Below are 72,089 nucleotides of genomic sequence, written 5' to 3'. Positions count from 1 at the left end.
TTTGTCGTGGGAAAAAAGATGATCCCTTCTTCCTTTGAAAGCCATTTCCATTCTTCAAAGTGGAAGAGAGAGGATGGGTTGCTTCAAAAGTTGGAGAGGAGGTGGACCATCATGGGCTGGACATCTATACTAACATGGAGGGAGAACATCATGTAGCCTTGAGATACTGGGTGTATAACTTCTCAGCTCAATCAACAACTCGGCATGGATCTGAATTTGAGTAGGTTAAATTAAAAGTAATATTATAACATTATTGTCTAATATTATTTGACCATTGTTAAAATGTTTTGCTCTTGATCAACAATATTTGTGCTTTCCTTGTTGATAATGAATGTGAACACTGACATTCAATTATTGTATTTTTCTTCCACAGAGAATGATATTGACGGGGAAACCTTGCTATTACTCACAGGGAAAATCTGATTCCAAATACAGCAATTGGAGATTTAAAAAAGAAAGGGGGATGGAGCTGAAGTCAAGACTTCATTAATTGGGTAAGTAAAATTTTCTGTATATGTCCAAGAAAATTGTCACCAGGCTCATTCAATTTAAATTCCCTAGTAATTATATTTCACACCATCTAAGCTGTATAGGTATAGCTTTGTGTGTGTGGAGACTGGTGGGGGGATATCTTTCCCCTGCCCGTACGTACACACACTGCACTGTTTTGTTATGTGTTTTCTCTCTTTTCCCCTTTTTGTGTCTTTGTTTGTTGTATTTTTGTTCCTTGTTTGTTATTAAAATACTTAGCACATATAATTATAGGAAGTCTACAATAACATTTCACAAATTACTACATGTATAACACATTTTCATTTTCCTGTCTAGAACCCCAGAACAACAGAAAGGATCGCAGACTTCAAAAAAAGAATGGCCAGTCATTTACAGGCTTCCCAAGTTCCCCACCACCCTCCACCAAAGACTTGACGAGAAAAGCGAGGTCTTCATCTCTTCAGCTTTTAGGAATAAATGGAGGTCCCAAATTGTCCAGGTGCTTTTTGATGACATATGTAGCTACACATGGTAAGTACTTTTCAATCCTAACCGTTGCAGTTGTTGCATTTGACTTTTGAATGAAATCAAATTCACCTAATGTTATAAAACTGAAATCCACACTTTGTGAGGCTTATTTTAGCCAAACAATTATAATTTGGATATACTGACTAGCTTTAATCTTTTATGCAGGTATCCCTCAAGCAAACACTACAATGGCTGCGTTTACATGGACAGTTTATTCCCCTTTTCATTCGGAATTAACGTTAAATCCTATTTAAAGTTATCATGTAAACATCTGAAAATACTTAATTCCGAATGAAAATGGCCATTCCGAAATAAAATCCATTCCGATGTAAGTGGCCGGTTTATTCCGTTTATCATTCCGAATTAAAGCTTTTTCTGTCCATGTAAACGCTTTTTCGGAATTAGTTCCCCCCGGTCTTTCTGCGCATGATCGCGCATAGGCTACAGTACACATAGATGATCGCGAACAGGGGCACATATTGTTCCATAGCATACGCCTTCAGTTGATCATGACAAATCCTCTCTTACCTTGACGATTAAAAAGCCTCCATAATTTAGTAAATAAAGCTGTAGCCAGCCAGCTAGTATTGATGCTATACAAAATGCTATCCACAAAATAGCTACATAGCTAACCAACTAAATACAATGGTATCCTGAGGTAACGTTAGATACAACGTTTGCTAGTCGAAATGACTGGACACACACAGGGACAAGTTAAACATCAATCAATTAATTTATTCCAACAGGTAGTTTGATCTGCATGTGAGCCGCGGTCTTTCTCTCCTCTCCTTTGGAAACTAATGATGATACGTAACGTTAGCTAGAAAAAGCACAGAACCGGCCGGCAAAAGTCAAGCTGCTAGCAACAGACACTATAATACTTCCGTCGGGGGATTTCAAAATAAAAGAGCGACGTCTAAAAGCACCGTAAATAGGTTTATTTTGTACATTATCTAACGTTAACACGAACCTAAACGAACTTTAGATTAGTTTAGGTTCGTGTAACGTTAGATATTGTAAAGAATAAACGTATTTACGGTGCTTTTAGACGTCGCTTTTATTTTGAAACCCCCCGCCCGGAAGTAAAAATGATGCTTATTTGTCTGCTTGTTATCAATGGGTTGCTACATACGGGGTACAATGTTACATAGGCTGTGCGTCGATGTTGCAGAAGCATAAAGGCCTGCAACACCTTTGCTTTGTCGATGTTGTGGTGCAGTTGCTTTGAAGTTGCTGTAGCATTTAGAGGCCTTTAACGTTAGCAGAATAGACACACCGAGAGTCTGGTTAATGTTGTTTGGTACGCTAGCACAGTAGCTGAGAATACCGGTCGCAGCTGTTTGTTTACTTCTGGTAAACGTAATGACGTTAACATCCTGTTTACGTTTACCCAATCAGAAGCCTTCCCAACCCCAAACCTTACGATGACTCGAAAACTCCCGATTAGACAGTGACTTTCATGTAAACACCTTGTCGGAATTAAGATTTGACATGTAAACTCGCATGATTTTTTTTTACATCCGAATGATTTGATTCCGAAGTTATAATTCGGAATTAAAAGTCACCATGTAACCGCAGCCAATGACACTTGTTCTGCACTAGTTGCAAAGTATCATTTCCTCCGAGATCGCACAGGGAAAGGCTACGTATGTTACTCATTATTTATACTTTCTTTATACCGTCATACCATTTTTGTATATGGATAAACATTATGTGTTTCTTATTACACAGGAATCATGGTATCAAATGCTAAAAAATAAATTTAAAAAGGAGAGAAGACCCCTGGTGTTCATCGCAGAAATCCAACAAAGAAAAGACAAAGCAAGCGTGAGCATGGCAAAGATTCCCACACCAACATCCACTGCCATCATGGTAATGTACTCCAAGTGGATAAAAAAAATTAATAAAATAAAATCCGACTACTACTAGCATCTTGTTGATATCTTTTGCCGTTGTAACGTTAGCAACCCACAACCGGACAATACTTTGTGCTTGCTTAACGTTGCCCCTGTTAATTTTGGCATAAAAGCGTAACACTACGTTGCATGTTTACAATGGTTGAAGGCTACTAGCTACTACTTTAGAGCATCTAATGTTACTACTACCACCACTGCAACTAGCCTAGCTAGTGTTACAGCTATTGTCATCATAGCCTACTAGCTAGTACTACTACTCACTTCCAACGTGTGTGTGTGTGAGAGAAATAGCTAGCTATGTATCTTGAGTTTTGGGAGATGGAGAGCCAGCCCGGATACAAAAAGATCCACTCCTTGTGTTTCAGATGATGTACATAACGTTAGTTCGGTGAGTTTGGAAGACTGCTCATCCAGTGACCAAACGGATGTGGAGAGACCTGGTTCATCCCTGGCTGGAGATTATGGAGATGTTGGTGATGCTGCGAGTGTTCCTGATGCTACCAACACTCTGCCTATAAGTATGTTTTAATCATTTTGAACAAATGGTGTGTGTGGAAAGAAAAAGGGAATTACTGTGCTGCTTACCTTGATCACAGCAGCTTGCTTAATTTAAAACCATAGGATTAGTATTTTTCTAACCTAGTTAAGTACTAACCTAGGATTAGATAGACTCTTATTATACACTGTAATATATAAGAATGTACTGCCAACTGAGTAAAAAAAAATGCTTTGTATAGGAAAGAAGACACCCAAAGCCAAATCTGGGTACCAGAAAACTCTGCAGACCTGGTCCGCAGAACAAAAATTGATGATGGAGGAAATGCAGGTCAGGGAGCACGAGTGGGCGGAGCAACAACAGGAACGCAGAGACCAGCGAGAAAGGCAACAACAACAACAGCGAGATGTACAGGAGGAGAACCTTATTACACAAATAATAGAGCAAAATACAAGGTCCACTGAAAGACTTGTAGGTATGATGTTCGAAGGCCTCAGGACTAGGGCTGGGCGATATGGCCTAAATATGATATCACGATATTTTCTGACCTTTCGGCGATACACGATACACATCACAATGTTTTTCCTTTTTTCCCCAAACAATTCATTATGAGGCTTACCAAGACAGTATTTGAGTTTGCAAGCGAACATTAAAGACAAAAGACTCATGCATTTAGCATTTTTATATTATATATTAGATTTAGATTATTGGATTCTTAGATTATATATTTAGCATGTTAGCCTTTCGTTTTTTTAGATTATATATTAGATTAGATTTAGATGATTAGATTACATATTGTAACTATTTATTTATTTACATGTATGTATACATTTATTATTTGAACGGCTTAAGGCTATATCTGTACTTGATGTTTGTTGGTTGTGTTGCATACTTGAAATAAACTTCAATCAAATCAAATCAAACCCCCCCTCTTAAAAACAAAAACCTGTGTTTAACCTAGCCATCTATAAAACATCATGCTAAAACTGTGAAACAAAAAAGAAAGAAATACATAGTAAACATGACTCAGTTATCCAATAGTGCTGCTGCTTTTTATTTTGTTAAAATCTTTTAGTTAATAAGACTAAAAGACTACAATATATATGACTACAAGGTCCAGAAGCCGACTTCATGACGGCTTCCTGTCCTCGCATTCCATTTCCGGTTTTCCGGTTAACGTTACAACAGATTGCTGCTAATTAAACACTTCATGGAAACGGAGTAACGTTAACGTTATGTCGAGTTCATACGTGTAGTGTAGTATGAACTCGACATAACGTTAACATTACTCCGTGTCCACTGTTGGTTGCAGCCACTGTTGCGTCGCAGATGGATGGTACACTCTGTTAGCTCCGTAGCTAATCTGCTCATAGACTAATTTACCGATAGCAGTACCGTTAACGTCGGAGCTTACTCCTGGGTTTCAGGGGGCATCCCTAGCACCGAGCCACCGCCTCTCTGTCTCTGGCTAGGTGTGTGCGCGCGCTTGTGTGCGTGTATGTGCGTGTAGATGACGTAATTTGGGCAAGTGTGTGTGTGACTGACTTTTTTTTTCTGCAAGAGGGAGAGGCGAGAGGGAGAGGAAAGCATTTAGCACTGCGCTTGTTAGTCTCATCTCAGCCGCGGCGGCCTCTAACGCGAGGGCAAAACATCACGATATCCACGATACATTTAAAAAGTGTATCGTTAATGAACTGTACCCGATATTTATATAATATCGTCATATCGCCCAGCCCTACTCAGGACACTCCTACCTCCCGCACAGCCAGTTCCACCTCCCCCCAGTACCATTATCCTCAGTACTATCCAGTCCCACACCAGCAACCCCAGCAACCCCACTCCCAACTCCAGCATTTCCCTGCACAGCATGCACAACGGGGCCCAGACCCAGCGAAAACCCAGACGCAGATGTGTACACACAACTAGACTAGATCCAGAGCCAATAAAATCACACACACAAGCACATGTAGAGAGAGGGAGAGGTTTAGAGGGGGCGGGTAGGATGGAGGCAGAGATCAAGGAGTATTAAACAAGGAGAGACAGGTGAGAGACGGGAGAGAGGCAGGTGAGAGACGGGTGAGAGGCAGGTGAGAGACAGGTGAGAGGCAGGTGAGAGGCAGGTGGGAGACAGGTGAGAGGCAGGTGAGAGACGGGTGAGAGACGGGTGAGAGGCAGGTGAGAGACGGGGGAGAGACAGGTGTTTAATACTCGTTGGCAGAGATAAGGAAATAGGTAGAGTGAGAGAGAGGTTGGAATACAGTATCGACTAGTAGATACACGCTTGTAGGCTGCTTTGCCACAATATTTTTTTTGAATAGGTTACTTTTTTTTTATATATATTTTATTTTACATTTTTCAGAACATTGTACAAACATGACAAACAAACACACTCAGACAGTGAAAGTAAAAAAAATGCATTAAAGAAAAAATAATAACAAATTTTTTACATTTGCTATTACAACACGGTTACCAGCCATACATGACTGAGAAATATTGTGTTTGGGGTCCCTCATAGGGGGACTGTGAGATCAGACGGGCGAATCAGCTGCCGCCTCTAGCCTCATCGAGATAGGCTAAGAACGGGTCCCAGATTTTTGAAAACCTTTTAAGTGAATCGGTTCTCAGGAACCTTAGTCTCTCCATCCGTATGACAAAGGTCATGTCCGCCATCCACAGTTGGAAAGAAGGTGCTGAGGAGGACTTCCACTCCATCAGTATTTGTTTTTTTTAGCAACCGTTGTCCCCAGTGTCAAAGATTGGTGCACAGCTGTAGGAAAGCTCAGAGAGGACTCAGAGCAGCCGAAGATGGCGAGCTCTGCCCCCGGCTGTAGTTATCTTGTAGGCCTTAGAGTACCAGTCAAATATTTTGGCCCAGAATCCTGTTAGTGAACAATATCAGATAGATCAATACCGAGTTCCTCCTGCCATTGTTCTTTAATCTTCTCAGTAGAGTTGAATAGGTTACTTAGTGTTTTATGTACGTATAGGCATCTAATCCTAATGCCTCCAGGATGTTGCAGGGCTCTTTTTTCTATATGTCTGCGGTGTTTTCAATGTTTATTAGCTGTAAAAGGAGAGCGTTGTAATGCTCGTCTCATGGATGAGTGTTTTGATTTGTTGTAAAAGTGTAAAAACTGTTGATTTTATGAAACGCCAATATTTTTTTATAAGAAATGTACAGTATGTATATAAATGTAATTTTGTTGTGCTATACTTGAAGGCAACTTTTTTTTATACAATCCTTGAATGTATCAATTTCAAATGTACTTGAAGTTCCAAGTTTACACTGACAAGACAATCGTTTACATAATGCGATTTGCTTCCGTTACTGTTAAGTTTAAATTTTTTTGTTTATGCATTACTCAGGACAAAATCAAATAAAGTTTGCACTATTTTGCACTGGCGCTGGTGCGTGTAATGATTATTCAGTAAAGCAACATGTTCCCTTCAAGTTTGATGTTTTATTACAACAAAATAGCAAAAAGAACTTCCACACAGGGAGGGAGGGGAAAACACTTAAAGAAACAATTGATTCAAAACAACAATCAACAAAACTCAACAACAGACAGGAAGTTGAAGGGGAAAGTTATTTGGTGAATACTACTGTGCAGTGATTCCCGCAAAAATTAAATATATATATACAACTATATACAAACTGGTGAATGAAATGATTATAATTTATGGGTGGCTCCTCCCAAAGTATAATTTATGGTTTTTAAAGTTTTTTTTACTCACTGAGCACTCATTGCCACCAATGCAAATGAGTGCTCACTGAGTAAAAAAAACACACAAATTAGTGGTTCAAATGGCAGAGACTCTATTTACATAAGATAAGATGCTCCTTTAATAATCCCCTTGGGGAAATTCAGGTGTCAAAGCAGCATGGGGGGCGGGGATACAGAGCTGCACAGTCCGATAATATACTATAAGATGCAATATAAAAAGTATAAAGTATTAACATGCAGTGGGAATCACTGCTGTGGGGAGAAAACTATATGTAGCTGATTCACTGTGGTTGTGTAGTTATTGGCTAGGAAAGACACTGCTACAACCAGGTCATCTTACGTCCAGTTTATTCTCCTCTGTGGTCAAACAAACGAAGAAAATTGATTCACATGGTGCGATAAAAACCACCTGCAGTTGGGGCGGCTACGTGGCGTAGTGGGCAAGGCGCTCACCACGAATGCGGAGACGCTGGGATCGCCTGTTCGATCCTAGCGCTCCACATTGCTTTCAGTTTAGCTGGTCGTTCATACTAATACACATTGGCCGTATTAGGGGGTGGGAAACTGATGGGTGGGGATCGGGCGTTGAGGACAGCGACTCCTACAGGTCGGTTGGTGCGCCTGCGCAGTATAATCAGGAAGTGTCGGGGGCAGCCTGAGCCTCCCACGCGTTACTCCGCGCCACTGAGAGATCGAGCTGCGCAGGTGAAAAGATGCGACTGCTGTTACCTCAAGTACCGGAGGGGACTTGTGCTATGTATGACTTAGTCCACATTGCAGCCGGCTTGTGGGAGGCAAGAAACAGCGTTCGTGACAGGGGAGGGTTGAATTGGATGATACAAAAATTGGGATGAAAGAAAATATAGAAAAATGGGAGAAAAAGTGGATAAAAAAATTAAAATAAAACACCTGCAGTTAAATGTGGCGAAGACCAACTGAATGGGTCAAAACACGCAGAGGCACTCTACAAGAAGGGCCAGAGCCGTATACATTTAAATCATCTTAGCTGTTTGACACAAGAAAATAATCAACAAAATATGTGAAAATTGCAGCACAAAAAAATAAACCAGTAACAGCTAATATTAACAGCAACAATGGCAATGCAGAGACTCTATTTACTTAAGATAAGATGCTCCTTTAATAATCCCCTTGGGAAAATTCAGGTGTCAAAGCAGCATGGGGGGGGGGGGGGGGGATACAGAGCTTCACAGTCGGATAATATACTATAAGATGCAATATAAAAAGTACAAAATACAAGATGGTAAGTAAGTATGCCTACAGCAGAATTACACAAGGGAATACAGTGTACTATATACCCATAATATGTGTATACCTGAGACTGACTATATACATAAATATGCCGTGTGCTGTGGGACATGTATCTGCTGTACACCTGTTATTCAAATAAAAAGTTGAAAAAAAAAAATACTCTTGGGCTGCAGTTTTGCGTGGCAGCCCTGAGCTAGTGGAAATGTCCTGTGCGAAGCGGGAAGTGTCTCGCTAGATGGATCGTCAGTGCCTGCCTTGCCCTGTTGTTATCTAAAAGGTTATTCCTCTGAGCTGGATGGGTAGGCTGAGGATATTCCAGATTGTCAATCTCGTCCAGCCAGTTGACATTGCCATGGTTGCTCTCTTGTTGACAGAAGTTGTGCAGGGCACAGCAGGCGGCGATCATCTTGGGGGCGAATGTGAAGTGAAACTCACTTCTCTTCTGTAGGACACGAAATCGTGACTTGAGAAGACCATAGGTCTGTTCAACCATAACGCGTACAGAGCTCAGGTACACGTTGAAGGACTCTTGTTCAGGAGTCAGGTTAGGGGATGTTTGGTAGCCTTTGATGAGCCAATCGAGGAGTGGGTAGGCAGGATCACCAACTATTTGGAGGCGGACATCTTCTCCCTCGATGTTCCGGACACCCTGACAAGGGGGAAATGTTTAATTAGCATTTTCAAAACTATTTCTGGTCTTACAGGTAATTACAGGTAATTTTGGAGAGAAAATGTGAATGAGGTAAGCCTGAATATGTGATATAAATGTAGGCTACTCTTTCCGGTGTCTGCATGCATGCCTACCTGTGGCAGCAGATGGGCTCTTCGAAAGAGTCCAGAGTTCTGGAAAACCATCGAATCATGGGCGCATCCAGGCATCTTGCAGCTGATGCTCCTGAACCTATACAGGACACAAATAATTTTGTTAAGACAAACCAATCACAGAGACATGCATAAAAAGCATGTAAGCCTTCATTTCGGTGACAAGACTGCTTGTGGTATAAACCTTTCAAATAGGCTTATAACAGCGTTTTTTTTTACTCTGCCGGGGATTGAACTCACTCCTGGGCCCTATTCCCCGTACCTGGTTCAACTAAGTCGATCAAGAGTCCCATTATCCAGATTCAGTTAACGAGATGATTGAAGCCAGGCTATTCATGTTCCTCGAAGGCCGATTGAGGGGAGTAATCCTAGGAGCCCTCATCCCAAAGGTATAGGTGCACTTCATTCTATGAGTCTCTTTCATGATTATTCATTTAGTTAACCATCGTCACATTTTGCAGTGTCTGGACCTGCTGCTGGAGTTGTTGGAGAGGAGACCACTGATGTAAGTTGATATTGCTGCATCATTGTGTAATGGTTCTATTTTAGCAATCAAAAAATCAATAATCAGAAGATCATTGAAAAATATCCCAAACCATTGCAATATCATCTACTGAATTATGTCGGTGTTTTTGGTAAATAATGTAATGTAAAAAGGGTATATAGCAATTATAAGCCTCTGCTTCAGCCTACACGTTGTCGGTCATTTTCTCTCTTTTATAAAAGGTTCTACTACTTTGCTTTGTAGAATACCGAAATAAAACCATCAATACATGTTCATTGTGTGTGAACCAAAGACAATTCTCCAAAGTTCCTAATAATTCCTAATTCACGAACAGACGGACAGTCCAGACGATGGCGAGGACACGTTAACTGCCTGTTCCGGCGATGTGGTAAAAACAAGTTGTGGAAACTAATACCCCTATCCAACTCACCCGCTGTGAGTGGTATTTGGACTAAATCAATGCATTCCTTTAGCCAGGTACTGAACCACGGCCGGAGCCTGCAGGCCCCTCTCACTCAGCTGGGGATGGGGAGGTGAGTTATCATTTAATACCCTCACATTGTGAGGGGAGGTCTGAGTTCAGTTGCCATCTGACCACCACACATTAATTTCCCTTTCTTTTAATTTAGAATGTCCAGTCACTGTATACAAGGAAGTTGAGGCTGGAGATCCTGTATTTGGAGTCTGGCCTTGAGCTCCGCAGGCTCAAGATCCGCAGACTCCGGCAGCTGCATGTAAGTTGTGAAGCTTTGCCTAAAGTATTTGTGAGCTTTGGCATGAAATGCAACTTAACTGAAATTCTTTTTTGTGTGCACTTTCATTTACAGGCGGACAGTCAAAATCAATAAAGGCTTTATTGTACAACATGGATCTCTTCTTCTTCTTGTACATGTTCCTCTATGAATGGGTATAACTTGAAAGCAAAGAGGGTGGCAAAGCCTATAACCATATAAATTAAACATGCAAACATAAAAAGAGGAATACGTAAAATGAGTCCAACATTAACCTAAATTAACTCAACACCTAACCAAAATGATGGTGGGCAATTCTGTTCCTTGCAGCCTGTCCGGTCTGCTCGTCCAAGTGGACTGGCTGTAGGTCATCCTCAGGATGGTCCAGGATGACTGGGACCCTCTCCTTCCTCAGTGTTGCCACATTGTGGAGCACTGCACAGGCCACTGTCTGGTGCCACCCGCAGCCCGCGCAGACACGTGAATCTGGCCTTCAGTTGGCCGAAGGTCATTTCTATCCGGGCTCTCGTCCGAGCATGAGCCCCGTTGAAACGGGCTTCAGGCCCTGGTGCTGGCTCTGGATAGGGGGTCATGAAGTAGGGCTTGCATGCATAACCCCTGTCTCCAATTAGGAGTCCATCGTAATGACCTATAGTATATAATATACAATGTTAGATCACCTCTACATGAAATAAGCATTTTCTAGATGACATGATATTTGCTATACCTTGCTCGAAGCTGTTGCACAGTGCAGACTCTCTGAATACTCTGGAGTCGTGGACGGACCCCGGCCACTTGGCCTCAACATTGGTGATGAGGCAGGTGGAGTCACAGATCATCTAAGATGAATTGCGGTCAAGTCATGGTTATTGTACAGTACATGGGTAGCCATACAGCAGGCAATTGCAAGGTCCATGATGACCCCTATGTTAAAACAAATATGATTGTTTTTATAGCAATGTAATTTGAGGGGAATTGTCATAAGTTGGCCTACCTGCACATTAATGCTGTGAAAGCCTTTTCGATTCACAAAATCACCCTCGTTTGGGCCAGAGGGTGCTTTGAGTTTGATGTGCGTGCAGTCCACTGCGCCAATGACATTTGGAAACTCTGCATAATAATAATGAGCTCCGTAAGGAATAGTGATATATAAATGCACTTTAATTAAATGGTGGAATATTGAATAACTCAATTACCCGCAATTCCATAGAAGCCCTCTTTGATTACATTCACTTGGACACGGCCAGGGAATGTAATGTAGTCATCCATGAACGTCTTCAAGGCCAAATATACTTTGCGAACAGCACGGCATGCAGCGGCTTTGCTGATGTTCTCCGCATCGCCTACGGTGTACAGAAAGGTACCACTGGCAAAGAAACGCAAGGCAATGCAGAGGGTCTGGGTGACACTCAACGCTCTGCTGCGGCGTGTTTGATTAACAAGGTGTGGCCCGAGAAGGTCTTGGAGGAAAATGATTCCTTGTCTGCTAAATCTATAGCGCTCGTACAGGAACTCATTAGTATGAGCTAACGGATCTTGGCGATCCCTAAGCACTCTCTCTCTATGAAATGCTAATCGGACTATGATTGCTTCTTCGTCAATCGGATCTCTGAGGAAGGGACATGCCATTATTTGCGAGGGTGTGGCCACAATCCACGCATAACGTTTCAATTTATGCTTGAATGAAACAAAATCCAGGCGCTCCTCTCCTTCCTCGCTCCTCATCCACAGCGGAGGATATGAAAGGAATCAGAGCCAAACGAGCGATAGGTTTCAATCATTAAGGATATCCCGCGGGATTCACATTTGCAATGCTGCGCGTTGTTAAAATAACCACATAATGTGTACATCGCACCTAGCGAGCGCCACGGTATATATAACGTGCATTATTTAGGACAAAGTGAATTTAGTATCAGCATTTTGGGTATATTTTACATTTCAAAAGCCCCCTCTGGAAGAATGGAGCACAAAAACGTAATTCAGAATGGTATAATGCAGATCCTAGACTGTGAGAATCATTTCAGGAAGCGAGCTGTCATTTCTTTGCGGGGGCGTGGCCATGGTTCATCCGGCTAACTGAAGTTAACCCTGCTCCCGACCAGGCTCAAACTTTTTGATCTGTTGTCATGGTGATTTAGACAATCGAGCTTCGGGGAATGGGAAGGTCCGGCTTAAGTCAGGCTTGACCGAAAATTATCCGGCTAACTCAGGCCCCGTCCACACGAACGCTGGTTTTAATGTAACCGTGATTGTATGTGCGCAGTTGCACTGTTCGGCCACACACAACCGGGGATTTGCTACACTGCAACCGCGGTCTTTTGAAACCGGTGGCCAGGGTGAAGTAGTGCGGTTTTGCAGTTGCGTGTGGGCATAGCAACCGAGGTTATTCCCAGTGTTTACAGCAGAGCTGTCGCAATTATTTCCCATGTTCACGGCAGACCGCGGGGTAGAGAGATTATAGCAGAGCCAACTACACCAGTGTTTACAGCAGTCCCAAGTAGCGTTATATGAAAATGATTGTAACAAACTTTTGTTCGAAACGTATCGTCTGTGTTGAAGAGTGTTGTGATCGACTGATGTCTTGTCGCATTCCTGACCTGACGCTGAGAGTAAACATGTAGCTGCAGCTAAACTAAACTCATGTGTTGTCAAGTTATTGTTATAAGGAACCCAGTCCAGACTGCATCCCCTTAACAATTGTTTGTATTGAGCCGTATTGTATTGTACCCATTCTGCAATGTGTTAAATAACGTTTACATCCATTTCATATCGGTAACGTTACCATTACGTTAGCATTTAAGCTATATACTATACATGGATATAGCCATTCACATTAGCATGTAGCTAACAACACCGGCGGTCTTTTGTGAGACTAAACTATCCGCTCTTGGTGGTAAATTGTGTTGCTGATGGTTTTGTTTCATCAACAAAATGAGAGGCAGAACACAGTGAATGTATCCGTTTGTTTATTGCAGTTTCTTTCTTTGCTGAAAATAATATGTTCCGTTGGCAAAATGATCCAGCTGTGCTTCTAAACAGGAAGTTTACTTCTTCTTCTTCAGTAAATTAATGGCAGATCGCGACCCAACAGGAAGTTTAGTGAGCGTACAGCCTTTTCTGATTGGTTGAAATGGCCTTCATGTCTGAACAACATCGCCGCCTACTGTTTTGGCATTGTACTAAATGTATCGGTTACTGTGTTCCCAGCTCTGCCGTGAGTACGCAGTTATACACGGTTGTTCGCCTGTGTTCACCGTGTGGACGGAGTTTTATTTTTTCAAACTTCGGTCATATTAAATCCAAACCCTCGTGTGGACAGGGCCTCAGTTATCCAGGTACGGGGAACGGGGCCCTGGACTAAGGACAGACACTCTAACTAGGGCTGGGCGATATGACGATATTATATAAATATCGGGTACAGTTCATAAACTATACACTTTTTAAACGTATCGTGGAGATGACGTACTTTGGCGCAGCGCTCTACTCTCTCGTCTCTCCCTCTCAAAGAAAAAAAATACACACACTCGCCCCAACCTACGTCATGTACACGCCCAAAAAGTAAATATATATATATATATATGATGATGATGCACACACACATTTACAGTGTTTTGTTTACCAGTAGGATGTTATAACATTGCTGATAATACAAATCATAAGTCTAAGCTATCAAGTCTCCTGTGATTTTATATTACTATATATTAAAAGTATAGGCGGACCATTCCTTGGTTACAAGATTATTATTTTCTCACAGTAGTGTGTGTGTATTTTTGGCTAAAGTGGATAGAAAACAGTACTGTGCAAAAGTCTTAGGCACCCAAGAGTATTTATATAAATTGTCTTAGATGTTAATAAACATTTTTCTGTATTAGTGTCAGTAGACTACTCTTTTAGATTTTTAGAAATGTTTAATTAAATTAAATTATTTTTGAAAGCATCTTCATGGTTTAATGCAGACATTAAGCCAGTAGGCCCATAGGGGCATCTACTATTTGTGTAGCGTGAGGCAGCTCGATGTACAAGTACACCCCTTGGACATGACGCCAGTATGTTGCAAGGACTTCCCCCCCCAAACCAACCATTGCTGAGTGTCAACCAGGGAGGCTATGGGTACCACTTTTAAAATGTCTTCGGAGTGACTCTGCCGGGGATTTAACTCACAGCCTCCTGGACTAAGGGCAGACACTCTAACCACTAGGCTACTGAGCCGGACTCAAGCCTACGGTTCAGCATACTGTTTTGAAAACGAACATTCCATGTACACAGTAAATTTCGCAGAGTAAATTTTACTCAAACTGGGTCCATTTGAGCCCAAGTGAGTAACATTTTATTCTAGACAACATGCGTCAGCCCAAGATACTTTTCACAAACGTTTTGGGGGGTTTATGTGATTGATTGATATTAACAGATTGCAGAATGGGTACAGTACAGTACAGCTCAATACATACAATTGTTAAGGGGATGCAGATCAGAGAAATATCAGGGTCCCCCACTCAATTCATCATGTATGACATACACGACATACAGATACAGTACTGCTACATCTATACATGTATGACATACCAGATTTGCAAATACAGTACTGTTTGTGATACAAAAAGAGTCCAGAAAAGAGAGTATATACATTTGACGTAGAAACTGTACATTGGAGGAGGTTGGGTAGGTGGGGGTTAATTTCGCTGAGTGTAGGCACTTCACGTGCATTGCAAGTCAATTTTGTTTTTAATGTGAACCCATGAATACTTACAAAGTGTAGAATAGAGCAACGGACCGCTCCAGAGCAACGGACTGCTCCGTGTAGAATAGAGCAACAGACCGCTCCAGAGCAACGGACTGCTCCGTGTTTAGGATAGAGCGACGGTACAGCTCCAGGGCGACGTAGACAGCCCTGTGTGGTATAGAGCGACGGGACAGCTCCAGGGCGACGTAGACAGCCCCGTGTGTAGTATAGAGCGACGGGACAGCTCCAGGGCGACGGAAACAGCCCTGTGTGGTATAGAGCAACGTACAGCTCCAGGGCGACGGAAACAGCCCCGTGTAGGGTAGAGCAACGGACAGCTCTGTTGTATGTTAGATAATAGTACGAGTACGTGTATGTGAGTTAGGGGCAGGGAACCAACCTGCTCTGTTGTATGTTAGAGCGATGCTCTGTTGGATGTTATTATCATAATAATAATATCGATATACGGGTTAATTAAATAGTTTAATTATTGAATGGGTTAAATAAGAATTGCACAGAGAGATGAGATGCGGTTAATTAAATAAGGTTAATTATGAAATAAGAGGGAGTTTGATCTCTAGTGGGGCCTTCTCACACCTAATAAATAGGCAGAGTCTTGAAGACACGTCACCAGAAGAACTGGCGCGCGCTGGGGGTCAAACTGGGATGAAGATGAAAGCGCGGAGTGGGTATCGTTTAGCTGCTGGTGTCATGCCGGAAGACAACAAACAGGGAACAGCCCTGTAGGATAGATATGGGTGTTGAGAAGGTGGGGGACTAATAGAGAACAATTAGCGCCATGGGCTGTAGGACACTCACACCGTCCAGTCTGAAAGGGCGTGGCCATGGCAGGGGCTTGCAGAGGAAAAATATATAGAGAACTGGAGATAACTCCATGGAACGAGCTGCAGGCCCAAAGTTGTTTCTGCTTTCAGAGTCTGGAGAGGGCCGACGGCGGTGGAGATGAGCCTCAACCAAGATGACCGACGGGGCGGAGACGACCGACGGGGCGAAGACGGCCAACGGGGCGGAGACGGCCGACGGGGCGGAGTCCAGCGGTCGCAGGCGGTGTTGCCTAGGGGAGAACGAGGCGGACATCGGAGGGGGCTTTCCTGCGGAGACGCTGTTTAGAGAGCGTTTTGAAACAACAGAGCACGGGCGGTGAATCATGGACAAAAACAGGGACTTCCTTTCAGAGTCAATCAGGAGATCGAGAGACGAGACAACAGCGAGAAGTCCTGTGTTCATCGATTAGGGATCGATTAGGAGTATGAGATATAAATGGAGGATTCATATATAAGATATATGTATAGAAGGATATATATATATAGAAGGTAGATAAGAGGGAAAACAGTAAAACAACAGGATATAATTATTGGGAGCAGACAGGGGGGCCCTAATTGTTATGAGTCGTTGGATGTTGTTGGTTTTGATGGTCTGTTTCGGTTCCCTTTGTGCACGAAGGGGGGCGCAAATGGACATCAGCCAGCAAGATCACTGGGTTGACCGCGGGCTGTCTTCATTTCTTGTGCACAAGAGATGAGGTTGGGTTGCTTCAACCACAGTCTATTTTTGGGATAATTAATAAAAAAACCAAATGTGTCGGTGTACAGAAAGGTACCACTGGCAAAGAAACGCAAGGCAATGCAGAGGGTCTGGGTGACACTCAACGCTCTGCTGCGGCGTGTTTGATTAACAAGGTGTGGCCCGAGAAGGTCTTGGAGGAAAATGATTCCTTGTCTGCTAAATCTATAGCGCTCGTACAGGAACTCATTAGTATGAGCTAACGGATCTTGGCGATCCCTAAGCACTCTCTCTCTATGAAATGCTAATCGGACTATGATTGCTTCTTCGTCAATCGGATCTCTGAGGAAGGGACATGCCATTATTTGCGAGGGTGTGGCCACAATCCACGCATAACGTTTCAATTTATGCTTGAATGAAACAAAATCCAGGCGCTCCTCTCCTTCCTCGCTCCTCATCCACAGCGGAGGATATGAAAGGAATCAGAGCCAAACGAGCGATAGGTTTCAATCATTAAGGATATCCCGCGGGATTCACATTTGCAATGCTGCGCGTTGTTAAAATAACCACATAATGTGTACATCGCACCTAGCGAGCGCCACGGTATATATAACGTGCATTATTTAGGACAAAGTGAATTTAGTATCAGCATTTTGGGTCTGAAAACGTACGGAAAGCCTCTCATATCCGTACTCTCTGTCTCTGACATGCTGCACGGTTAAGTTTCATCAAGCCAACAGTGTCACTCACCTACAAGGAAACAACTCCTCAAAATCTTATTCACATAATATGCTTACTTCATATATCCATTCTATTTACATATATACTTACCACTTGTATCTATTGCTATGTTCACCCATCACGCGAGTAGTCTAACGCCTGTCCCGTCTCCCTGTGAGTGGCTGCCCCGGAGTGATGACCGGAGTGCTGGACGTCCGTGATGACACCCACCCAGGATGCGACCCTCTCTGCGTGCCCCCCAGTCTCCCTATCTCCGGCTGTCTCGTAGTGAGGACCGGAGTGTTCGACGTCCCGTGATACGCGGGAGGGGGAGGCGTGAATATTAAAGGCAACGAACTTGTGTTCAGCTTTTCTCTGATTGGCCGCGACCCCCCGCCCCCACGCGGCAGGCAAGCGGCAGCCGTCCCACGTCCCAAATGAAATCCAAGGAGCAAGCGGCAGCAGTGGAGGACGCAGGCTGCTGACTGATTATGAAATGCGCGGAGCATAATGTTGAGGCAGATTCACGCGTCACTGTACATCACTTCTGAAGTATAAACAAACTAGGTTATTATGTTTCGCGTTTTTAACGCTGACTGATTATGAAATGCGCGGAGCATAATGTATGTTTCGCGTTTTTAACAACCAACTACCAGATTCACTTGTCACTGTACATCACTTCTGAAGTATAAACAAACTAGCTGACTGAACTAGAAAGCGTAACGTTATTATGTTTCGCGTTTTTAACAACCAACTACCAGATTCACTCGTCACTGTACATCACTTCTGAAGTATAAACAAACTATACTGCTGTGACGATTTTGAATATCTTAACATGTATTTACACCCATACAATTTTTTAGATGAATGATTGTGGATATAATATAGAAAACACATCATTATGATATTGTCAGATGGCGTTGTCAGATGTGTAGAATTCACCTACTTACAATTATGTACCTTACTGTACCTCTGCTTGCGCCTACAGCACAGCAGGTAATGGCGTTAATCAATGAAACATGTAACCTACACCTACTGTACCTTACTGTATCTCTGCTTGCGCCTACAGCACAGCAGGTAATGGCGTTAATCAATGAAACATGCGAATTGCTCTGTGCTGGCACAAGCTTGCACGTTGGCGGCAGGGTCCATCGCGAAATAGTTAGTTAGTTAGGCAGTTAGTTATGGCGTTAAGTGATGCGGCGATAGCGATATGGCATTAACCAACAACAACGGGCATTAACCAACAACGCAAACACAACGAGGCATTAACCAACGAGCACCTCTCGAGCACCTCTCAAAGCACCTGGGGGAGCCCCATGCGCATGTGCGGCCGCGGTCACTCTCTGCCGCGTCTCTCTCTGTTACTGACAACACACAGCGCGGATAAGGGCTGTGTGGCCAATCAGAGAAACGCTGAACGAAAAGCTGAACACAAGTTGGTTGCCTTTAATATTCAAGCGACCGGGAGGATGCGACCCTCTCTGCGTCGCCCCCTGTCTCCCTGTCTTCGGCTGTCTCGGAGTGATGACCAGAATGTAGAACGTCCCGGGAGGACGCGCCCCTGTGCCTCAACTAGATCCGCTATGAGTTCTATCTTTAATCTCATAAAATCTTCAGTTGCTATCACTATCAGCTCTATATTTAATTTTTCAAAATGTTCAGTTGCTATCGCATGCACTCATCTGTGTTTCACTACACACATGGGTGCATGCTTACCAACTGTTCACCTGTTTTTTGCAACATGCGACACTACTATCACCGACATCTAAGGGAGATCCCCCCTTGAACGGCCCTTCTAAGGTTTCTCTCCTCCACACTGCCTGTGGTGCATTTTTTCCTATTGTTAGGTTTTAGTGAGTTTTTCCTTACCGCCGCGTGGGGTACGTCTGGGAGTGTTGCGCTTATTTATGTTGCATTTATTATAATTTTTGGATCTTATGGTAATTTTCTTGACTTATTGTGTTGTTTCTTCTTGACTTGTTTAACACTTTGAGAGCCAGCCGTGTTTTCCTTTTTACCCCCTTGAATGCCCAAACCCACTCCAATGTTAACTTAATATCGCCTAATCTATGTTTTAAATTATGGCTATGTGTCTAATCTGCCCGTCGCTTATCAAAGACTCATCTTCCAGTCAACATTGTCAAGGCAGATTGTATTTTTATCGCTTCATTTCCGTTTGATAGCATTTTGAAAATCACTCGTTTTCGCGGAAAAAACAACCCATTCTATGATAATCATCTTTTACTGGAATATTCCAGAACGTTGTCATTTGTCGGCCTATTTATGAATCGTTTTCAAATAAACGCTAGATGATCGATAGTATACAGTATGTATGTGCACGCACGCTCGTGCCGCGCGCTGATAATCGCTGCTTTTTTCCTGATGGCTTTTACAGTCAAAACAGCTATATCACATATAGGGGAAACGCTTATATATCCGTGAAAACGAGTCTGATTATCCTAAGACTGATAACATAGATTCCTTACCTGAGGTCAGATGGTATCCAAATGGTTTATTCCAATTTACGATCGCCATTCGAAAAAATTGCTCATTTGATTGATCCATCGTGTATACAGTAAAACACATATTCGCCGCGGCACCAAGGCTCCAGAATGAACTCTGGTAGACCCCGGTTACATCAGTGAGAAGTAAAATGTGGAGTCAGAAATCCTTTCTCCCATTCACTTTAATTGAGTCCAATCCAAAAGGGTGATTTACCATCTGGGAGACGATAGGGGGCGCTTTTTTCACATCTGAGCGCCGGCAGGTGCCTGGATCTCCAACGGTAGGCTCGCGTGATGCAATATGATTTCAGATCGCAAAAAAAAAAATCTTGTGATGGGCATTCAACGGTCGGGGGGTAAACCTAAGAAAAGCCGTGAGTGGCATTCAAAGTGTTAAAGAAGACGTGTCTCTGTTAAGCACTGAGTTGCATTCTGTGTATGAAAGGTGCTATATAAATGAAGATTATTATTTTGTGTTCCTTATCGTTGTACATTTCTGTTAACCCTTTGTATATTTGTTCCCTGTTCACCCAGCCTATGGTGATTACTTTTCTACGTATTAACCTTTTGTTTTCGCACACAGGGAGAATTGAGTACAGGAAGATACCCTGGGTCTACATTTTTGCATCATGTAGGTGACTTGTGTTAAAGACACCAGCTTTAGAGTGAGCACCACCACCTGTACTTTTGGGTGTTCAGCGCCTGTAAAGGGGAGGGTGGGTTTTCATTTCCTTTTGTATTTTATTTGGTGCCACTAGGAAGTCCTCCTTGCTCTCTGTGTTGCTGAGTTTTTTTTGTGTTTGTAAAATAAATACTATTATTTTTGCAAATTGTTTCCATGGTTTTGTGTCACTGCACCCTCACCTACCCTGTCTGTGGCCTTGTGTTGCGTCCCCTTACTGGGGTACGTAACACAAAGCAATTGTGGAGATGAGGTTTTACGCAAAACCAAACCTGACGACATGAGATAGTCGACGTTCTGGACCTCCAACCGTTAACGTCGCTTCTTGCTATCGATCGTGTGTTGAAAGCGTTCTGGCGAGTGAAACTATCACACTTTTGAAAATGAGAATAACGCAGTGGTGCTGAGATGAACATGGATTTGCTGGTCGACTCAGTGGAATGACAATGACGCGTGTGTGTGTTGTGTATACATGCATGCCTGCCTGCGTTCGTGTGTGTTTTGTGTGTATGTGCGTGCATGTCTGCCTGCGTGTGTGTGGGAGTGCATGAGCTGTGATAAGTTAAAGGGGGCATCGGTACCATCGCAATTCTCACTGTTGACAATTGCAGGCGTCTCTCAGGGCGCTTTCACATATAGTTTTGGTGGACTCTGTGCGGTTCGGGGGGTGAAGTTGCAACAGTGTTGCATTCTTCATTGGTTCGTCTGCATTCACATTGAAATTTGTCAAGCGCACCAAACTTTCTGAACAATGTCACGCGGTCGAAAAGGGCGCTCGTCTATTGGAAACAATAGAGAGTGGAAATGTCTGTGTGTGACTGTGACTGCGAGCCCTAACGTGTGTGCGCTCGCGGATTTGACCGAATGTCCCACGTCCCGCATATTGAGAGGATGTCCCTCTTTTCGGTTAGGTAGTAATTTAGCGCTCTGCTCGTGAGAGGTGACTCACTTCCTATATTTGGTCCGCGTTTGGTCCGATGAAGCGAACCGAGACCTATGTTTTCAGGCGGACCAGAGTTTGCGTGTTTGGTCCGCACCAGAGTTCGACTGAGCATTCACACCACCCCAAGGGGAAAAGCGGACTATCCGAGAAAACAAACTCTGGTCCGATAGTCCGGACCGAACAGTTCTGGTGTGAAAGCACCCTCGGAGAAAGAAAAGAGAAGAAGAGGGTTTTCATTTTCTAATAGTTAAATGTGGAATAATCACGTATAAATAGTCAAATAATCTCGTCACCAAATTGACACGTATATCTGACTATATTCAATATCCAAATTGTCAAGGTTATCATAATATCCAATAATGTAAGGTAGAACACATCTTTCAACGGTTTATTCAAAAGTAAGTCAAGCAATAAGTTAGACAATTACATTGCAATAATTCTGCAAGGAGGAACAGGAAGAACCAAGCTTATTTTATGTCGTCACTGAGCCAATGAACATGCTCATTAAAAATATACGCAGAAACAAGACTGACACAAGACCAAATAAAGAACAGGTATTGGTCAACTACTTAGGATTGGATTACAATTGAGCTCAACATTTTTAGAACACAGACTCTCGTCTCCTAACAGTATTTAAACAGCACACATAGTATTTGCCAGCTCTAATACAGTACATAACAGTCACTGTTTTAAGTAATTTCACAATAGATACAATTATAGACGTATGGATAGATATAGATATACAGTATATATAAAGCAAAAAACCTGCCAGATTCTGACATAAATCACTGGCATTCCGCCCTCAGAGCGTTGTTTACGGACGTCGTCGTCTCCCGCACGGTGTCCCTCTGACAGGCAGCCGGCTCGTCGGCTACATGGCTGGCACAAATCAAGAGGCATAATTAAAAGTTAATAGGGGGAAGGGCGGCTAGGTGGTGTAGTGGGCAAGGCACTCGCCACCAGTGTGGAGACGCTAGGATTCGCGTGTTCGAATCCAGCTCTCCACATTGTTTTCAGTTTAGCTGGTCGTCCGCAGTAATACACATTGGCTGTATTACGGGGAGGGAAAACTGAAGGGTGGGGATCGAACGTTGTGAACAAGCGACTCCTACAAGTCGGTTGGTGCGCCTGCGCAGTAGAATCAGGAAGTGTCGGGGGCAGCGTGAGCCTCCCACGCGTTACTCCTCGACACTGAGAGATCGAGCTGCGCAGGTGAAAAGATGCGACTGCTGTTACCTCAAGTACCGGAGGGGACTTGTGCTATGTATGACTTAGTCCACATTGCAGCCGGCTTGTGGGAGGCAAGAAACAGCGTTCGTGACAGGGGAGGGTTGAATTGGATGATACGAAATTGGGATGGGAGAAAAATAGAAAAATGGGAGAAAAAGTGGATCAAAAAAAATATTAATAGGGGGGGGGGGTATTGAGAGGCGATGACACACAGGGAGAGACTATGCCTATACAAGGTGAAATTGGTTGCGCCAGGTCAGGCCTGGCAGACTGCGCTCTGTGAAATGAGGACACTAGGGGTGTAAAGGTACGCGAATACGTATTGTACCGCCTCAATGTGGTCCTCTGCAGTACGCGCTGTGCACCGAACGATTGCAACGGTACAGAACCTTTTTTTGCGGAACTTAAATCCCCCCGGCCCTAATATAACGTGCACAACTAACCGGATGTTGTTTGTTCATCCCACGCAGCGCGCAGCCACACTGAACGAGAGCTGTAATTCAGCATAGCATATTAGCCTTAGTATGGCAAGTCAATACTAACTGACAAGCCAGAGCTATGTCATTGTTCAACTTTATTGCAAACTTTATCACGCATTTGAAACGGCATCACCCGAATGTGAATATCACTGGTACAAGGAAGAAACAGACCCTAGTGCACTGCAAACCCAGCTCCCCGTGGCATTCAAGCAGCATCTCGCTATTAATTCAGACCGGGCCAAAGCAATAACAAACGCCATAGGTGTTTTTATAGCAGCAGATCTGCGACCATACTCCGTTGTCGAGAACACTGGGTTTAAGCACATGTTAAAAGTAATAGAGCCCCGCTACCTAGTTCTCTCTTGTACGTATTTCAGCCAGCAAGTCATACCAGCTCTGTATAAACAAGCCCCTTTCGTGACTGTGATGCAAGCCCTGCCCCTGTATTCAAGCAGGGCTTGCATCACAGTCATACAGGCTCTGTATAAACAAGCACACGCTAGTTGTCCACGACTGCTATATAATAATCTTCAGATTTACTTTAAGTGTTATTAGTAGGTTACAGCAGTAAGCATTAGTTTGCTCAGTAAATTATGGCCAATTCGTTTTATATTGTTTAATACAGTTAAATAAATAGATAAATGAAAAGCAATACCGAAAATAATACCGAACCGTGACTTCAAAACCGAGGTACGTACCGAACCGTGGATTTTGTGTACCGTTACACCCCTAGAGGACACTGATGAATGTGAGAGAGAACTAAATGAAAGTTAAATGAAGTCCCCCCCCCCTCTCTTTATGCATATTGTTACTAAGTTGAAGCATGTTTTCCTAGCTGCGGTGAGGGCTGGATACAGTGGGGTATAGATACAGTGCCTTTAAAAGGAACATCAGCTAGGCTAGCTGGTCTGTATCCGCTTCCATTAATTTGTGCTAAGCTAGGCTAGCTTGTATCTTCTTAACCTCTTAACTGCACGGCACTTTGCGCACGTCTGCCGGCTCCGGCATTTTTCGCAGATCAACCAATACATTGTTGGAAAGTTGAATTTGCCGCCTTTCGATCGTCACCTCACTCAACCTATAGCGTGCTTCTGGTCTCGAGTTACAAGAGGAAATATCTGCTGAGCGTCATTTGACAAGCCGTTCTGACGAGTGACCACGTCCGGTTGTGAGCGGTCCTGAACTGACCAGTCACTGCTGATGGCAAAAATTATTGACCAACGTTGTAGCCAAGGAGCGTCTGCTCCGAAAGCGATCTCAGACAGGGGCTCAGAGTGGGGGAAGATGACACAAGAAGATGAAGAAGTCCTTTGTTTTGACTCGAGAGGCAAAATGAATGGAAGTGGATGGCCATGTTGGATAATCACACAGAATATTTACCGGTACACACATTACAAAAACCTTTGTGAAACACTCATATGAACTTTGGACCTGTACTACATAAGACTTCAGGCTATGGAACCGTTATGTTGTCCAGCTCCTACCTCAGCTGGAACTTAAAAACAGGCATCTGGCAACCACTAAACAGAAATGTGAGTACACAAGACGAAGAACTACACTCCCATAATTCAATGTGATCAATGTCACTAGACCAATGCACACGTGGAACAAAGGCCCAGTTTCTAGTCTGTTGTTCCTTTGTTATTCCAATGACTGGACCCAGGAGGCCTAGAGTGACACACACTTTCAAGAAACGAGCCTTTTTCAAAATGGTATAAAACGGAAATGAACCGATTAAAAAACAATCCGTTTCAACAATGTTGACTGCAAACAAGTCATTGATAAGCGACGGCCATATTATACACATAGCCATAATTTAAGATATAGTTTATGCGTTCGCAAATATGAGAGCTCTATCATTGAAGTGGGTGGTGGCACGCAATGGGGTTCCGTGTGTTAAGCACCTCCGGGAGCTGCTGCATTTTGTGCTGGTGTTCCAGTCTTTTAATTTTATTTTCTAGACCAACTCTGTATGTATCGTTTATTTTCTTTTTAGCAGATGCGAAAGCTATTATGCGACCCCTCAAATAAGCTTTGGCACACTCCCACAGAGGAACATCATGGACAGGGCCATATCGCCCAGCCCTACAGCCAGGCCATGGTATGGAGAGGAGGATCAATACATAAGACTCAAAGTGTGCCAGCAACACTCCGAAATCCACTACCAAATGAGAAGGACGACGAAGCTAAAGAAGCTCAAGGTGTCTTATAGCCGGTATCAGGACATCGAAATGATGTACCTAACGTTTATCTTCAAACGTAGATTTCACAGAACGATACCCCTAACAAGCTCGGCATGCAGGACGAGGACCTCATCCTAGTGCTTTATTTCAATCCCCGAAACTTCAACCCCCCCACTTGAGTGCTTGACGCGCCTCTTTAAGTTCCTTAGGCCTGGCGCCTTGTTTTTTTGTGTGTGTTTGTGTGCACAACAGTGGCTGTGTTGATGATTATGTCATGAAAATATCTCCATGTCGTTATTTTACATATATTTTCAATATGTCAAAAGATTATCATTTGAATCTCTCTCAATTTTATTTTTATACATATTAGCTTTGAAGAGGACCCTAGTGGCAATTTTCCTGCCATTGACTCCCATGTTAAACGCTGTTCCTTGAATCTGTAATTATACATCTAATTATTCATTTCAAATATATATAAAACAGATTTTTTGAAGGACAGAGACTTTGTTGAAAGCAATCACCTGCTTTTGTACAAAATATGGCGCAATTTCTCTATGTTCCCCCTTACAACAGGGATGTCAGTGTCAGTATGTAGGCGGAGCGCTCAGATTGGTACAGCCTTGATTTACAGATATCTCTGCGGGGGAGGGTCGCGGCGCGTCTCACCTGTGTGTGTGTGTGTGTGTGTGTGAGATGAAAGAGCAGCATGGGGACAGGGCCACTTTCAAACACGTTCCGCCGAAGTGGGCCAAAACAATATTGGGGGGGGGGTTTGTTTACACAGGTGCGACTGATGAAAGCAATTGTTTGGGGGATGCATGGGTTGTTTACCACAGGTGCGACTGATGACGGTAAGTGCCACATAATCACATAAAAGGTCTACTCTGTTATAATTATGTGTTCACTACTGAATTTATCCAAGACAAGACACATATAGATTACTTCACTCATTTAGCATAGCATTTAGCGTATATTCATTCATATTCACACATCCATAATTCATTCACACATAATCATTCATTCACACACATACTGTCATGGTTTTTGCCTTATTTCACCTTTCTGTGAGGGACAGCTGTCTATTTTAGCTTTATTTCACCTCTCTGTGAGGGATAGCTGTCAATCCCTGTTCCCTGTGGTTAATTGCCTCATGGGTCGGCAGGTGTGTGGGCTTGATTGCACCTGATGCAGTGCAGCTGTGCCTATGGCCATGTGGAGTCTATTTAAGTTTGGAGATTGCAGTGTCAACTGCTTTTTCATTTTCCTTGTGCTGGCTATACTTTTGGTCAGGCTTCTTATATGTAAGTGTAGTGCTGCCCTATTCAGCATTTAGCCTTCTTTTGTAGCTATACTCGTTTTCGTCTACTGGCTTAGTTTACACTTTATTTTATAGAGTTTTCTTTTGTTCTTTTGGAAATGCCCTTGGTGGAGGTTTATTGTTTTATGTTTGCAATTGATTGATTGAATTTATTTGACAATCAAAATTACATACAATACCGGTACACACATGTACAGCCATCACATATCTAAAATCGTAGAGGATTAAAACACAATAAAACCTTACGGTTTATTTCCATTGTGGTCCTCACAATGGACAAGATGACTAGTATCCACCATGCACAAATAAGACATATAAATACAATACAAAATAAATGCAATAACACAAACAAACACAGTCTACAGCACACCCCCATATATCATCATCCTACGCGACTATGCCATTTCTTCATCTCTTTTTAAAAAATTCCTTCTGAGACAATAATTTTTATGGACACTGGCAGTTTGTTCCACTCATATGTAGCAGGGTGGATTATCCCTGCTTCGTGGGAACGGGTGTGCACAGTCACTGGGTAGCGAGACACAGTAGATCTCTGTCTAACTGCACCTCCGTCTTTGGGTCTGGAGCATCAACTGGAGGCTGGCAGTGGGAGTGGATGGGGCCCGGGATTTACCAACCTGGTCTGGTACTCTGGTCTTCCTCTCCCTTCCAGGGCGGTCAGCAGTACTCCTCAACACGCTCTCACTTCCCCCAATTACTCCTTTAACCCTCCCACACCTAGTGACTGAATTGTAAATAAATAACTTGGTTCCCCCCGCAAGCAGTACCCTCCCTCAGTGACACTAGAAACCTTACAGTAAGAAAGGGAAGGTTGAATAGGAAGGGGTTAATTGCAGTAACGTTACCCACACCAAAATGGTTAATACTGGGCACAGGAAGGGACACGCACACAGAACCCCATTCAATGTTTTATGTTAATTGGTATGGTTCAGTTACAAAGATTTAATAGGGATAGTCAACTAGAATGAAGTCCTACTATTACTCAGGTTGTAACTCAACACCTTATAGCCACCTATATTATACACCCACCTCTGGGTTAGTACCAGGGATAATATACTTCAAATGTGTTTGACTCATCACCCACGTCTGGGTCGGGGAGAAGGATGGAGAGAATGGTGGGGCTTCATCCTCACTGTCCTCCCCATTGTCAATGATGGACCTCTCTGTCGCAATCTCCTCCCGGAGATTGTTGTGTTCTTCAGTTGTTATGATTCCATCACTAGCTGCATCGCTATCAGTGTTGCCAGCTGAGAGTTGGGTAGTTTTGATATCCTCTCCACCAGCCAGTGGGCGCGACCTCGGCAGATAGGAGTTGTTTGTCTGTTGTTTGGGAAACTTGTGTTCCAAACTTGTGCGGAGGCACACCAAGTAGAACAGTTTTGCACCTTGCTTGTTCAGGTGGATTCCATCTGGGCCCCGTTCCCCGTACCTGGCTAACTGAGTTAGCCGGATAATTTCCAGCATAGCCTGACTTAAGCCGGACCTTTCTGTTCCCCGACGCTCGATTGTCCAAATCACCATGACAACAGATCAAAAAGTTTGAGCCTGGTCGAGAGCAGGGTTTAGTTCAGTTAGCTGGATGAACCATGGCCACGCCCCCGCAAAGAAATGCCAGCTCGCTTCCTGAAATGATTCTCACAGTCTAGATCTGCATTATACCATTCTGAATTACATTTTTGTGCTTCATTCTTCCAGAGGGGGCTTTTGAAATGTAAAATAGACCCAAAATGCTGATACTAAATTCACTTTGTCCTAAATAATGCACGTTATATATACCGTGGCGCTCGCTAGGTGCGATGTACACATTATGTGGTTATTTTAACAACGCAACAAAGCATTGCAAATGTGAATCCCGCGGGGATATTCTTAATGATTGAATCGCTCGTTTGGCTCCGATTCCTTTCATATTCTCCGCTGTGGATGTTCAACGGAGCGCCTGGATTTTGTTTCATTCAAGCATAAATTGAAACGTTATGCGTGGATTGTGGCCACACCTTCGCAAATAATGGCATGTCCCTTCCTCAGAGATCCGATTGACGAAGAAGCAATCATAGTCCGATTAGCATTTCATAGAGAGAGAGTACTTAGGGATCGCCAAGATCCGTTAGCTCATACTAATGAGTTCCTGTACGAGCGCTATAGATTTAGCAGACAAGGAATCATTTACCTCCAAGACCTTCTCGGGCCATACCTTGTTAATCAAACACGCCGCAGCAGAGCGTTGAGTGTCACCCAGACCCTCTGCATTGCCTTGCGTTTCTTTGCCAGTGGTACCTTCCTGTACACCGTAGGCGATGCGGAGAACATCAGCAAAGCCGCTGCATGCCGTGCTGTTCGCAAAGTATATTTGGCCTTGAAGACGTTCATGGATGACTACATTACATTCCCTGGCCGTGTCCAAGTGAATGTAATCAAAGAGGGCTTCTATGGAATTGCGGGTAATTGAGTTATTCAATATTCCACCATTTAATTAAAGTGCATTTATATATCACTATTCCTTATGGAGCTCATTATTATTATGCAGAGTTTCCAAATGTCATTGGCGCAGTGGACTGCACGCACATCAAACTCAAAGCACCCTCTGGCCCAAACAAGGGTGATTTTGTGAATCGAAAAGGCTTTCACAGCATTAATGTGCAGGTAGGCCTACTTATGACAATTCCCCTCAAATTACATTGCTATAAAAACAATCATATTTGTTTTAACATAGGGGTCATCATGGACCTTGCAATTGCCTGCTGTATGGTACTGTACAATACCCATGACTTGACCGCAATTCATCTTAGATGATCTGTGACTCCACCTGCCTCATCACCAATGTTGAGGCCAAGTGGCCGGGCTTCGTCCACGACTCCAGAGTATTCAGAGAGTCTGCACTGTGCAACAGCTTCGAGCAAGGTATAGCAAATATCATGTAATTTAGAAAATGCTTATTTCATGTAGAGGTGATCTAACATTGTATATTATATACTATAGGTCATTACGATGGACTCCTAATTGGAGACAGGGGTTATGCATGCAAGCCCTACTTCATGACCCCCTATCCAGAGCCAGCACCAGGGCCTGAAGCCCGTTTCAACGTGGCTCATGCTCGGACGAGAGCCCGGATAGAAATGACCTTCGGCCAAACTGAAGGCCAGATTCACGTGTCTGCGCGGGCTGCGGGTGGCACCAGACAGGGCATGTGACACCACTGTGGCCTGTGCAGTGCTCCACAATGTGGCAACACTGAGGAAGGAGAGGGTCCCAGTCATCCTGGACCATCCTGAGGATGACCTACAGCCAGTCCACTTGGACGAGCAGACCGGACAGGCTGCAAGGAACAGAATTGCCCACCATCATTTTGGTTAGGTGTTGAGTTAATTTAGGTTAATGTTGGACTCATTTTACGTTTTCCTCTTTTTATGTTTGCATGTTTAATTTATATGGTTATAGGCTTTGCCACCCTCTTTGCTTTCAAGTTATACCCATTCATAGAGGAACATGTACAAGAAGAAGAAGAGATCCATGTTGTACAATAAAGCCTTTATTGATTTTGACTATTGCTGTCCGGCTGTAAATGAAAGTGTACACAAAAAATAATTTCAGTTAAGTTGCATTTCATGCCAAAGCTCACAAATACTTTAGGCAAAGCTTCACAACTTACATCCACCTGCCGATCGAGCAATACCATTTGCTTGTGGAGTTTGCGGATCTTGAGCCTGCGTAGCTCAAGGCCAGACTCCAAATAGAGGATCTCCAGCCTCAATTTCCTTTTATACAGTGACTGGACACTCTAAATTAAAAGAAAAGGAAATTAATGTGTGGTGGTCAGATGGCAACTAAACTCAGACCTCCCCTCACAATGTGAGGGTATTAAATGATAACTCACCTCCCCATCCCCAGCTGAGTGAGAGGGGCCAGGCTCCGGCCGTGGTTCAGTACCTGCCTAAAGGAATGCATTGATTTAGTCCAAATACCACTCACAGCGAGTGAGTTGGATAGGGGTATTAGTTTCCACAACTTGTTTTTACCACATCGCCGGAACAGGCAGTCAACGTGTCCTCGTCATCGTCTGCACTGTCCGTCTGTTAGTGAATTAGGAATTATTAGGAACTTTGGAGAATTGTCTTTGGTTTTTTAAAGGACACACACAAAACATGTATTGATGGTTTTATTTCGGTATTTTACAAAGCAAAGTAGTAGAACCTTTTATAAAAGAAAGAAAATGACCGACAACGTGTAGGCTGAAGCAGAGGCTTATAATTGCTATATACCCTTTTTACATTACATTATTTACCAAAAACACAGACATAATTCAGTAGATAATATTGCAATGGTTTGGGATATTTTTCAATGATCTTCTGATTATTGATTTTTTGATTGCTAAAATAGAACCATTACACAATGATGCAGCAATATCAACTTACATCAGTGGTCTCCTCTCCAACCGGGACTCCAGCAGGTCCAGACACTGCAAAATGTGACGATGGTTAACTAAATGAATAATCATGAAAGAAACTCATAGAATGAAGTGCACCTATACCTTTGGGATGAGGGCTCCTAGGATTACTCCCAACCTCTCCGGAGGAGCTGCCCCCAGCTATGCCCTCCATAATGGGTCTTCCCCTGTTGTGCTGGAGGGCCAGCTCCTCGGCAGGAGTAAAGTCTGGAGTCTTCGGTCCCCCCCCCCCGTCTTGGCCATGTCAGCCCTCTTTTTGTTTGCTGAAATATGAAGGATCATACGACATTGACAAGCTGTTCAATACAATACCATGGCACAAATTGTATTAATTCACTCACTCACCATTCTGAATGATGTTCTTGTGCTTAGTTTTCTTTTGGACTCTGGGTTGTTTCTATACATGGGGGTTGAAAGCACTCATAATTATATGACAGTGTTGGTAGTACACCATAGCATATCATTATTGTAGGAAATGATTAAGGTGGACTCATGAATAATGTAAGAATAGAGAGGATCACACGCAATTTCATTTCACTGCTTCAATGTATTGAATGTCTGACCTAATACATATCCTCATATACGTATCTATTAATCTTAATCCATATCAATTATATGAATACGCTTTGGGCTTTTGTATCTACTTATTCTGAAAGTTGTGATAATGAATAATATACATTTGCCCAACACTTACGCATTTAACTTATCGGCAATGTGTTGCCACGCACTCTGCCTTGCCCTCGCAGCGGTGGCAGTGTTGGACTTCAACATTATGATGTGTTTGTAGTCCTCGAATGTTCGCATTAGCATTTCCTGCTCCGCAGGGTTGAAGAAATTTGCTCGTACTTTTGCCATTTTCGCTCTGACATCTGCATTTCTGCAATCGACCTCTGATGCCTTTTAAGGTGACGCGGCCGCGCGCAATTATCCAGAGTAGTCAAGTCTGGTTTGAGTTAACGAGAGTGAATCGGCCTTCGAGGAACATGAATAGCCTGGCTTCAATCATCTCATTAACTGAATCTGGATAATGGGACTCTTGATCGACTTAGTTGAACCAGGTACGGGGAATAGGGCCCTGCAAAAAGGTGTCTGTGATCCCAGAAAAACTTGAAATTGTCAATAAAATCCATAGATTCATTGATACATGTGGTTGAAAGCCATTTGCTCAGTGCAGAAAGTCTGCTGAAACGCTCATCTCCACCTCTCATAGGTGGCATTGGACCACTGATGCACACATCAATGTTCAGGGAGCTGAGTGTGCTAAATAAAGCAGTGAAATGCTGTTTTAGGATTTCTGACTTTTTATCTTCTGTGTCACATGTACCGATGTGCAAGATCAGGGTTTTCACTGTTGGGTGTGCAGCGACAAGATCCAGAATTCTGTAATTCATATCAGAGACTGTGTCTTTGGGAAAACATAGTACTTTTGCCTTCCTCTTTCCTATGCATTTTACATCATTTACAGCTGCGTCACCCACAATCAGAAACTCAGGCAATTGAGGTACAGTCATCTGCCTTTCTGAGATGGTTCTTACCATTCTGGGTGAGTTGTTGGAGAGACTTCTGGGGTCTTCTAGATTAAATAGTCATTTTTTTTTTATCAAATTTTTTATTATTATTCACATGAAACAAGACAACACATTAACCACAAACACAGTACATAGAACTTCACAAGAAAATAACAAAAACAATAATAATAATACAGACTAACAATTATACAGACAAGAGAAAAGAAAACAGAGTTCAACCTTCTAAATTTAATTCCAAGGGGTACTATCTAATAAATGGTCTTTCCCAGTGTTCAGCCCCGATTCCCGGCCGTGTGACCCTATATTAATAAAACGTACATCTCCAATCCACCACAAGGACAATTTTTTGAGAACACGACCCGAAAACAGAGCAATGAACCTTCATGAAAAAACAAAAACCTGTAGAGGTGTTCCATAGACTCACAGAGACCGTGTAAAAGTGGCCAAACAGTGAAGAAATAGTTAAATAGCTGCCCCCCCATAATATCCCCAGCTAAACTCAAGATGACAAGACAAAAGACAAGACAGACAAAACATTTCCTCCTCCCCCTCCCAAGAGACCGCCGGACTCACCCGAACGCGTGTAGCTGTTCCGCAACAGTAAGTTACTTCCGGGGTAGGCCTGATTGGCCCCGAAAGCACGTGACACGCGCGCGGCCACGCCCCCCCGCGGCAACCTCAGGACGCGCAACTCTGTTCAACGCCGCACCTTTCACATCCCTTTCACATCGCAGTCATCATAATAACATAATAATAATCGCGCCGCAGTCGGCAGTTGAAGTAAAGTAAGTGCTGTATTTTGAAGTAAAGTAAGTGCTGTATTTTATTTCACATCAAGCAAGATTCACGGCGCCTTTCACATTGTAATATCATAATAATAATCGCGCCGCAGTCGGCTCACTTTTCCCATGTGCAGGCAGTCATCCACGCTGCAGCCATCTAATATTAATCACTTTTCAACGTTGAAGTAATGCTTAAGTTATAACTTGAGTCAAGAAAGCGCGAGCTTCACTCACTTTTCCCATGTGCAGGCAGTCATCCACGCTGCAGCCATCTAATATTAATCACTTTTCAACGTTGAAGTAATGCTTAAGTTATAACTTGAGTCAAGAAAGCGCAAGCTTCACTCACTTTTCCCATGTGCAGGCAGTCATCCACGCTGCAGCCATCTAATATTAATCACTTTTCAACGTTGAAGTAATGCTTAAGTTATAACTTGAGTCAAGAAAGCGCGAGCTTCACTCACTTTTCACGCGTGCAGGCAGTCATCCACGCTGCAGCCGCCTAATATTAATCACTTTTCAACGTTGAAGTAATGCTTAAGTTATAACTTGAGACGCTGCAGCCATCTATATTGAAGTAAGTGCTGTATTTTATTTCACATCAAGCAAGATTCACTTTGTCACAAGTGCTTAAGTTATCACATCAAGCAAGATTCACTTTGTCACAAGTGCTTAAGTTATCACATCAAGCAAGATTCACTTTGTCACAAGTGCTTAAGTTATCACATCAAGCAAGATTCACTTTGTCACAAGTGCTTAAGTTATCACATCAAGCAAGATTCACTTTGTCACAAGTGCTTAAGTTATCACATCAAGCAAGATTCACTTTGTCACAAGTGCTTAAGTTATCACATCAAGCAAGATTCACTTTGTCACAAGTGCTTAAGTTATCACATCAAGCAAGATTCACTTTGTCACAAGTGCTTAAGTGCGCCTATCAGCTAGCTGACTGATGTAAATCTCATTACGCCCTCATGGTACGCGCGCATCAGGCAAGGCCCTTAAAACAAGATTACAAACATCACAAAACGCACTGGTCAGACTACTACTTGACTGTAAAGGAATGTGAATCTCTACCCACATTCAGCACCGCTCTTAAAGAGCACAGGCGGGAGGCTGCAATTCCCCCACCACCTCCATATATCCATATATACATATATTCCAATATACATGTATATATTCCACGCACGCCGTATGTATATTTCTCTCCCACCCACCCCCTCCTAATGTATATACTCTGTCAGGATCTAGGGGTAACAGTACTGTATATTTGAATACCGTTTATGTCACACACGTATCAGTACTAAATACGCATACGCCCCTATGCTGCAAATGTCGCATATGTTGTGTATGTCATAAATGTCTATATGAATTGAAAATGGGGGACCCTGATGTAAACAAGACAAACGCCTTAGGCAGGTCTGCATCCCCTTAACAATTGTGTGTATTGTGCCGTACTGTATTGTGCCCCATTCTGCAATCTGTTAAATAAAGTTTTCATTCATTCATTCATTCATTCATTCATTCATTCCCTCGTTGCAAGGAAGGACGCACATGCGATGGCGGATCACGTGGATCACTGCTATGCCAGGTACTTCATTTGGTGACTAGATTTCAGAAGGCTAATTGTAACCATATGTATATTTCTCTCCCACCCGCCCCCGCCCCCATCATGCGTATATATAATATACTTTGTCAGGATCTATGGGTAACTACTGTATATTTGCATATCGTATATGTCACAAATGTAACAGTACTAAATACGCGTATGTCATGTATGTCCCCATGCCATCAGCGTCATAAATGTCACTATGAATTGAAAATGGGGGACCCTGATGTAAACAAGACAAAAGTCTTTCTCTGGTCTGCATCCCCTTAACAATTGTGTGTATTACGCCGTACTGTATTGTACCCATTCTGCAGATATTTGTGACAAATAAAATGTACTATTATTTGTCCGGTAAAAATATACTTGGCCGGTGGATTTTTTTCATCTACCAGTGGGTGAAAAAGTAAAATGTTTGCGTTCATTTGGACTTTAGACGCCGTGGTGGGGTTTGTGACCACCCAGCGAGAGCACAAGAGACGAATATAGAGGACTACCCACAGTTAAAGGTAATCGCTGTCGTGGATTATGATTATGATCATTCCTAGTCGCAAATTACCAGTAGGCTAATTGCATCTCTCCTGTACGCAGGGTTGGCTGCCTGACAAGTTTCCACTTCATGTGTGCAAGTATGAAGGCGAGGTACGCCCATTAGGAGACCACACTGGTTTCGTCTCTACAGTACGCGCGGATGTCCACACTGTGGAACAGGCCAAGGAGTGGGCGGCATTGGTGAACGCGTCATCTGGGGTGACATGGCGAGTGGAGGCTACCCGACCATTGCCGGAGGGCAGGGTCCTATTCCACGTAAGAATTGCGTTGTCAAAACGTCTTACTGTCATTTGTTACTACCATTTCTGTCTTTCACCCATACTGCTAGGCCATACACGCAGGCCATACTGCTAACCCATACTGCATTCAATCAAAATGTTGCAGAAACGTTACCGGTGCCAGCATAAGACGCGGCACGTGACATTTAAAAACACCGGCTGCCAAGCTACCATGGAAGTTAAAATGAAAAATAGAAGAAGCCTGTGAGTTTGAACTATACAATACTTATAATTCAATTATTTTTATGGACATAACAGTTGGGGCCTAGTTTTAAATTGTTAAGTTGATTTTGTTTCACAGGAGCAAAGACCCACATATCGCTCATTTCCCATTGGAAGTTCGCATTGTGAATAGGCACAATCACAATCTCCATGTCGCAGATGCCATGCGCTATAGAGATGTTGGACAAAAGGCCATAGACGTGTTGACCGGGTTATTAGAGTTAGGCCACACGCCTCCTTCTGCTTTGTTTGTGCTAAAGCAGAATCTGGCAATTGAACACGGAGACGACTACGTCTATGCTGCAGCCAACAGAGAGATCTGCCCAGACCTGGCCTATGTGCAAAGGTAGACGTTCAGTTATACAGTACTGCCAAAATATTCATAACCGCGTAGATGTTCATTTAATTGGAATTGTATGCAGTTACTAAATTAGTGTTCTTTGCCAGATTGTCCGGAGCGTTGACCAAGGACAAATATGGCACCCAGCGTGGTGCAAGTATGTTGGAAGCCCTCGGGAATCAGGTGGACGCGTACAACGCCGCGTGCCAGGACAGCTGTGCTGTAATGGGAACCTCTTCTCGCGGGGGCCCATTAGTCGCAGTGGCCTCTCCCCTCATGAAGCGAGTGCACCACCAGGTATTTTGGCTATTTGTATCTGTATACTGTGATTTTGTCATGGTGTTCCATTCAGTGGTGCTGAGGTGGCAACTAACTAAATCGCCTACCAGTTCGCCTACAGAGCCAACAGGTCCACGGAGGACGCCATCGCCACGACTCTCCACTCTACCGCGTCCCATCTGGAGAGAGCGGGGGGGGCTACGCACGGCTGCTCTTGCCCCCCCACGCACACACAACATTAACAATTATCTTTTACACCCCCCTGTTTATATTAATGTTATTTATGCCCCACCCCTGTTTTTATATTTAATACTGTGTTTAGGACTGTTTTTATTTTTTTACTAGCACCTAGGGCACCTAGGGTTGCATTTAAAATTTCGTTCTAACAACTGTAACAATGACAATAAAGATCTATTCTATTCTATTCTATTCTATTCTGCTCTATTCTATTCTAAACAACACACTAACTAACACTAACTATGCCTGCCTCTGTGTCCGTCTGTCTGTCCGTCTGTCCATCTGTGTTTGTCGGTCTGTCAGCTGAAGCACAGTGGCGAACTCTGCTTCATAGATTCCTCCGGCAACATGGACAGGGAGAACATCAGAGTTTTTTTGTTGCTGACCCACAGCCCTGCCGGAGCTCTACCATTGGGGATCCTTTTCTGCCAGTCTGAGGATGAGGAGACTATTTTTGAAGGGCTACAGCTGCTGAAGAATTTGATTGGAGAGAGGGCCTTTGCTGGCAGGGGAGAAGCTGGGCCACAGATCTTCATGACGGACGACTGCGCGGCAGAGAGGGGAGCTTTAGGGAGGGCATTCCCACAAGCCACTTGCCTCCTGTGCATTTTCCATGTGCTACAAGCAGTATGGCGATGGCTGTGGAGCAAGGCGAGTCTGGTGGAGTGCAGAGACAGGCCAACTCTGTTCACTCTGGTTAAAGGGATGCTCTACTCAAAGGAGACAGCAGAGGTGGACAGGCTGTACTCTGCAGCGAGAGAGCACCCTGTTGCTGTCAGGTTAGTGCTTAGACATTCCCACAATCACATCCCACAATCACACAGCAGTCTTGCAAATTCGGTGCAAGAAAGTCAGGAGGCTTGCATTTGCATACTTCATGTGTCTACCTCTTCATGAGCCTGCTGTCATTACATCGATGTATGTGCATTTTCTGTGTTTGTTTCCTTATTTGATCAATTGCAGGTATGAAAAGTACCTGCAGTACATTGAGCGCCTGTACAGTCGCAGGGAGTGTTGGGCACTAAGCTACAGGGGCAGCCACGGTCTCCTCACCCGGGGAAATAACACCAATAATTACGCTGAAGCAGCGATGCGCGTCCTCAAAGACGGGATCCTCCAGAGGACAAAAACCTTCAATCCAGGCCAACTGTTTGACATCCTGACCAAACAGCTGGAGGTCTACTATGAGGCCCGCATTGTGGATGTTGCCCTCGGACGCTGGCGGACATATCAGAGGAGGAGATTCCTTCCGCAGGTTACCAACATCACTGAATCTCAGATCCAGCAGGTACTATATCAAATGCATACTTTTAGAGATGACTACAGTAACCAGTGCAGATTTAGCGTGCAGATTTAGCCATTGTGTAATGTCCCTTGTATGACGCATGATTTGTATAGCTTGAGGGCAACAGGTACGAGGTGAAGGGCTCGGTGACGGGGGCGTACATCGTGGACGCGGAGATGGAGCTGTGCTCATGCCCGGCAGGACAAACTGGGGCCCCCTGTAAACATCTGGCAGCAGTGGCCAAGTTTTACCCTGTGGATATGTCCAACACTTTTCTCCCGACAACTCCGGAGATGAGGGGAGTACTGCTCAAATTAACATCAGCAGGAGGTAAAGCTAATACCTTTCTTTTCACAATAAACTAGGGATGCTCGATATTGGCTTTTTTACCGATATACCGATATTGTCAAACTCTTAATTTCCGATACCGATATCAACCGATACCGATATATGCAGGGTCCCCCCCCCCCCCCAAAAATGGAATAATTTCAGGTAATTAACATTACATATCTCTTGTTGTGGAATTAATGCATACTTTTGACAATAAATAAAATCAGAAATTGTTCTTACGCGCTTGCCTGGGTAAATAAAGGTTATAGAAATGTAAAAAAAACGATACCGATATTTTCCGATATCACATTTTAATGCCGATATCGGCCGATAATATCGGTAGGCCGATAATATCGCACATCCCTACAATAAACCATAATAGACCTTTCCTACACTGAACGCAATGCCGCTTATTCTTATATTCTGTATACTATAGCAACCGTCCCCTTGGGCTTCCTTCAACCCCTGAGACTTGCTCAGCCCCTGAGACTTGCTCAGCCCCTGAGACTTGCTCAGCCAGCATGCCAGTCATTCCAGGGTAAGTAATACCACCCTTGCAGCATGCATGCACGCATGCACGCACGCACACGCACGCACACACACGCACGCACACACACACACACACACACACACACACCATAAGATGTGACATACTGTAGTTGTTGATATGCGCGTGTCTTTGTGTCAACAGACGCCACCCCTGGGCCAAGCGGTACGGCGACAGATCAAACAGACGCCACCCCTGGGCCAAGCGGTACGGCGACAGATCAAACAGACGCCACCCCTGGGCCAAGCGGTACGGCGACAGATCAAACAGACGCCACCCCTGGGCCAAGCGGTACGGCGACAGATCAAACAGACGCCACCCCTGGGCCAAGCGGTACGGCGACAGATGAGCTGCAAGAAACCGGTCAGTTATGAACGCGTCTGTTTGTGTCACTTTCTCTCACACACGCCTACACACACACACACACACACACACACACACACACACACACACACACACACACACACCATAAGATGTGAGATACTGTAGTTGTTGATATGCGCGTGTATTCCCTACTCCAGCCACAAGTGTTAAATAGGATATAATAATATGAAGGATGTACATCTTGAAGTTGTTCAAACCCTGTGACATTCAAAATAAACCTATTCCCTTCTTATTGTCACACATTCAGATGATGACGACTGTGATTTCGAGGAGTCGTTGTCAGATATGCGGCGACGCAGTCAGGACCCCCTCTTCACTGCTGACTGCAAGGCCTGGTCAAAACAGTATCAGCTGCTGAAGAGGAACCCTTCCGCAATGTCGTCAGCCTTACGCACATTCGGCAAGTCCGGGAGCCTGTCAACGAGGGCTTTCACATTACGCCGGGCTGCGCGGCGGCAAGGCCCGATCATTGGCTGTCAGCCAACTGCAGTGGCGCGCAGGAAGTTGCCAGCTGGCTCAAGGAGACGCGTTCAAGCTGGGCGACCTGCAAAGCAACACAGCCTGAGCGCGTCGGTGGCTTTGAACACTAGTGGGGCAAAAAAACATTGAAGCTAATAGTGTAACGGTCAAAGTTTTTTTTTTTTTATCTTACCCCGAGAGTCCACATTACAGTTCTACGTTTGTTTTGATGTGAAAATTGTTGTGAAGGATCAGATTAAACCGAATATATATATATTTATTTATGGATATATATTTAATAGTATTTGTATATCGTTTGATATCCCTTGTATATTCATTGTACATATACACTGAATATCCCTTTATTCTACTACAGCCCATAATAGTTCATTCTCTTATTGGACAAAAGGACCAGGCGCCAGGGACAAGCCCCTGGCGTTCAAGTTCAAAGGTACCGACGAGACATGCCTTTACTAGCCTCAGCTCCGCGCAGGAATACGGCTACCGAAAGCAGAGCGGCACTACTTGTCCACTGTGCATATAAATATGGCGCAAGAAATGTAGAATTCCTCTTAGTCCTTTACCCTTCTACCCAACTAAGTAACAAGACGTGAAGCCTCACCCCACGATACCGCGTGCGGTGTAGTACGGCCTGTTTGGCCTTAGAATAGCAGTGAGACCTCGTGCGAATTAATAGCTGAATTGCCAGAGTTTGGCACCGTATTTCTATTAAGTAATAATAGTCTATTATGTATGGTGCATCGTTCGGTTAGAGTTCTAAAGTGAGCAGCACCCCCATCGTTTCCTCGCGTTATCTAGAGTCTTAACCAGGCTGGGCAGACCACGCGTGGTGCTTTCATCCGAGGAGTTCTGGGCGAGGACGAGTGGACCTGCACATTGGATTACCTACCCCGACGACTGCTGAGCCCTATACGGCATGGAATATCTATTTGCTTTGGTGCTTTGATTTGTGGAGCGGATAATCGCCAACACCGGTGAGTGTTGGATTTACCCCGAGAGGAGCCAAGGTGAGACGGCGCTCAGACCAGACTGAGGTCGCCTCGCTTCTTCTTCGTTGTGGACCGACAGCGACAGCTACAGCTATCGTCTACAAGAGAGCCCAAGTGTATTCATCTGTGGATCAAGGTTCCACGGGCACTGTTTTCTGTACCTGAATTCTCCCTGGAAATCGTTGACCAGACGGGATACAGCCGACGGCTCTCCTACCCCCCCTACTGGCTTACGACCGGCGGGACCCCTTCAGTATATTATCCAGCTATAATCATTAAGTGACCATCGCTATAATCCCCTAAGAGCCAGGTTGTATACTTGCTTCCTGTGTAACCAGAGATTGGACATTCAGTGTTGATTTGCATACGAGTACTCATTTGCCTTACAAGAGCATTCAATTCAAATCATAAATGTAATAAGTAATTATTATATGTACCTTTTGCTATATATTAAATATTTGACTATTACCTTTGTGTGGACCTGATTTCATATGTGGGAAAGTGTTCATCATACTTAGATATCGTGTACTGTATGGCCAGTAATTAAAGTACATAAAGCGGTAGTGGTTTAATGATACCATACTTATCAATACAGTCAGGGAATTGTACCCCTCAGTTACAAAAATGATGCTGCACTTAGCACTGACTGCACTTAGCACTGTCTGAGAAAGTCCACATTACAGTTCTACATTTGTTTTGATGTGAAAATGATGCTGCACTTAGCACTGACTGCACTTAGCACTGTCTGAGAAAGTACACATTACAGTTCTACTTTATAAAATGCTAATTGTAAATATGTTTGTCAATGTTAATAATATGAGAAAGTACATAATAGTTCTACTTTGACGTTTTAATGTTGGACCAAAGCAGCGCATGTAATTAGAATACAGGCAAATAAAAGTAATTTAGTTTAAAGTACAATCTTGGCTGTCTTTTTCTCTCAGCGCTTCAATGCGTAGATCTTGCCTTCAACAATGTATGCCTTTCAAATGTTAAATGATAAATGATTGCATGACTGCCGACTGCGGCGCGATTATTATGACTGATGACTGTGATCGCGACGCTGTACATATGTCTCTATGATAAATGATTGCATGACTGTCGACTGCGGCGCGATTATTATGACTGATGACTGCGATCGCAACGCTGTACATATGTCTCTATACTATTTTATTTCATACAACAATGTATGCCTTTCAAATGTTATTATGACTGATGACTGATGATCGCAACGCTGTATTGATTGATTGATTGACAACTTTATTAACAGATTGCAGAATGGGTACAATACAGTACAGCTCAATACACACAATTGTTAAGGGGATGCAGACCAGAGAAAGACTTTCGTCTTGTTTACATCAGGGTCCCCCATTTTCAATTCATCAGGACATATATGACATACATGACATACAGATAGTCAGTACTGCTACATCTATACATTTATGTACATATGTCTCTATACTATTTTATTTCATACAACAATGTATGCCTTTCAAATGTTATTATTGATTGATTGATTGAAAAGTTTATTAACAGATTGCAGAATGGGTACAGTACAGTACGGCTCAATACATACAATTGTTAAGGGGATGCAGACCAGAGAAAGACTTTCGTCTTGTTTACATCAGGGTCCCCCATTTTCAATTCATCATAACATATATGATATACACGACATACAGATACAGTACTGCTACATCTATACATTTATGACGTACCAGATTTGCAAATACTGTTTGTGATACAAAAAGAGTCCAGAAAAGAGTATATACATTTGACGTAGAAACTGTACATTGGAGGAGGTTGGGTAATTGGGTGGGGTGGGGACTGTACATTGGAGGTGGTTAGGGTGGGTGGGGGACACTGTACAACTGTACAAGCAAAACTACATTGGAATATTGACAACCATACTTGGTAATTTACTGTACATTGGAGGGGGTTGGGTTAGGACATTTACAGGGGCCAGTTTCGAATTGCAGTCTCCCGTAGGTGCTCTTTGAGAGCGACAACACACATAAGGTTTTTGATTCATTGATTGATTGAAAACTTTATTAACAGATTGCAGAATGGGTACAATACAGTACAGCTCAATACACACAATTGTTAAGGGGATGCAGACCAGAGAAAGACTTTTGTCTTGTTTACATCAGGGTCCCCCATTCATTATGACTGATTGAATTGATTGATTGAAAAGTTTATTAACAGATTGCAGAATGGGTACAGTACAGTACAGCTCAATACATACAATTGTTAAGGGGATGCAGACCAGAGAAAGACTTTCGTCTTGTTTACATCAGGGTCCCCCATTTTCAATTCATCATAACATATATGACATACATGACATACAGATAGACAGTACTGCTACATCTATACATTTATGACATATCAGATTTGCAAATACAGTACTGTTAATGTACTGATGTACTGACAGTACTGATGATCGCGACGCTGTACATATGTCTCTATACTATTTTATTTCATACAACAATGTATGCCTTTCAAATGTTATTATGACTGATGACTGCGATCGCGACGCTGTACATATGTCTCTATACTATTTTATTTCATACAACAATGTATGCCTTTCAAATGTTATTATGACTGATGATCGCGACGCTGTACAATATGTCTCTATACTATTTTATTTCATACAACAATGTATGCCTTTCAAATGTTATTATGACTGATGACTGCGATCGCGACGCTGTACATATGTCTCTATACTATTTTATTTCATACAACAATGTATGCCTTTCAAATGTTATTATGACTGATGATCGCGACGCTGTACATATGTCTCTATACTATTTTATTTCATACAACAATGTATGCCTTTCAAATGTTATTATGACTGATGATCGCGACGCTGTACATATGTCTCTATACTATTTTATTTCATACAACAATGTATGCCTTTCAAATGTTATTATGACTGATGATCGCGACGCTGTACATATGTCTCTATACTATTTTATTTCATACAACAATGTATGCCTTTCAAATGTTATTATGACTGATGATCGCGACGCTGTACATATGTCTCTATACTATTTTATTTCATACAACAATGTATGCCTTTCAAATGTTATTATGACTGATGACTGCGATCGCGACGCTGTACATATGTCTATATACTATTTTATTTCATACGCGAACGCCTGCCTCTTCCTCCTCTGCGGCGGGCGGCGTTGAAGGCGGAAAGCAGCAGCCTCGTTGCGCGTCCTGAGGCGGCCGCGGGGGCGTGGCCGCGCCTGTCACGTGCTTTCGGGGCCAATCAGGCCTACCCCGGAAGTAACTTACTGTTGCGGAACAGCTACACGCCACCCGAACACGCACCCCAACCCCGCTCAGCCGCACACTGCGGTCTTTACCTTCTCAGCTGCTGCGAACCATAGGTCAATTACAGCCTGCCCCACCCCAATCACCCGGGCTGTGGATATCTCAAGATAAATCACATCCAATAGAGTTAGGGACCAGTTAATCATTGTAAGCTTCTCAGGCTCCTTCCATCTCATTGCTATTAGCTTCTTCGCTGCTGTGACGCCCGCTAGGACAACCCTTTTCAGTTGTACGGACGCGGGTAGTGTCGTTATATCGTTCAGGAGTAGCGTAACAGCTGTGAATGGGATAGTTAGGCCACACAGATCTGAAAGTTTGTCCGTTATTGACCTCCAGAAGCGGGCCACTGGTGGGCAATCCCAATACATATGCATATAAGTGCCAGTGGCCTTTTGAGAGCACAAAGTGCACCGAGAGTCGGTTATCAGTCCCATAGCATATAGCTTCCTAGGTGTAAGATAGGTCCTATGAATATAATTAAAATTAATTTGCTGGTGATTGGGGTTGCGGGAAGATAATGCCACATTTGCCCAAACATCATCCCAGTCAAACTCGGGGTCCAACTCCGGGATATCCACACGCCAGATTGTATCCAATGATAAATTTTTATACGTGGATTGAATTAAGAGCGTATAAAAGTCGGAGACAAACCCTCTGGATGTCGTCCTGTCCACTATGAGCCTGAGGAAGGGGTGTGGGTGCAAGGCCTGAGCCCACGGTACGCCAGTGCTGACCTTAGTTGAAGGTAAAGAAAGAAGGACTCGCCGGGAAGATCATAAAATTCTCTTAAGTCCTGAAACGCACGGAGGCCGTTCTTATCATAAATATCCTCCAGAGTATGCACTCCCCTCCTTTGCCATTGAGGAATATTAACCAGCTTGTGCCCAACAAGTAATTGCTGGTTATTAAAAATTGGAGAGTCCAGGTGCCATGGGCATTTAACCCCACACGACCTCTGTACATTACGCCACGTTTGGATCACGTGAGTTATGATCGGTCCATACCTCAGCCGGCATTTCGAAATAGAGACAGTGGAGTACACTACATCCTGCAATCTTAGCGGAGATACCGCCGCCGCTTCTAAGGAGCGCCACGATACAGCCTCTACAGGGTCTAGCCAGCACATCAGAGGTCTCAGTGAAAAGGACCAGAAATAAAGTTTAAAATCAGGGATTGCGAGGCCCCCATCTTGTTTTCTACGTTGAGTAGTAGCCCTTTTGATTCTCGGGCGTTTGTTATTCCAGATAAACTTAGATACCATCGATTGTACCTTGCGCCAGTGGTCTATTGGAGGGGGCAGGGGGAGCATTGAGCTAATAAAATTTATCCTAGGCAGGATGTTCATTTTGATTATGGAAGCCCGGGCTTGTAAGGAGTTAGGAAGGGACGACCACCTGTCTAGATCCTGGCGTATTTTATCATAAGTACCCGTGAAGTTGTACTTAGTAGTTTGGTTCAGCGTGGGGAATATCTCTATGCCCAAGTATTTAAAATGTTCTACTATGGGGATATCAGCTGGTAGTCGTACCGCCTTGGCCAGATCATTAAGAGGTAGGCAGGCTGATTTGTTCCAGTTAATCTTAAAACCTGACAATTTACCAAAGTCGTCGATTATCCTCAATAATTTTGTGGCCGACCGGGATGGGTCGTCCATGAAAATCAGCAGGTCATCCGCATAGAGAGCAATTTTGTGTGGAGTATTGTTGACCATTATGGGGACGATGTCCTCCGATTGCCTAATAAATTGGGCCAAAGGTTCGAGGGAAAGCGCGAACAGTCCCGGGCTCAGAGGGCAACCCTGTCTAGAAGATCTGGAGACTGGAAAGAGTGTGGAACAGTTTTTGCCTGTCAGTATCATCGCAGACGGCGAGGCATACAGGACTTTAATCATATGATTAAAACTCTTTCCAAGACCCATGACCTCAAGTACCTTCCACAGGTATGACCACTCAAGTCTGTCAAACGCCTTCATGGCATCCAAAGACAGAACTGTGGATGGAGTTGTATTGTCTTTACTGTTATCGATTACATGCAACAGCCTCCTAAGATTATCTGCAGCCAGACGCCCCGGGATAAAACCAGTTTGATCGCAGTGTACCAATACAGACATAAATCTCTGCAGGCGACGGGCCAGCACCTTGGCAAACACCTTTAAATCGGCCCCGAGAAGACTCAAGGGTCTATAGCTACCACAATCATTGGGATCTTTGTCCTTCTTGAGAAGTAAAGAAATCAACGCCATATTGACATCTCTTGAGAACTCCCCTTGTTCGATAGCGTAATTGATCATATCGAGCATCAATGGACCCAGTTGGTCCCAGAAAGCTAAATACACTTCGGGTGGAATACCATCCCAGCCTGGTGCCTTACCCCTCTGCATTTCAACAATCGTCTCCCTCAATTCTACGAGAGTAATCGGTCTCCCCAGTTCCTTGGCCTCTGCCAATGAACGATTCAAATTTAGAGTCATCAAGATTACCCTCTGAGCTATATAACTGTGAGTAAAACTCTTTAAAAGTGTCATTGATCTTTTTCGAATCAGTAGTGACTGCACCCTGGCTCGTCCTAATCGAGGGGATATCCGAGAAATGATCATTTGAGCGTATTTTCATTGCCAATAGATGGCTAGGTCTGGAGCCGTGAAAATAGTAATTTTGTCTTGTCCTATGTATCAAGAACTCAGACTGTTGTTTAAGTATGGAGTTTATTTCTTTTTGACTATCTTACGTTGTGTGTTTAGTCGTTCATTATAGTTAGTTTGCAAGGATGCGTATAGGTCCGCATATAATGATTCCAGTCCTTCTAGCTTTTTTGACCGGGATTTTCGCAAATTGGAGGCAAATAGTGTGACATGACCCCTGATAAATCCTAAAAATAAAGTTCCACAGGACCCTAGGGTCTTCTACTGTGCCAACGTTGATCTGCAAAAATTCAGCTAGTTTACTCCTGAACTCAGAACAGAAGTCATCGTTCTTTAGCAAGGTCGAATTAAAACGCCATCTGGGAGCTCTTGCGGAGAGCCTGCCAAAGGTTGCCGTAAGGAAAATCCCCTTGTGGTCTGAGAGAGCCAAGGGAACCAATGAGACATCGAAACTATCAAACATATTAGGGGACGCGAATGCATAGTCAATTCGAGAGAAGCTTTTGTGTCTGGCTGACAGGTGAGAGTAATCTTTGAGGGTGGGGTTGCATAAGCGCCAAAGGTCTGTGAGCCCCGTGTCTTTGGCCCACATCCTAAGGGCCTTAGAGGCCCGTTTTTGGTCGCTCGTTTCAGAGGGCCCGGACCTATCCATCTCCGCATCCCAGCACGCATTAAAATCGCCACCCACAATGAGAGCGTATCCATTAAGTTCCAACATATTCTTCGTGATTGTATTATAGAACGCTGAATCAAATGTGTTAGGAGCATACAATGCTATTATAGCCATCTTCCTATGCAAGAATTAAACTTTTGCTATAGTAATCCTTCCCTCCGTGTCCGACCATACATCCAAGATTTTGATATCAAGGTTACATCTTGTAACTATGACTACTCCTTTCGTCTTATCATCGGCTGAGGATGAGGAGATAACGTGATATTGCCGATTTGCCAGTCTTGACACGTCACCTACCAATAAATGCGTCTCACTAAGGAGAGCAAGGTCAATATTTCTCCTCTTCAATAGCCAAAGGACACTGGCACGCTTGTGTGGGGCGTTAAGCCCTCCTGCGTTCCAAATTAAAATATTCAATTTAGCCATGGTCGAGCTTGTATAAGTGCGTAGAGAACATACCAGTGCAGCCAGGCTGAGTACAGAGGTGCTGATCCCGGCGGGCCCGGACGGTCAATCCCAGGAGTTCAGAGGAGGAACAATTACACACATATAAGACAACAGTACATAAAACACATAAAAATACCACCCCAGCTACAACCCCCCCTCCTTCTACTCTAAACCCTAACCCCCCCGTCCTATTATAAGGCCCCCTATACCCACTCTCCAATCCCCACCCTATGCCCCATCCCCTGAGGATGGTCATCTTCCTATCACTTCCCACTAGAGACATGGATCCAATAAGACGCTCCCCACTCCAACCCCCCTCTAGATAAACCCCTGAGTAAACCCCCACTAGTCCAATAAACACAAATAATAATAAAAATAAAATTCAATAAAGATATCGGTCGAAAACCACCTGAGCCTTGGCCCCAACATAAGACAACCATAATGGTAAAAATAGCCATTATTAAATAATAACTCCACATCAACCTGCAACCATCTATTTCCGAATCTGCGCTTCAACGTCACAATGTTAAAGCCCAAATGGGTACAGGAAAATTCAAAACAAAATTAAATTAAAGCATCCCAGCCGATAGACTAAGGCAGGATCGGGTCACAGGTTAATTGTGCAAAATTGTGTGAACAATGTCAATTAAACAATGACAAAAACAAAAAAAAAAGGAAGGAAGGAAGGGAAAAAAAAGGTGTTATGGTCAAAGTGCACCCCTTTAGCTGTCCCTCTGATCAGGCACAACGGCTGAAATGACATAACCTATGTAAGAATAGAATTAAACACATTCATTAATTAATCCGGGGATGGTAATAGGCAACACCTGACACCACCTGTTATCATACATTGTTTCAATAAAGATATCGGTCGGAGCAGTTAGTCCAAGGTAGGATCGAATCACAGTTAAATTGCTCATTCAAATGCCATTAAAACAGCGACAATAATTATTATATAATTACTCGGCATCAACCCTGTAACCATCTACCTTGGAGTCTGCATATTAATGTCGCAACGTTATAGCATAAATGGATCACGGAAAATTCAAAACAAAATTAAGGCAAACCAGCAGTTAGTCCAAGGTAGAATCGGATCACATTTAAATCGCGCATACAGATGACATAAAAACAGCGACAATAAGAAAGAAAAAAGAAAGGAAAAGAGGGGCATGGCTAAAGTGCAAGCCATATAACCATATAGCCATGAAGTGCAAGCCATACCCGACCCAACCTGTTATCACACATTGTATATGCATATTCAACCGACCTTGGCTTCTACTATGGATCCCAAAGCTCAAAACAACCTGGATATAAAAATAAAAGCATACCAGAAGTTAGTTAGGGATTCGATCACTCTTGAATTGTGCAAACCAATGTCCCTTTGAACAGCAACAGCAACCAAAATACGTAACCATTAACGGGTCTCGAGTGTCTCAGCGCAGACTATAGACGAAGCCCGCTGGTTAGCCCGAGGCTAGCGCGTAAGCTAGTGATGAATCCGGATAGCACGTTAGCCTATTATGTACATCGTTCAGCTAGCTCGTTAGCTTCCAAAGAGGCGATACACAAGTACGACCATGAGGTCAGCTTTAGCAAGTAACAGAAGTCATTGGGAAGCCCCGCTAGTTGGATGGGCATTGGGCAGTTAGCATGTCTGGGCATGACGGCAAGTATTTGTGAATAGTCGGCCTAATCAATGTATATAGGCCCAAACCGCCAAGTCACTCACCCGCCATAGATATCAAGCAACAGACTCGGGTATCTCCGCGAGATATTCCTTCGCTTTAGCCAACGACCAAAACAAACGCTGACCACCGACCTTCTCCAACACAGATAATTTCGCGGGAGCGAATAACGTGGGCCTCAGGCCTAGTTTCCATAGCTTAGTCAGGACCACCTTGTATTCACCTCTCTGTGCTTGAACCTCCGGTGTAAAGTCTTCGAAAATGGCCACTTTGTGATCGCCAAGCCTCAGATTACCCCTTCTGGTACGAGCCGACCGCATGATGAGTTCTCTCTGCTGGAGTCTGTTCAGCTTGACTATGATGGGCCACGGCTCTTTGTTCACGCCGGGAGAAAACCTGCCCGCTCTGTAGGCCGATTCACAGACTGGAGGCGAAGGGAGGACGTCCGTCCCTAGTATTTTCTGCAGCAGTTCGGGCACGGTCTCAGAGAGACGGCCTTCACCGCTGGTCTCCGGTACTCCAACAATCCTGACGTTGTGGCGTCTATCCCGGGACTGCATCTCCTCCATTGCCGACTGTAGTTTGTTTACTTCAGCCTGCCTAGCCAGCAGGGCGGATTCGAGACCCGCCATCTTCTCGCACTGTAATGATACCTCCGTCGTTAGCATGGCTAGTTCGTTAGCATTAGCCGATGAGGCAGCGTGAATCGTCTCCATCTTGTCTGTCAGCGGTACTACCGCCAACCGTATTTCTTCTGATATCTCACGACGGAGGCTGACACAAAAATCCGCCAACACTTTCTTCTGCGCTTCAGCGATGCGTGTCTCAGAGTCTGCGTGTAGCTTGGTCATGACCAAGAGCACAGCTTCGCTTAACTCCCCGACAACGGGCGATGATGTGGCCAGGCCTGGCGGGGATGGTTTGCTGGTTGTGGCGCATGGTTTCATGGCTCTGGTTTCCACCCCCGGCATCGTAGAAAGTCGAAAAAAGTCGATGAATGTATACTAAACACGACGACCTAGCAAACAGATAAAAAACAAATAAAAATAAAATAAAGACTAATGGGGAGAAACGTATATTCAGCACGGTAGAAGGGAGCTCATGTGAAACACGTCTACTCCATGATCGCTCAGCTCCGCCCCTAGATTAAATAGTCATTAAGTCGCGACATGATAAGTGATGAACTGAAAGAACGGGATTGCACTGTGGTCAATTCACTTGGAGATGCTGATGTAGACATAGTAAGGGCCGCAGTGGGATCATCTCTTCTTCACACCACGACGCTGATTGGAGAAGATACTGATCTCCTCGTCTTACTTCTTTACTATGCACAGAGAGATAGCAAGGGCCTTTATTTCAGATCAGACAAGTCGAAAGCTGATGGCAGTTTTAAAGTGTACGCCATAAACCATTTGAAAGAAGTACTCGGACAGGATGTGTGTTCTCAGTTGCTGTTCATCCATGCTGTGACTGGCTGTGACACAACTTCCCGGATCTTCGGAGTTGGCAAAAAGACAGCATTCCAAAAACTTGTAAAAGGGGATCCTGTCCTTCAGGCTTGTGCCAATGCATTCACTGTACCAAACCAGACAACAGATGTGATCGATGACCTTGGGTGCCAAGCAATGGCTGTCTTTTTTGGTGGAAAGTGCACAGATTTGCTTGCAAAAATGAGATATAACATTTTCAGCAAGAAGGTTGTCTCAGCTTCATCAACGGTAACGCCTGAACGTCTACCACCAACTGAATCTGCTACCAAATTCCACTGTCGTAGAGCATACTACCAGGTCATGGTCTGGATGGGAACAGATGATGGTATAGATGCTCTAGACTGGGGCTGGAACCTGCAGGACAATAGATTTGTCCCACTCATGTCAACAATGAATGCTGCTCCAGACAGTCTCTTGAAGGTCATTCATTGTAACTGTACCACTGCCTGCAAGACACTTCGCTGCTCATGCAGAAAATATGGACTACCTTGTACTACTGTCTGTGGACCATGTCAACTTCATGAATGTGACAATCCACATAACAAGTTTCTCCCAGAGGATCCTGAAGATGATGATGAGTAGGCCTAAAGACCACAATAAGTGGGTCATTTATTTTGTGTTCAACACCAAAGCCAGCTTTCTAGGTTGAATATAATAACCAATTTTAATTTTAGCCAAAATAAGCTACAGGCAGCCATTTTGATGATGCAAATGATGCATTCCTAGCAGATATATTTAGCTAGATATTTTGCTCGTTATTAATGTATAGAGGTGCCAGAATCAGTTTATAAATCATTTAGAAATGTTTTCCCATTTGAGATACAGGCATTCTAAGCTCCTAGTCGTCATTTTGGACACCATTTTGAAAATTAAGCCTCTTCGGAAGGTGTATTTCCCTAAGTATGTCTAGGGGTACTTGGGGTACCAGAATCAAATGACAAAATCATTTATATAATTTTTATATTGACATATATATAGCCATTTTAAACTTGGCCAGACGCAATTTTGGACGCCATCTTGAAAATGAAGCCTTTCTGGATGGTGTATTTTCCTAGATTTTTAGTATGTTAGTGAGCATGCCCAGAGGTACCAGAATCAGTTGAGAAATCCTTTGCACCATTTTCTTAATTTGAGATATAGCCATTTTAATCGCCCCGGCGCCATCTGGGACGCCATCTTGGAAATGACGGCTTTCGGAGGGGTCGATTTTACAGTACGGCCAGCCTTGCGGTCGCATTTATAACGATAACGTTAACTTGACAGCAAATGTGGATATGCATTTGAGCACTTGCAAGTGTTAGTTGATTAGTTGATTGTCGTTCTGACATAACTGTTAAACAAACTAACGTTAAACCTAAGTTAACTTACCAGTTAATTCAGTACATGATGCACAGGACGTGATAAAAATAGTCGACGGGTCTATCCAGTTACATTTTCCCCCAACTAGAGAGGCAGAGTAGGGGCGGGTCGGTGCCAGCAAGTTCGGTTGTCTCAACGTAAAGAATAATACTGTACATCTTAGCACGTTAATCGAAAATAGAAAAATACCACACCATTACTGAACCAATGACAGTCAAATAATCTACAGAAAAGCATTACATTGCAAAATAATATGTCCAAGACTAGTGTCGCATGCACACAATTGTAGAATAGCTCCCTCTCTCCACAGTGTAAGTCGACTCCCCCTACTGGTTGAACCAGGCAGAGCAGCGTCAAAAGACGTCATCTTGCGTCAACCACCGGCATCTAGCTTGCTACCGGCGGGAGACGCCTCGTTTTCCAGTCCCACATCTGTAGGCCTGTCTAATTTAGAGTAATGTTTTGAATTGTTCAATTGGCGTTTTGCTTCCCAGATGTACTGTTCTCGGTCTAAGATAACAATCGCGCTCCCCTTGTCTGCAGGCTTAATCACTATGTGTTTATTCTCCTGTAATTGTCTCAGGGCTCTCATTTCACACGAGGTGATATTCATTGGGTCTTTTTGACCCCATTGTAAAAATTTTAATCTGTATGTATCCGCTTGAATGAGATGCGAATTGCCCTCGGCAGTTTATTCAATTTCGGTGTCCACTCTGACTTCGGCATGAATGGCATTATGTTTTGCCGTTCTCTATTCCTATAGTACGTTGCCAATTTAATTTGTCTGTGATACATCTGTAGGTCAAAAGTAATCTGATCTCTCTGGTGTCAGTGTAGGCCCATTGTGGGGATAAATGTTAGTTCTCTATTAAGCAGATTTTTCTGTTGGTCTGTTGGCTCAACATGTTTAGCTAAAATCACCACATTTTTCTCCCCCTCCCTAGATCTTGGGTTTATGGGGATTTGCAGTTTAAGTGTTCTGTCCAATGTTGCAGCATTTCCTTCGCTGTCAACGCGGTCCAGTGCACATTATCGTTCTCTGTCTTAAACAGGTGTTCTGGCAATGGTGGTATATGTCCCACTCTAGATCTAATGTGCCGGTTGATGCATTGTAAATTTGTTTGTTCCTCCATTTTCAGGGATTTAGACAAATTTATTTGCGGTATCCAGATTTCAGCATAGGGTAATTTTGCCTTTGTTTCTCTATTTGTTCCTTGCAGCTGTTTCTCTAATTTTCTGTGTTCTGTTGTTGATGCCAAATGATAGGATAATCTTCTCTACTGTGACACTTGTGGTAGCCTTAGTTATAATTGCCTGTGCATGTCTAAACGTGGCGCCTGGGTAACTGTCTATCTGTAGATCCCTCAAATTGAATTCTGGTATTCTGGCCAGATTAGATTATGTTGTGGCCTCGGGCTAGGGGTTGTGACAATTGCCTGTGCATGTCTAAACGTGGCGCCTGGGTAACTGTCTATCTGTAGATCCCTCAAATTGAATTCTGGTATTCTGGCCAGATTAGATTATGTTGTGGCCTCGGGCTAGGGGTTGTGACTTGGTCATGGACAGTGGCTGGGCCTGAGTCAATGGGTGGGTCCTGTTCAACGACCACCGCTGGAACTAGGCTGTGGGTCGCGACAGCCGGGGAGGGAGCCTGATGGCTACCACGGGGGAAGGTATCTATCGGGCCTGCGCTGAGTTTAGTTGTTGCTCTGAGCCAAGGGTCACAAATGGACCCAGGTCAAGGCCGATTTCCAGGTCATCGATAGTGACCGGGTTTGGGTCCGTGGTTGGACCTGAGCCGTGAACTGAAATCTGGTGCAGGTCGAAAAGTAAGTCCTGTTCAATAGCTCCGGCCTGGTTCAAGCCGTGTACCAGAACCAGTCTTTGGGGGAGAGGAGGGGGGGGGTCGTGTATGTGTTGGGGCTGTCTGTGTTCTTATGTCCTGGGAGGCTGACATCAGTGTGTTATCCTCCTCCGCCACACATGGGCCAACTCTTGCACGTGTTCTGCGTGGCCCTTGTTCCCCAGGAGGTAACTGTGGGGGTACCAGGCTTCCGCTGGGTGTCTGAAGAAGGGGAAATTCCTCCTCTGAGAAAATATAAATTTTTATGTCGCTGGTGGGCCCCTGGAGGGATGCCATGAGTGCCACAACGTGGTCTATTGTGTCCTGTCCCAGCCTTTCGAGCTGTCTATGAGCCCATCTCGTTGCCACTTCAAGGGGTTGCTGCCACTCTATTTTAATTGGGCTCAGGTTTATTAGAATCTGTTCTATCAATTTTTTTTTTTTTTTTTAAACTTTGGCCATTCCCCTGGCTCTTTTATACGTTTATCGCATTTATTCTGGTCAAGGATGACCGACAGAAACAGGCTGAAAGGGTTCAGATGGGGGGGAAGACACTCTGGGAAAGGCACGGCTGCAGTCCGGGATTCGAACTCGCTAAACCCCAGATCCGTGACGAGCACGGTTGTCCCCGGCGCCGAAATAGCGCTCGAGGTACGTGGTGAGCTACTGGAGCTCCCCCTATCTCCCTTTTATAGTGTTCCTCCAGTATGGTCTGTGTGGTGACAGACCAATTTCTAGCATTCCCCTACAGTAGCAACAAGGTGTCTTTGTTTGGGAGGGCAGGTTTTATGACCGTGGTCAAATGGGTAACTAGACGCCTTATGGTGGGAGGTTGCGCACTCGGATCCGCTTTGTGCGATACATTTTTTAAGTGGTGCACAAGTCTAATTACGGTAGATTGTAAATGTTGTCGGTCATTTGTCTAAAACCTGGGCTTGTTTATTCTTTGCCTTGTCTAGGGGGATTTTAACTACCCTTCTGTGGGTCCCCTCCATGTCTGCTGCGATCCCGGTCAGGTCTGTTCTTAGAAAATAGGAATAAAATAATAATAAAAGATAAGGAAGTGCAGTTAGAAGTGTAAAGCTCTATCCTTTCTAAGTCTCTTCATTGATAGTCAGGGTATCGATGTGTTGCAGAAATGGTTGCCAGGTCACATGGAATGTTTCAAGGGAGGCCTTTAGGGAGAATCTGATTCGCTCAAGCTTAACGCAATGTAGTATCTCATGTATCCATCTGTTGTGAGTGGGTGGGGAAGGGTGTATCCATTTAACACTTTGATCGCCAGGCTTAAATTCATAATTTACCATCCTTCGCCAGCCCTATTTAACATGGAGAAGTTCCCCTTCTTTGCAGGGCTATAACTTTTTAAATTGTATTGCTAAATTGACATTACTATGGCCCATTCAACGTCCTATATCTATTGTTCAGGGTGTAGCAACGTTATACTTTTTCATTCACATATTCATACTAAAATACGGTCTAAAGTATAAGTATGTTTTTATCGTTTTCTGCAGCTTTCTCCATAACGTGATTTATAGCCCCAAATGCATTATATTGATGATGAAATACAGTTTGATAGGAATCTGCGCGAGATAAAAAATTTCAAATGGACGTGCTTCTAGAAGTTACTAAGTATGATCTGATGATGACTGGATGGGGGGGGGGGTCGTTTATAATTCCGTGGCCAACGTTATATGATTCATCTAGTGTGGGTGATATGATCATTAGAGCAGTTAGTATCGAACACGTTGAAAAATAACGTTGAATCTTACCGTATCTTCCTCATAGCGTTGGGCGATGAGCGTGGAACAGACATTTTCCTATTATGGGATGTAGAAATATGCGATCCATTTCCAGGTTGTATAATAGTATATACGTCCAAATCATGTTGTTTATCGAGTTATTTGCAACCGATCAATGTCCAGTGTATCAAGATGGAGTCCCGCTAACGATAGCGAGTGCCGGGACGAAATATGGGCGAGCACCACTTCATCCGCATCACTTCCTGTTTGGGCGATCCGCCGATCGGCCACCAGATGGCGCTCTTGAACCGTTGGAGAGTTGAGAGGGGCTCAACAGTACATCTCATGTCTCCGGGGGAGACGTGGTACGGCGTCTTTGGCATCTTTGGCAGAATGAGCATGGCGAGGAAAGACGTTGTACGGCGGTTTTGGCGACCATAGTGTTAAAGAGAATAAGTCTCCTAGCGAGGAGGATAGTGAACGCCACAACTCGTTTTGCTGCCCTAGATGCGATCGAAGGGGTATTCGGGATACCGAAAAAGGCAGTGAGTGGATCAGGGTCTAACGTCACACCCAAGACCCTACTCAGTGTATCAAATATTGCAGTCCAAAACTCTGAGTTTGGGGCATGTCCAAAACATGTGCATATAATCGGCTGGGGATTGTTTACATCTATTACACGCATCCGTTCTATCCGGGTATATCTTTGCTAACCTCGCATTGGTGTAGTGAACCCTATGTAGGACCCTACACTGCAGCAAACTGTGTCTTGCACATATAGAGGAAGTGTGTACAAGGTCTAATATATGATCCCATTGTTCATCTGTAATGATAATTCCCGGATCTTCGTCCCATTTGGCTTTTAGGGAGTCTAAGCAAGTTGGGTTCATCCAAAATATTTTATCATATAAAATTGAGACAAGCCCTTTCCGCCCGGTACCGAGCGATAGGAGAGGGTCCGTCCTAGAGTCTGGAGGACGGCCAGGGAATTGTGGGAATTGGTTCTGAACAAAATGTCTGATCTGAAAAAAACGGAAAAGGTGGGAATTTGGGAGACCAAATTTTTTTGATAGTTCTGCAAACGACGAGAACACACCTCCGGAGTAGAGGTCATTAATGGTTAGCAAACCTTTGTTCGCCCAGCTTCTGAATACAGGATCAGAACAGGACGGTAAGAATAGGTGATTACGAGAGATTGGAGCTACCCCCCGACGGAGTGTGTAGGCCAAATTGTTTCCTAAACTGATTCCAGATTTTCAAAGTATCCGTCACAATTTGGTTCCGAGCCACCTGTTTAATAGGGATCAAAATGGGTAGTTGGGATGTTGCCACAGACCAGAGTGAGTACTTTGCAGAGGAGACTTCCATCCGAGCCCATTGGGGTTGGTCTTCTTCCTCCCTCCTGGGCCCCGTTCCCCGTACCTGGATAACTGAGTTAGCCGGATAACTTCCGGGTAAGTCTGACTTAAAGTGGAGATGAAGCAGTGAGCAATGTGATCCTAGTTTGTTTGTTGTGTACCTTGTGTAAGACAGGGTTCTATAATCAAATGTGAAATCTATCTTATTTGTCTGAAAAATATAATATAATATCCCTGTTTTCAACATGGGCGCCGCCATTTTGTTGCTGACGTCATGGCTGACGTCATGCCGTGGGTTGGGTGTATACACTCTGGTTAGCTGCCTATGGTGAATGGGTCAGTCAGCAAATAAAATGTTGCCTACAAAACAACGGGACCGCGGTGGTTCTGTTTGTATTGCTCCTGGCTGTTCAAACTAATTTTACCATGTGAGAGAGAGGAAAGTTGGTTAATTTCCACAAACTACCAGTGAAAAAAACAGTGTTGTTGACATGTTGGCTCGGGCTGGCTGCACTCAGGCGGCGCGACCAGCCTGTTGGACAGGGAAGGAGGATCTGCAGAGAACACTTCATTGCCTCGGATTATGTTGTTGGGGTGGGATGTTTGTCCAGAAGACCACTAATCAGCTGAAGCCGGACGCGGTTCCCTCGGTCTTCGACAGACAGACCGGCGTTAGCTCTCGGGAGCGATCGCTAGCTAGTTGGCACCAGCCGGGGCCCGGCGTTAGCTCTCGCTAGCTAGTTAGCGTTAGCAACCGGAGCGTCGCGGAGCATTCAGCCTGCTGGCTACCTAGACCCACTTCAACCAGCGTCGCGGAGCATTCAGCCTGCTGGCTAACCGACAAGCTGTGTAGCCAGCAGGCTGAATGCTCCGCGACGCTCCGGTTGCTAACGCTAACTAGCTAGCGAGAGCTAACGCCGGGCCCCGGCTGGTGCCAACTAGCTAGCGATCGCTCCCGAGAGCTAACGCCGGTCTGTCTGTCGAAGACCGAGGGAACCGCGTCCGGCTTCAGCTGATTAGTGGTCTTCTGGACAAACATCCCACCCCAACAACATAATCCGAGGCAATGAAGTGTTCTCTGCAGATCCTCCTTCCCTGTCCAACAGGCTGGTCGCGCCGCCTGAGTGCAGCCAGCCCGAGCCAACATGTCAACAACACTGTTTTTTTCACTGGTAGTTTGTGGAAATTAACCAACTTTCCTCTCTCTCACATGGTAAAATTAGTTTGAACAGCCAGGAGCAATACAAACAGAACCACCGCGGTCCCGTTGTTTTGTAGGCAACATTTTATTTGCTGACTGACCCATTCACTATAGGCAGCTAACCAGAGTGTATACACCCAACCCACGGTATGACGTCAGCAACAAAATGGCCGCGCCCATAATGCTAAATGCTTCAGAAATGTACACAACAAATCGTTTTTTCTTAGAAACTGCTTATTTTTATAACGTGACTTCTTCTGTGGCTTATCTAAATACTAATGTGATGCTATGAATATGTATTTATCGCACTGCTTCATTTCCACTTTAAGCCGGACTTTCCGATTCCCCGTACCTGGATTGTTCAAATCACCATGACAACAGATCCAAAAGTTTGAGCCTGGTCGAAAGCAGAGTTTAAGTTCAAGTTAGCCGGATCAAGCAGAGCCACGCCCCCGCAAAGAAAGTGACAGCTCGTTTCCTGAAATTATTCCCACAGCCTAGGATCTGCGTTATACCATTCTGAATTACGTTTTTGTGCTCCATTCTTCCAGAGGCGTCTTTTGAAATGTAAAATAGACCCAAAATGCTGATACTAAATTCACTTTGTCCTAAATAATGCACGTTATATATACCGTGGCGCTCGCTCGGTGCGATGTACACATTATATGGTTACTTTAACAACGCGCAGCATTGCAAATGTGAATCCCGCGGGGACATCCTTAATGATTGAAACCTATCGCTCGTTCGGCTCGGATTCCCTTCATATTCTCCGCTGTGTATGAGGAGCGAGGAAGGAGAGGAGCGCCTGGATTCTGTTTCATTCAAGCATAAATTGAAACGTTATGCGTGGATTGTGGCCACACCCTCGCAAATAATGGCATGTCCCTTCCTCAGAGATCCGATTGACGAAGGAGCAATCATAGTCCGATTAGCAGTTCATAGAGAGAGAGTGCTTAGGGATCGCCAAGATCCGTTAGCTCATACTAATGAGTTCCTGTACGAGCGCTATAGATTTAGCAGACGAGGAATCATTTTCCTCCAAGACCTTCTCGGGCCACACCTTGTTAATCAAACACGCCGCAGCAGAGCGTTGACTGTCACCCAGACCCTCTGCATTGCCTTGCGTTTCTTTGCCAATGGTACCTTTCTGTACACCGTAGGCGATGCGGAGAACATCAGCAAAGCCGCTGCATGCCGTGCTGTTCGCAAAGTATATTTGGCCTTGAAGACGTTCATGGATGACTACATTACATTCCCTGGCCGTGTCCAAGTGAATGTAATCAAAGAGGGCTTCTATGGAATTGCGGGTAATTGAGTTATTCAATATTCCACCATTTAATTAAAGTGCATTCATATATCACTATTCCTTACGGAGCTCATTATTATTATGCAGAGTTTCCAAATGTCATTGGCGCAGTGGACTGCACGCACATCAAACTCAAAGCACCCTCTGGCCCAAACAAGGGTGATTTTGTGAATCGAAAAGGCTTTCACAGCATTAATGTGCAGGTAGGCCAACTTATGACAATTCCCCTCAAATTACATTGCTATAGAAACAATCATATTTGTTTTAACATAGGGGTCATCATGGACCTTGCAATTGCCTGCTGTATGGCTACCCATGTACTGTACAATAACCATGACTTGACCGCAATTCATCTTAGATGGTCTCTTGATCTACCTGCCTCATCACCAATATTGAGGCCAAGTGGCCGGGCTCCGTCCACGACTCCAGAGTATTCAGAGAGTCTGCACTGTGCAACAGCTTCGAGCAAGGTATAGCAAATATGTCATCTATAAATGCTTATTTCATGTAGAGGTGATTAACATTGTATATTATCTACTATAGGTCATTACGATGGACTCCTAATTGGAGACAGGGGTTATGCATGCAAGCCCTACTTCATGACCCCCTATCCAGAGCCAGCACCAGGGCCTGAAGCACGTTTCAACGGGGCTCATGCTCGGACGAGAGCCCGGATAGAAATGACCTTCGGCCAACTGAAGGCCAGATTCACGTGTCTGCGCGGGCTGCGGGTGGCACCAGACAGGGCATGTGACATCACTGTGGCCTGTGCAGTGCTCCACAATGTGGCAACACTGAGGAAGGAGAGGGTCCCAGTCATCCTGGACCATCCTGAGGATGACCTACAGCCAGTCCACTTGGACGAGCAGACCGGACAGGCTGCAAGGAACAGAATTGCCCACCATCATTTTGGTTAGGTGTTGAGTTAATTTAGGTCAATGTTGGACTCATCTTACGTATTCCTCTTTTCATGTTTGCATGTTCAATTTATATGGTTATAGGCTTTGCCACCCTCTTTGCTTTCAAGTTATACCCATTCATAGAGGAACATGTACAAGAAGAAGAAGAGATCCATATGTTGTACAATAAAGTCTTTATTGATTTTGACTGTCCGCCTGTAAATGAAAGTGCACACAAGAAAGAATTTCAGTTAAGTTGCATTTCATGCCAAAGCTCACAAATACTTTAGGCAAAGCTTCACAACTCACATCCAGCTGCCGATCAATCAATTCAATTTCTTTGTGTAGTTTCCGCATTTTTAGCCGGCGGTACTCGTTCCGACCCGCCATCTCCGACTGTAAGAATGCAATCTCAGCCCGCAACTTCCGCTTGTACAGTGATTTTACACTTTCACGGTCGTTCTAAAGAAAGAAAATGAATGTGTGGCGGTCAGATGGCAACTAAACTCAGACCTCCCCTCACAATGTGAGGGTATTAAATGATAACTCACCTCCCCATCCCCAGTTCCAGCAGAGTGAGAGGGGCCTGCAGGCTCCGGCCGTGGTTCAGTACCTGGCTAAAGGAATGCATTGATTTAGTCCAAATACCACTCACAGGGAGTGAGTTGGATAGGAGTATTAGTTTCCACAACTTGTTTTTACCACATCGCCGGAACAGGCAGTTAGGGTGTCCTCGCCATCGTCTGCTGGACTGTCCGTCTGTTAGTGAATTAGGAATTATTAGGAACTTTGGAGAATTGTCTTTGGTTTTTTAAAGGACACACACAATGAACATGTATTGATGGTTTTATTTCGGTATTCTACAAAGCAAAGTAGTAGAACCTTTTATGAAAGAGAGAAAATGACCGACAACGTGTAGGCTGAAGCAGAGGCTTATAATTGCTATATACCCTTTTTACATTACATTATTTACCAAAAACACCGACATAATTCAGTGGATGATATTGCAATGGTTTGGGATATTTTTCAATGATCTTCTGATTATTGATTTCTTTATTGCTAAAATAGAACCATTACACAATGATGCAGCAATATCAACTTACATCAGTGGTCTCCTCTGCATCAGCAGGTCCAAACACTGCAAAATGTGACGATGGTTAACTAAATGAATAATCATGAAAGAGATTCATAGAATGAAGTGCACCTATACCTCTGGGATGAGGGCTCCAAGGATTACTCCCGGAGGCGGAGGAGCTGCCCCCAGCTACACCCTCCATGATGGGTCTTCCCCGATTGTGCTGGAGGGCCAGCTCCTCCGCAGGAGTGAAGTCAGGGGTCTTCGGCCCCCCCCCCCCCCGTCTTGGCCATGTCGGCCCTCTTTTTGTTTGCTGGAATATGAAGGATCATACGACATTGACAAGCTGTTCAATGCAATACCATGGCACAGATTGTATTAATTCACTCACTCACCATTCTGGATGATATTCTTATGCTTGGTCTTAACCTGCTCCCATGTCCTTTTGGACTCTGGGTTGTTTCTATACATGGGGGTTGAAAGCACTCATAATTATATGACAGTGTTGGTAGTACACCATAGCATATCATTATTGTAGGAAATGATTAAGGTGGACTCATGAATAATGTAAGAATAGAGAGGATCACACGCAATTTCATTTCACTGCTTCAATGTATTGAATGTCTGACCTAATACATATCCTCATATACGTATCTATTAATCCATATCAATTATATGAATACGCTTTGGGCTTTTGTATCTACTTATTCTGAAGGTTGTGATAATGAATAATATACATTTGCCCAACACTTACGCATTTAACTTATCAGCGATGTGTTGCCACGCACTCTGCCTTGCCCTCGCAGCGGTGGCAGTGTTGGACTTGATCATTATGGTGCTCTTGTGGTCTTCGTATGTTCGCATGAGCAATTCCTGCTCAGCGGGGTGGAAGAAGTTTGCTCTTGCCGCTTTCGCCATTTTCGCTCTGACATCTGCATTTCTGCACTCGACCTCTGATGCCTTTTGAGGTGACGCGGCCGCGCGCAATTATCCAGAGTCGTCAAGTCTGGCTTGAGTTAACGAGAGTCAATCGGCCTTCGGGGAACATGAATAGCCTGGCTTCAATCATCTCGTTAACTGAATCTGGATAATGACATCTTGATCGACTTAGTTGAACCAGGTACGGGGAACGGGGCCCTGGTCGTCCAGTAAAGGAGTTTGTTTATATTACATGCCCAATAGTAATAGCGAAGATTGGGCAAAGCCAAACCCCCTTCCGATTTGGGAAGTTGCATGATTGTCCTCTTAATACGTGCTCTTTTGTTACCCCACAGGAATGAACCTATAAGTTGATCAATTGAAGTGAAAAAGGCTTTATTAATAAATATTGGTATATGCATTAATATAGGCTTAAGCATTGATTTATGCACTTGAATGCTTGTTTATAAAATGACTTAAAGGGAAATGTACTTGTGATCTCCGAGTGTACCGAGTCTCCCATTTGTCTGGGATATGTACCTGTTCACAAGATCAATCTGCAAGGCTTGTTGGAAGAAGCCATCTGCCTCACTCTCCTCCCTGGCATACATGATGTTCTTCACTACTGTGAACAGAGCCTGCCTGTCAGCCATGTGGATGTTGTGGTCTTTGTTCAGCAGCCATCTCCACACAGCCTGCAGCACATGGAAACTACACAGGTGTAGACTACACTGCTGTGCTGTCGTCTGTCAGGAATATCTGTGGACCTGCCATTCCTCTGCCTGAGAAGGCATTCTCAGAGAGGAGGGACTTCAGCATCTCCAGTCCCTGGAAGTAGGGATGTAGCAATAACCGGTTACTGTGATTACCTTGGTTAACTAGTATTAGCACTTACTGTACCTTTTCAATATCAGGATAACCGTCAACTAAGTAATAGTATAGTATAGTATTATGCTATTGTAATGGGGGGCTACCTGGTAGATGACCTCACTCGCTTCTGACTGGGTGATGAGGATCCCCAGGGGTAGACCGCCTGCACAGCTGTGTGTCAGGATCAGGAAGACACGGCAGTGTTGTCTGTCCATGTTACCGGATGCATCCATAAAGGCCATCTCTCCACTCTGCTTAAGGCCAGCATGAACCCTCTTCATCAGAGGAGAGCAGATCACGACAAGGAACTGCCTACCATCCCCTGTCTGGCTCACTTTGGCACAGTCACTCCCACACTGAGCATTGTACATTTCAACCTGCCTCTCCAGAGCCTCTCGCACCCCCTTCCCCTCTGAGCTTCCATACTCTGCCTTGAATATCCGGTGGTACAGTATGTTAAAATAGAACATGACACAATGAAAATCTAACAATATGACATCAGTTCATGTTGATTTGAACATACAACACATATCACGGTAAAACAGGTACAGGATGTTGTCTCATGTGAAAGTGTATACATCACCACAAACAATATATGGGCTGACTTTGTAATGTCAGTACTATCCAGTCATCATACATACGCATAGCAGAACCGCAGGTCAGGACAGATGGAGCGGTCTGCTGAGGCGTAGATGTACTCATCCCCATGTACTCATCCCCATGTTCGACCTGCAGATCATACTTGAACACGTCCAGTGCAGAGGACGTGCTATATAAATAAATCTGATTGATATCTCCAGACTTCTGTCCTTTTATACTTGCTTTTTTAATACCAGACGAGCAGCAAATGGGATGATTTTAAATGATGTCACCCGAGCGCTGGGTAGCGGACAGTGATGCGATTGGCTCTGTGGTTGGAGCTAATGCCGTTTTGGGGACCCTCCTAGTGCTGTCGCAACGTCTCATACTCTGGTCTGTACTGCACAATTTTGCACCGACGACGTTGCCAATCAATCACTTTATGATGCTGTGGTGGTTTCCTGGCTTGTTCTAAAGAAAGGAGTTGTACCAACTATAAATAAATATAAATCTGTAATAAATATAATTTACTTATTGATGCCGCGGACTGGTATCCGGCCAAAATCTGCCCTGTATATATTTGTTGCCATTTGTAGGGTATATGGGTATACTGGTTGCAATCCAGGATGAACATCCATGCACGGAACGTTAGGTTATGACTATAACCAAGTTCTGTTAATTAGGGGTGACGCTTGGCATCACTCATGCACTCCCTCGCGTACGTGCACGCGCACTGAATAAATTCCACAAATGTACCTTTAATACCAGTATTAGTCTGACCACACCCCTCATCAGCTTACCTTCATAAGCAGGTGTGTGGTCACCTGCTCTCCTCCTTCCCAAGCTTTCACCACAAGGTGAGGTCAAGGGCTGCAGCGGCCGTCGGATGCCAAGCGTCACCCCTAATTAACAGAACTTGGTTATAGTCATAACCTAACGTTCTGTATCATTTGGGGATCCGCTTGGCATCACTCATGCACAAAGGGAGGCCAAGCGGAGCCACTGGCAGACAAATACACCCCGCTGAAGGCCCCCCACAACCAACAGAACAGGGAGGGCCGAGCCCCCCCGACCCTCCCTAATGGAGGGCACCCCCCCTATTAGAGGTTTACCGGGAGGGCGACGGACCCGACCGTGCGAAGAGGCACTCAAGCAACTCAACGCACAGGGTGAGCAGACCGTGGCTTGACCCCACGACTACACACACGCACAACCCGCATGCCACCCGGGAACGAACGGAGGGAAACAACCTCGTTACTGCCCCCAGAATCACGGGGTCAAGGGCAAACCCCACCCCGTGGCAAGGCCGTAGCAGCGGAGCGCGAAGGAAGACCCAGACCCACCAAAAGGACTGGACTCCCTGGAATGGGGGCCCGGAGAAGTCCATGATGCCAGCATCAAGACCCCACCAGGTGGGCACTTAGTGACCCCGCCCCCCACATCGCCAGCGTATTCGGACAAAGGCCCCTCAGCCGAGCGGGCCCTGTCCTCCCCAACAGTACACCGTCTGGCACACTGGCCCTGTAACAGGCAGACAGCATGGCCGTAAACACACAAAGAGTTAACCAACGGAAGCAGGCAGTGCACCGGGGAAAAAGACCAGGCAACAGGCTGTTAACCCTAGCCTGGAGACTGCGGACGAGACAGGCGCCAGAAAGGACAGCTGAACACAGCCGCCCCGGCGGAAGGGGCGTATGCTGGCGTTGTTGCATGACCAAGCCCCCACAGAGAAGGCTGACACGATTGGCAGACGTCATGAACGTGCAGGGGCACCCTCAACCGGTGAACCCGGGAGTTGACACTGCAGCAACACACCAGAGAACCAACCACCCAGGTGTTACCCTACGCGGTGGTTGGTCCCATAACCCCTCAGGAAAAAAAACCAAAACACACCTGCGGCACTGCCGCAGCCCGTGTTCCAGTTTCCAACAGGGTTATCCCGGGCCTACGGGTCAACGAAACATTACCCCGGACCGGGCCCGGTGATACGGGGAGCACAGGGTCCCCCGAGGAGGCAAAACCACCCCAAGGCCCCTCTTCGCTACGCATAAGAGAAGAGCGTAAAAAATGGAAAACCAGCCCCAGCACCCCGCACTTGGTATTCCCAGGAGGTCACCCAACCAAGTACCAACCAAGACCAACCTGCATGGCGGCCGAGATCCGACGAGATCGGGCGCGTACAGGTTGGCACGGCCGTAAGCCATTACGACAGTGTAGAATACAATGTACCCAACAAGGGTTCCATAGCGCTCAACCCTGTGACACCCGGACCGACCTAGCATTTTTCCCCCTGAAAAAAGCCCAAGTCCCTCAGGGTACCAAAACAGCAGATCTGCATCCCCGGCGGACAACGGGTTTAACTGATCCGGACCAGCGCGACCAGAACCAGTCCCGTGCCCTAACCACGCCGACATGCCAACTCCAGGAGAAGGGGCAGATATGCGTGTTGATCTCAAAACATAAAAAGAAGGCGCCACCCAGACGTGTCGGTGCGAACCGCGCCCGGCGGCCCACCCCCAGGGCGTGAGACCCTTCCCCCTATGTTCAGATCCATTCCGTCATCATCCCCTGATATGAACGGGAACCCATCGACAACCACACAGGGCGTCGGAAGAGGAAAAAAAAACCCATCCCAATTGCTCCATAAAAAACGCTGTTTTAACCCCAAGCAATCAAGGCGCGCCAGTCAGCCAATGTCCAACAGAACACCCTGAGCTAGCACTATGTGTGCGTTTTGACATACCCACATCAACAATAGGCTATTTAGACCATCTTATTGAATCCCCAAGACGCCCAGGGGAACGACAAGAGGGGCGAGATGCAATCAACTCCATGAATGAATGAATGAAATCTTTACCCAACAGATTGCAGAAAGGGTACAACCCAGTACGGCGCAATACACACAATTGGTTAAGGGGAGGCAGACCTGAGAAAGACGTTAGTCTTGTTTTCATCAGGAACCCCCATTTCCAATTCATATAGACACATCCAACTCCTTATAATAATAAAGAAAAAGCATCACCCGTATGAACCAACTGCACAGCTTGGAGTAAAAAACCCGTTTTCACATGATTTCAAATCCAGTCACTCTTTTTAATCAGAGTGTAAGACCAGACCCTCCCAGAAACACCTTCCCACATGAGTTTATAGTCATGAAAAAGATATGCCAACTGTGAGTCATGTGACCAACCGACTCAAGTTTACACATAAATCGGGCGTAGCAGAACCGTGAGCCCTACGCCCTAACTCGACACCTTTAAGACACCGTAACTCATGGAAGGCGTCGCCATAGCAACACCGCTACAACGGGCGGGGAATCCTGCCGGCTCCTGTCTTGTAATAGGAGTTGGCAGGATAACCCCCCCCCCCCCCCCCTGCCAAGACGTCGGCCCTGACTGGCTCAGCAGAAGAGATAAAAAATCCCCTAAACCAATCAAGTGGGAAAGGAGGGGTTTATTCGACACCCCCTCACGAAAACACACTTCGTTCCCTACACACAGAAAAACAACCGTAGCCATTTTGAAAACCTCCGGTAGAATGCAATGCATAGCATAAGCTAATACAATGCCCGCTACCCACAAAATGTGAACAGGATTTACAACAAAAAACAAGTCGCATGTGTGTGAATCCTACACCCGTTGACTATGTCGTACATAGCAAAAAACGCTGACCGAGAGTAACGGCTAGGCCGTGGAATGTGCGTGTACGAGTATTACTGCAACTAAACAACACAGCATTGTGAGACACATATACTTAGTTCAAGCAATGGAATAACACCAGTTTCTACCTGCATGTGGAGCATCAAGCTAATAGAACCTATTACTGAGTGTACGTTGCAGACCTTGCTTAACCTCGTAACACAACACGACTCATCTCACAACGTAAAAGTGCAGATTCATATTTACACAACCCCACCATATGAATTGTTGAAGAAACATACAGTTTGTTCGGCCAAAACATAGTCCCCCTTATGTCGGGGAACTTTTTTAATTTATAATGTTTTTTTAAGGCACAAAATCATAGAGGGGCCGGGGAGGGTGTAAAAGAGAGGGGATACAGAGGGGAAAAGTCACTCAGCGGCGTCTGCCACCTCGCGCCGCTCGAGTCTTGCCACCCCGAGGAGCCCCGGAGGGACGGTAGGTTACTGTCTGCTGGTCACGACGTTCCCTACCGTCTCCTCCGGTCGTGGATGGGCCGGCGGTGGCAGAAGCGCCGTCTCTTCTCCTGGCCCTCTTGGAAGGGCCAGCAGCGGCGGCGGCGACGGAGACAGCTCGACGTCGCGGAAGCCTTCTGATTCCACCGGCAAGGACGGGAGGCGGAAAATGGGGTTGGAGGATGGATCTCTCCTCTGCCATCTCTCTGCATGTCGAGGTCATCAACCGCAGGGCCTTCCCGAACAGACCAGCGTCGGAGAGGGCGGCCGTCAGAAGAGGGGCTCTCTTCCGTTCCGGCACACGGGCCTGCTCCAGCCAAAGATGACGCTGGCCCAGGGTAGCCAGGGCGCACACTTTCCCCATGGCTATGGCCAGCACCTGGGAAAGGTGCAGGACAGCTCCTGCAGCCTGGGTGATCTGATCGCATTTTACCTCGTTCAGATCCGTGCCGCCTGTCATGATCCCCGATACAAATCTAGCCAGGTGGGCGATGTTAGACGCCGCAGCCAGCGATTGTGTACCAGCGATAAATGACTGGTCACCCCAATAAGCCAATCGCCTAGCCGATTTCCCCTGGAGGACCGGCTTGCATAGGGGTTCCCACACCATATCCGGACAGAGGGAGCGGCCATCGGACTGTCAAGCCGAGGCACGCCCTCCCCCATACCTTTGACTAACCCTGACACCCGCGTAACTGGTACGTAGGTGGGAGTTAGTCCCATGATGTTGGACACCGCCTGACCCCGACGAACATAGGCCCCCATTGAGGGGAAAAATGGGTAGACAACGTCCACCCCTCTCACTGGGCGACGCTGCCAGGGATGACCTATGAGATCATCAGGGACAGGTGCAGGCAGCGGCAGCGGCACGCCATTTGCGGCGGCGGCTACCGCCATGAGCTCGGGAAACAAAGCCCGCAGTTCCCCCTGCGGACCTTCCTCCACCGACCCCGCATCCCTCACATGCAGCAGGCTGCGACTGGTTAAGGAGCCACAGTCTGATGTGGCCGACAGTAGGGCATCCTGCTGATGAGGCCAAGGTGGTTCCTCGACATCCTCGAACAGGGAGCCCCATGGAGCCATTTCTCCCCCCTCCGGGGTCTCCTGAGGAGGGATACTCTCCTCCACGGGACCATCATACAAGAATCCGTCCGCCTCTTCCATGAAGTCCTCAGTTTCCATCGGAAATCCAGAGCCGGACGCATCCTCGCTGGTCTCCAGCAGTTCCCCAAACCCAGGCCGTTCGCGTCTGCATGCTGCCATCTTGCGACGTGAACGGGCAGACGCGAAAAGTTTGCGTCGCAAATCCCCTGGCTCCAAGACAACCCCCTGTTCACCAACGGACGATTCCCCGGAACCAGAAGAACCAGAGTCGAGATCAGGCCATCGCCGGAGCGATGGCACCGACTCCTCGGCTCTTCGGAGAGGCAAACTATCCATCGGCTGTCTCCTGGGCTGGGTCGGCAACCATGAAAGTGGCAACAGCCCAGCACCAAAACGCACGACGGAGGCGGGAATGGAGAACCGCTGGTGAAGAGTAGGTCTAGCGGGTCTACTCTCCGCGGAATACATTATGACCCAAACTTTTTCTTTACAACAGATATGAGAGAAGAAAAAATTAAGCACAATGTAAACTCGTCACAACTCTTTTCAACTAACAACACGTCAAGTGGGGTACTACCGGGCACTTCCTTGTGGTGAAAGCGAGAAGGAGGAGAGCAGGTGACCACACACCTGCTTATGAAGGTAAGCTGATGAGGGGTGTGGTCAGACTAATACTGGTATTAAAGGTACATTTGTGGAATTTATTCAGTGCGCGTGCACGTACGCGAGGGAGTGCATGAGTGATGCCAAGCGGATCCCCTAATGATACAGAACTGCCTCGGGCTCTTGATTTATTCTTCTCCTGACCTATAGAAAACAAAATAGTTAGCCATATGCATGGTTTTCAGTGCTACCCAGATGCAAGGTTGTGTGACATTACTACTGTACCTGAGGAACCTCCATGCAGCAGACATTCTCCACCTCTGTCGGCATTCGTCCACAATTCCCACAGGTACACCTAGTAGATTGATTTGAGGGTGAAGGAAATCAATCTATCAATGATCAAAATGGCTACAATACAGTACTGCTCAATACACACAACTGCTTGAGGATGCTAGGATGGAGACCAGGAAAAGACTTTTGTCTTGTTTACATCAGGGTCCCCCATTTTCAATTCATTATAACATGACATACAGTTAGGGTGACATGACATGGTGTCCCACTTTTGATTATACTGCACAGCCAATTGACCTAGGATGCATGTTCCCAAATAACTTTACTTTATACTAATGTTACTATATAAATTTGCGGGGGGACATTAGGTCAAATGGCTGTGCAGTACAACCAAAAGTATGGGACACATGGTCGCGTATACAGAACTGTTGCATATAACGGTATGCTGCTCTTTATAAAGTAACGTTATAGCAAGCTATCGAAGCAAGCTAGTCAGAAGTAAGTACTAACGTTACTGTTAACTTTACGTTTTAGCAAGCTATCGAAGTAAGCTAGTGAGAAGTAAACAAAGTAACCTTATAGCAAGCTATCGAAGTAAGCTAGTCAGAGGTAAACAAAGTAACGTTATAGCAAGCTATCGAAGCAAGCTAGTCAGAAGTAAGTACTAACATTACTGGCTCTTTTCGGCGAGCCATTAGACTAACGTTACAATATAAACTTACCACTCGGAAACGATTTGCAAGCCTCGCTGTTGCAACTCAACTTCTTCTTCCGAAACATAGTCTGGGTCGCTCTCTGGATCCCAAATATACGGTACCGGTACAGCCATGTTGTTTAGTATAAAGTGTTTTCTATTCACCTGGAAGGACGGGGAGATGCAGTATGGGCGGAGCTATTTGGTGGGTGGCTGTCACTCAAAGCATTCTGCTAGTATGGGTGGAGCCAAGCCAATAACAGTCTGAAATCCTGAGGCTGAAAAATTATGGTTTTGAGTACTTGATTAGAAATATAAAACAATGATTTTTTTTGGAATAAACCTTACAGATCAAATCAAATTTATTTGTAAGGCCCGACAACACACGTTAATGTCCCCATGGGCCGGACACGTATTCTTTAAACAAGTTAAGAAGAAACATAACAATAAGTCAATAAGTCAAGAACAAAACAAGAACACCATAAGGTCCAACAAATTTGAAATAAATGCAAATAAATGAAAGAATGCAAGCACTCCCAGACATACCCCACGCGAAGGTCGTCTCACGGGCTACCCCTATAAAAGGTACTATAATTTTTTTATATGCATGGATATTGGATATACAATTTTGCCACATTTGAGCTCATTCACATCCCGTCCTCAGCTTCTCATCCTCAGTCTTTCCTTACTTTTCCTCCCCAGAGCCAAAAACTCTACTTTATTAAGCAGA

The 72,089-nt window shown here is 44.8% G+C and overlaps 1 protein-coding gene and 1 long non-coding RNA gene across 2 annotated transcripts; both read left to right on the top strand.

The window, feature by feature from the left end:
• The first annotated feature begins 35,603 nt into the window (after window positions 1-35,603).
• LOC311236576 lies at window positions 35,604-36,204 on the top strand. The gene is made up of 3 exons (XR_014620225.1): window positions 35,604-35,678; window positions 35,761-35,976; window positions 36,106-36,204. It is a non-coding gene; the product is annotated as an uncharacterized lncRNA (long non-coding RNA).
• A 181-nt stretch (window positions 36,205-36,385) lies between these two features.
• On the top strand, window positions 36,386-38,727 carry LOC311231573 (uncharacterized protein; the record flags this gene model as incomplete). The annotated part of the gene is made up of 5 exons (XM_084318202.1): window positions 36,386-36,567; window positions 36,669-36,858; window positions 37,381-37,856; window positions 38,041-38,365; window positions 38,476-38,727. The coding sequence occupies 5 exons, from the start codon at window positions 36,386-36,388 to the stop codon at window positions 38,725-38,727; spliced, it is 1,425 nt and encodes a 474-aa protein (XP_084174328.1).
• Between the last annotated feature and the right edge of the window lie 33,362 nt (window positions 38,728-72,089).

The sequence above is a fragment of the Notolepis coatsorum genome (assembly GCF_963971535.1).
Source record: "Notolepis coatsorum genome assembly, chromosome: 1".
NCBI lineage: Eukaryota > Metazoa > Chordata > Actinopteri > Aulopiformes > Paralepididae > Notolepis > Notolepis coatsorum.
The sequence above is the reverse complement of the archived record's forward strand: the minus strand, read 5'-3'. Positions and strand labels throughout refer to the sequence as shown.